Genomic DNA, 72,089 nt, shown 5'->3' on the forward strand with positions numbered 1-72,089 from the left:
GGTGATGAAGAATATCTCCTTTAATATACTCAGTGGGATTATGGTGGCCATAAATGTTTCCTGCCAGACAGGTTTTATCCCTCCAGGAATTGAAGATTTCAACAGTGATTCCCCCTTCTCAAAAAGCCTTCTCTAGACCCCACACTCCCTTCAAATGTTCGTCCTATTTCACTTCTGCCCTTCTGTATGAAACTCCTAGAGTCTTTGATATCACCACTTCTGTCATCGCTTATGGAGTCATCTGTTCTCTTTGACCACACTCAGTCGGGCTTTAGGCCTGGCTGGGGTAGTGAAAGTGTTTTGGTGTCAGCACAGGACAATATGGCTAGGCTGGTTGATGCAGCAAGGGTTTATGCCCTGATTTTAACCTATCTATCAGCGGCTTTTGACACCTTAGATCACCCTACCCTGCTGGCCCACCTAGCACAGTTCGGGATTTCTGTCCAAGTATTGGCCTGGTTTACAGCGTTTCTGATGGAGAGAACCCACATACTTTCACTACCTCCTTTTCTTTCATGCTCTTGCCCCCCCCCCTTGGATGTGGGGTTCCTCAAGGCTCTGCCTTGTCTCCTATCCTTTTTAACATCTACATTTGGCCATTCGTGTGTCTCATCCGCTTCTTGAGTCTCAGGTGCTACTCGTACGCCGCTGACACGCAGATCCTGATTCGGTTAGATCTTGAGCAGGCTGAGATGTCATTGTGTTTGAACCGGGAGATTGGATGAACCGCTATTGGCTGAAGTAAAATGGAGACAAGACGGAGGTGTTGGTGGTGGGTTCTCCCCCTGACCCTGCACTCTGGGTGTCCTCTTTCTGGCTGTCCTCTCTTGGCCCGCTTCCTGTCCCAGTGGCCACAGTTAATAATCTGGGAGTGGTCATTTTATCTTCCCTCTCTATGGATGCATAGGTGTAGGTGTCCGCTGTGTATAAAGCTGGTCACTCATCTGAAAATACTGTGAAAGGTATTGCCTTTCCTACCCCTGAATCTTAGGCCGCTGGTTGTGGCGGCTGTGGTCTTGAGTCGCCTATACTTGGCCCAGCCTAAGGGTCTTGTTCAGCGGCTACAGCGCTTGCAAAATCTGGTTGCATGAGTGGTGACGGGGTCCCGTTATGAAGCACACAACTTGTCAGTTTTGGGTTCCCTGCATTGGCCGCCTGTGGCCCAGCGCATTAAGCTCAAGGCACTTTGTCTGGTCCATCGCGCTCTGCACGATCTAGGAGCTGAATATCTGCGGGTTAAATTTGCACGTTATCTGCCTAATCGGGCATTACGATCTGGTTCTGCCACCCTGCTCTGCGTGTCATCTTTCTGTCGCTCACGCATTGGAGGCCGGGCCCTTTCTGTGGCTGTGGCCCACCTGTGGAACGACTTGCCGTGCCCATTAAAAAATGTGTCTAACTATCTTGCGTTTAGAAAGGCCCTGAAGACCTACCTATTCTAGACGGGATTGGTCAGCTGTCCCTCCACCCTCTTAGCGCCTTGATACCTTCGGGTGACTGTGCGCTTTGTTCCCCCCCCATTCATTCTGGATTTCCATGTTACGTGCATATTTTCAAAGTGCTAAGAGGTCAGAAAGCGCCCCCTGCTCTGTATTTCCTAGTCCCCTCGCCTTTTCAAATTTTAATTGCTGTCCCCCCACACTCACCTACACCGTTCCCCCATCCCGCATTGGCCATAATCAGTGGTGAAAAAAGGAACTAGTGTGGCTGCATCCAAAATGAAGGGAGTGGGGCTGGGGGTTACTTTTGTTGATTGGGGGAGGAGGGTGAATTTAAGACAAGTAATGTAAATAAAATTTGCAATTTAATAGTAGAAGAAGAGGACTAGTCCTCAAAACGCGTCAGCCTATGATACTGGACAGACTGATAGCTTTGCCTAAAAACTCTCTACTATTAAATTGCCAATTTTATTTGCATTTATTGTCTTAAATTCCGTTTGTTGGACCCATTGGTTGAACCTGTACTATATAAACTATTGCTTTGAATTGAATCCTTAACGGTCTTTGATGGTAGTATATAGTGTTCAGAGTACGGAAGGATTCTACGTTTGGATCCTCTTTCCCTTTTTGTATACATGCAGTGTGTGGGCAGGATTGGACTGGACTATAGGGCAATAGGCCCATGGCCGAACGAAAAAAGCAAAATGCTTGTGTGGGCCAGTTTTTTGGGTCAAAGTGGGGCACTTTTTTGGCCAATGGGGGCCAGTTTGATGAGTTACTTCGCTATGCGGCTAATAGTTTTGACCAGTGTAGCTGAATAAATATTCTTTAAAATTTACAATTTGCATCACATTTTATCAAAAACCTCCCCCTTGGGTACTATTCAAACAGCGTCACAAAAGGAATGAATTCCCCATTTGCAACTGCGGACGACTTTTCCGTTGGTGCCTGAGAAAATTCTATGCCCTAGTCTGACCCTGCTTGTGGGGTAGGTGCCCAATAAAGCTGTGAGGGCCTCAAATTGAAGTGTTCCTTTCTCCCCTGCTACTACCGGTCGGGGCACTGCTAGAGCAGCTCCCCAAATCTCTATATTCTGCAACTTGAGCACGGACAATGTCAAAATGTCTCACCAGGATGCTCCCTGGTATATGTGTCATTTGCCTTCCTATTTGGGTGGAACCTAAGGATGAGTTCTAAGGATAACCCTTCCATAGCAGACAGACTATATCTAACCCTTGTGGTGAGGTATGCCAAGCCCTCTTGAAACCAGTTCCGACAGTCCACCTGCTGTAAGGCAACCTCAGGATACCCATAGGGTGTGCACTGTATTTGATCTAGATTCCTTCTCATGTGTATAGTCTCAAAAACACCCCCCGGCGTGTTGCCAGCTGTCTCATATATGTGAACAGGGTTTCCCCTGGCAATCCTACAGGCACGGTCACTGCCAGTGTGCAGCTGGTGTTGACATTTCTAACAACTCATTCCTGTAACCACCCGGTTACTGCACAGCAGCAGTACACTGGTATAGGGACATCAACAAGTAGGTTAACCACTCCTTGTAGCTAGATAGCTTACTTGAAAATACACCCTGCTCTACACTAGTTTTAAGCTATTTGTTGGACACCTTGCCCTTCACTAGAGTGTGTTAGTACCTCTTAGCTAGAAAGCTGTTAAGAGGACTTGTTTGAAAATCCAACCTGCTCTTTACTAGACTGCTCCAAGCTTTGTTTTACACCCTGATCTTGACTAGGGTGTATATTATTCTTTGTATCAACAGGCCTGTAGCCACCTCTGTAGCCCCTCTTCAGTAGCTACATGGGGAGAATATTTTAGGGTACAGGAGAGTTTGAGCATTGGCCCATCCGTGGACGCCAAAGTGACGTGAATTTTATTATGCTCCACTCCAGAGCTTTTCCTCCACCCCAGGGGATTGTCCAAGGCCCCCTCCAGCAGGGGGTGTGGTAGGAGTAAGGGTAGGGAAAAGCATGTACCTGTCACTGTTCAACAGTAATGAGACAAGGCGACAACCTGTGCAGTTGGTGGCTGATTTCAATTGCCAACACAGGAGAGGATTACCAATGGCACATTACATTTTTATTGATAGTCCACTGCTCACACCATCCAGTAACCCTAGGTGTGTATTAAAAGACATGTACCCAATACACAGTAGTTCAAATAGATGTCCCACACTTAATATTCATGTCCAAATGCATCTGTTAACACTCAGTAATGAACACTCAATGAATGTGCCTTACGCTCATGTAAAAAATACATCTTTTAGTTATGAGAAACATGTAATATAGAAACATTGCTATTATTATAGTCAATATGCACAAAACACAAACAATCAAAAAGTATTTCATGAAAAAGATGAAATCATTTTCATCAACTGTACCTCTAGTCAAGACTGAGGCTGATCAACCGTCTCCAAGAAATCAAAGCCACCTTAAAGGTGACATTACAAATCATGCTATACAATCTTCATAGAAACATCTGCCTCACCAAATCATGATAGGCAACCTCATAGAAGAACCTGCCCAAATACCTCAGTACCTTTCTCAATGTGATATCAATGAAGGATAAGAGGCCTCTCAAACTCACTAACAGTATTAGGTAGGGAGTGGAGAGGGCTGGAGAAGACTGGGCGCCTGGAATTATCCACAATTCAACGGAAAAGTGAAACATTCTAAAAATATTAAAAAGCCATCTATTAATGCACCATGATCTTTTCATCAAAAACGCATCACAAATAGGATACAATGCTTCAAAAAATAATTAAATGTCCACTGGGATTAATGATGCCAGCACAAAGCCAATCCAGAATAAGAGGTCTGACAACTCATTCCTGTAACCACCCGGTTACTGCACCCTGATTTGCTTTGGGGAAGAAAAACAAAATCGTTCCCCATGCATCTCAATCAATACGAAAGTTCTGCTCAAAAGCTAACAGGCAGGGTTCTCTAGGGACTCAAAATGCCTTGAAACAGCCAGAATCAAGCTTAGTGGCTTTAAACTACAACCTCGGAAAATGAGGCAGTTGCCCCTCCCTTCTGGAAAGCCCCTCTGCTCCTGCTTCTGTCTTCCAACCATCTGCATCTGCCCTCGTCTCCTTACCAGCTCTGCTGTCCGAACAGCTGTGTCTGATGCTTGAAGCCTGTCTTGTTTATTCTATTTGGGTATTGACTGTTCCACGCATACAACCACCAAAATTCATCCAGCACTAAAAACCTCTCTAAACAAAAATATCAGTGACCAACATCTTGCTTGTGTAAACGATAGCAAGGATGGCTTCATCCCCCAGCACTGAAAATCTTCCTAAACAAAAATATCAGTGAACTGAATCTGTTGTGTAAGCAATAGCAAGGACGATCATTATCATTATCATCCAGCACAACAGCATCGATCCTGTGTAAACTACAGCAAGTACGGCGTATTGTAGTTTTTCCACAGTGTCATATTTTGCAATGTTATGTCTTTTTTACTATGTATTGGAACATTGGCTTTTGTTCCAGAAAAAGCCTATAGAGCAATGTACAGCTTTGCGTATACAAAAGAACCATAATGTACCAGGCTCAAGGTCTCTGGTGCTCGGCTCAGATTATGGAGAAGAAAAAACACTGATGTTATGTGTTTCAATATTTCTAAGACAATACTTGCAGCTTGTGTTTACTGAATATGAAAGTGTTTATATCACACCTTGCATTTGCATCAAGACTGGGCCTACGGCTCACAGAACATGCCGCTTCAAGCTTGGCTGACATGGACAGACATGGGATGTTACTGCATAGCAGCATGGTAAAACCATGTGGTCTCTTATATACCTAATACCTTTTAAAGAACGTGCCTTATTATGCGCTTAGATATCATGGGAATTATATGGAACGGGTATATACATATGTTCTCTGTGGGCTGCGTAGTTTTTCACCCCCACAGTACTTATTATCGTTCTCATGCCATGAATGTCCCATGTGATTGCAACTGGTGATTATACTGCTACAACCTTATTTATAATGCAGCATGTAGCTTCAAGTAGTTCTAAAGCACAATTGTATAGGGTTGCCCTTATGGTTCCTACTGGCATAGCAAGATCTCATGGACACAGTAGCAAAGGGATGTGGTGTTGTTTAGTTTCCTTCCGCCATTTGTTGTTGACCTCTCCACGAGTGGCTCTGTATGAAAAGGACAAGGCCTTCTTAGCGGGATCGCGGGAGAGGCAGATGCAAAACCTCTGGTGTTGGTAGGTTCAGGTCAAAAGTATGCAGGTCCTCGGTGATAATATGCTTCTATGGGTTTTGGCAGAGAACCTTGGGGATATGTTATCTGGGAGGGAGCACCCAAGATCTTAGCGGTACAACTTGCTTTGTGTGATGTGCATGTCTAGTGTTAGGAGCTGTAGCTAGAAAACACACCAGCACACTGTACATATGCTATCCAGTAGACCCTTCAGACTAACACCACTGCTTGCTCATGAAAAGTGATCCTGAAGTTCTTAGGCAAACGGGAGCACGGCGGCTCCCGTCGGCGACGGCGGTCGTCGACAGTGGTGGACAACAGTCCGAGTGCTTCTCCTTGGAGTTCCGCCGCAGTCCCCGTATCGGGTCGGCAGCCTGTCGTAGGTCTGTCTACCAGGGAGCGTTGGCAAAGATCAGCTGTGCACGATGGTCCCTCGTAGCTCGGGAAAAGGGCGCCTAACCAGGTCCTCTCTGTGTCAGTCCTTGGAGGCACAGCAGCTTTCAGATTGTGAAGAAGAGCAACAGCAAGTCTTCTCGTCCAGCAGGGCTTCAAGGTCAAGCGTCAGTTAATCCAGTTACTCGTCGTAGTGGAGACTTCAGCTTCTGAACACGATTCCTAGCAGTGAGAGGTCCCCAGATATACTGTTGATCTCCCATTCATTCCGCTGGGTCACACTCAAGCATCCAATCACGACTATGGGCATTCATGCAGGCAGGCAGCCAATCAGGCACACGAGGTATTCAGGCCATTCACTTCTCTCCAGACACTCACAACAAGTTATGTCTATTGGGACAAGTACCGAGCCATTCAACACTCCAAGCTGCATTCATACCGGTTTCGGGCAGGGTTGTCTCAGTCATTGTGTCAACCACCAGATACTAGACACCCACAACACAGAATGCATATTCGTCACACACTCTATTCACCCAGGTCCCACCCACAGGAGGTATCCACAACATACATTACCGGAAGGCTCCAGCTAGTCTGACTGGGCCTTCACAACAACACCATATATAGCACTTCCATCCAACAGCCAGTCAGGGGGAAGGGACCGAGTCGGGGCTTCCCAGGACTTTGGGAAAACAAGGTAATGGGTAATAGAAAGCAAGAGGCCACCGGGGCCATCTTGTTTTCCATCAGGAATCAACTGATCCCAATGGCAGGGCCGGGGTATCCCAAAATGGAGGATACTCTGCGCACCTGTCAAATTCAGCATGGAGCTGCCACCAGCCCATACCCTGCTCTGTGGGCCACCCACAGGTGCCCAAAAACATACACTAGGGGCACAGGGTTGTACCCCCACCCATGGGTGCCATAAGGGTATCCCACGGGTCCGTTCACCAAACCAAAAGAAAGAGAGCTGCACCGCCAGGAGTCCCACATGAACTCCTGCGTGGAAAACACGACAGAACACACGATAAAAAGCAGTAAAGGACAAGGATACGGAGGCCCTGTCCCTCCGATGCATTTGCAGCATCACAATGACCTCAGGCAGTGCATCCACCACCAGGAGCCTACAACCTCTGGTTATGACCACAAGCACGTCTGTTGAAAAGATGAATCTTCCAGACATCAGGTAGGTTGGTACAAGTGACTTTTATTAAGATGTAACAAGATAGAGACCCGGGAACAGGGCTGAGCCTCGATGGGGACACACTGGCACCCACCACCCAGGCTTACATCCTCCAACTGCCTGGGGTGGAACCAGCTTCACAGGTGCACATTCAAACCACTCACTCAACTTTCTTTCAGTGACCTCATTCTCTCATGCATACAGGGAAAGAGGATACGACAACTACACTGAAACACACTCATCAGGTTCCTGATGTTGCTTCTCCATTGGGCTGTGGGATCCCAGTAGTGCTGACACAGGGCAGCAAGCCGTTCCTTGGTGGCTTTGTTCAATCATGCCGGTTCTGTGGGTTGTTTCTAGGGTGTGGCGAGTTGCTGCTTCAAAATGTGTTGTCTATTGCCTGTGAACACATCAAGAAGCACCATCCCCTGGAATAGTAACACGCTCTGAGGAATGAGCGGTGCATTAAGTAGACGAGTGCCCCACCCCTGTCCAACACTCAGCAGAGAAGAGGAGAAGTAAAGGACCAGTAGGAGCCGGATGATGCCTAGGTGTGTATGCGCACACACACGCACGCGCGCGCGCACACACGCGCACGCACACAAGCCCGCCCCCCCCCCCTTTGTCTTTTGTTTTCTCCCCAGGACCATTGTGAGGGAGCGGTGGTGGGACCCCACCGGAAGACAAGGAAACTGGCAGACCAGCATTCCAGGAAAGGATAAGTACCTACCTAGTCTTTCTTGGTTGATTTTACACACAAAACACACACACACACACACACACACACACTTTACCAAACCCCACTTGGTATTTTGTTTTCTCCTCAGGACCCGTGAACCGGAAAATGCCCTGCAAAGTTTCTCAGTTTCCTGTGCAAAACCAACACAGATCGAAAAGAACTGTACATCGTTTCTCGTGCTGCGGCACGAGACTAGCACGGATTTCAATGGATTGCACAAAGTTTCCCGTTTTGTTCCATGAAAAAAACACTGGTCGCAAAAGAACCAGGCAAAGTTTCTCGTGTCGCTGCACAAAACCAACACAGTTCGGAAAAATGACTGTGTTAAGTTACTCATGCTGTTGTGCAAAACTATCATAGATTGAAAACCTTCACAAAGCTTCTCTTTTTGCTACACGACACCAATACAGAAACTAAACACACGGTTTCACCACAAGATACAAAACAAACTTAAACCGATTTATTGTTTCATTGTTTGAGCAGCGTGGTGGGTCACGAAATGTACCGGGGTGAGCGGTGGTGGTGGTGAAACTCTGGTACAACAGGTAGGTGACTTCTGGATTCCCTTTGTTTATACTTTTTCATTATTTATCAAGCAACTAACCCAACAAGGCCAAGAGATCATACCCCATTCAGGAGTTCAGCACATCACGTCCTATGCATTATCTCGGCACCTGGACCACCTCTCTAATAGCCCCACCTCCTCTTGCCAATCTCACACACCCTTGGGCCAATCATATCCCTTTTACAAATACTGTATCCGGATCATCATCTCTGTGCATGCTCATTAAACCTTTGGCTCCCAACATTAGCCAACAGATGGCAGGGTCATGAGCAAGGTAGCAAGCTGTCAGCGACAAGCTACCGGAGAGTATGGCCAGCTTACAAACTTGTCCCAAAGGAAAACGTTCAGCTAACAATGTCCGGTGTGTGTAGCCCAGTGATCCACCCCAACAGACCAGTGAGTCAAGATGTTGATTCTGGGGTTTAAACAAGATGGTTCTCCCAGCCAGGGTTCGGTTGTCTGTCTTTGAACAATGGGACATCTGGCCAGTAAAATCAGGACCATGCAGGGGTCACCTTGCAATCTGAAACTTCAGCCCCGGGTGGGATATTTCTATTTAAGTGTCCTATAATCCAGCGGGATCCCATTCAAGAGAAGTCAGTAAGGGTTGTAAACTAATGATTAACCTGTGGCCATTTCATACTTCAGAATATCTGTGATGTAACATGAATGTAGGTACTGGTGAAGCTAAATATTGGTGGGAGCATTAAGCTTAGAGGTATATACAGACAAATTAAAATACACTTTTAGCAAGCGGATTGGACCCTTTTATGATACATCTAATTAAGGCTTTCTTATAATTATAGGGGAAAGGTTAAGCTGGGCCCCCAAGGGGGAACTTCAGAGCAATATGAGATTGCCTGGGCGTTTAGGCAGGGGTGTATCATTGCCAAAATGTTCTTTAAACTGTTTGTCAATGATTCAGATGTCTGGTCGGAGGGCTGGGACAGGATGTCTTGCCTTTCATGCTCTTCCAACCCACTCCCTTCACTTTCCTCCTCACCTGAGCTGTTCTGCGGTGAGGCGTCTTGGAGCAGATGTCTTCAGGCCAAATAATCCCTCTCTTTGTTTCTGAGGAATATGCCTGCCTCGGGTAGAAGCCACAGTGGCTGCTTGTGAGCTGCAGGCCTGTGGCTCCTATCCCGGGAAAAGGCCCGTTAGTGAGGGGGGAAAAAAAATCCAGAAGGCTTGAAAAAAAAACCTGCATGAAGGAATTGACGGTGTGGAATGACCCCTGTTGTCCGTTGAGCGAGGTACTATATGAAGTAGGATACCACGCGTTCATTAGGCAGGTCCGCGGTACAAAGGAACAGGAGACCAGACTGTGGGAATGCAAGTAAGAGACAGGAGCGAGAGTGCCCCCAGGTAGTGGATGGAAGGTAAGCCAACCAGAAGGGAGGAGGAGGAGATGGAGCGAGGAAAGAAATGGGGGTGAGTTAGATGGCAGAGACAAATGCTGTAACCGAAGGGGAAAAAGTGGAGGAGAAAGACAAGAAAGGAGAGAAAATCGTAGTAGCAAGGAAAGAATAGTTGACAAAAGCCAAATGAAGGAAAAAGAGAGTGAAGAAGTTCGGGGTGAAGCGAGTAAGGAATAGAAAACGAGCGTCTTAACCAAAGGAGAAGAACAACAAACGGTGTAACAGTTGCAACGCTCCGACCGCTGAGAGTGTATGCATTAAGTACCTCCCAGCAGCGGCCATCTTGAAAACAACTAGACCGGTGCAACGTGTAATGCATAACGTGATGGAACGTTAATGGCGGCGTAGCCCGCGGAACAGTCACCAACGCGGCAGTAACCGCCAGTAGCCACGGTGTATGACACAGGAACCCACAATAAATGGGCGAAACATCTCCCACAGTATTACTTTTTGTGGATGACACAGTAATCCTCCCACAGAGAGAGAATGGCCTATGGACCCTGTTGCAGGGGTGTGAGGCTTATTGCCAGAGGATCGGTCTCATGGTCAATGTCACTAAAAGAAAAGTTAGGATTATTGGCAAGAAAGCAGTCTTTAGAAACCTTACTGTCTCGGGAGGGACAATTCTTAAACACTCAATTTATAAGCACTCTGCAGTGTCCTTCACCGAAGTCCTGTTAGAAACAAGCATTGACAAAGCCAACTGTTTTGGCTTGCATATAAGTATTGCCTTGGGCATTTCCCATGCACTGCTATTAGTTGCCCTGGTACTCGAGCCATTTTGCATCTGCTACCATCAATGGCCAGTTAATACCACAATGGCTGTGTCTGGCAAATGTCTGTTGTAGTCTTTCACTAAACGTGAATTCTTTGTAAAAACGGATCATTTGTTCTTAGAGTGAGATCATCGTTTCTGTGCATATTAATGCACATTTTCAGACATTACTTGGTGAGTTATTTACTTATAAATAAACGACCTTATGAATGATTGCACGCATAGAAAGACGTCACAACAACACAGACCAAATAGCAACAGACAATGTTCTTCTAGTGAAAGAAAAATAGAACATTGGAAAGTCGTGGGTGCGTGGAGTAACAAAGACCTGCCTGGAGGCGCAGAGAGGTCACGCAGGGTCGCGCATAGTACGTAAAACGTGGTATTTGACATAGGACTCGCAAGCAAGGCCACACTGCAGAAGCAGTGGATGCAACGCACACAAAGGTCTGCGACAACATCAGCGCTGCACAAGATTCCACTTTGAACTGACCCCAATCCCCCATTGCTTGGGTCGTTCCATTAGGTGTTCTGCTAGCTAAGCACCGGTGTGTATGCTTCACGTTCAGCCGCCTTCCGGTACAGACATGCCCAGAGCTGAAAGTGGAGCCCCTGTTCTTGACTTCGTGGCAAGAACTTGTTTTTTTGCCAAGGATCTATGCCCGCTGCTGTCATTACCTATTAATAAAGAATGCGACCTTAGACTCGGCGTGTGCGTCGCGCCGCACTTAACGCAGCGCTCAGAGCGAGGGCGCATCGACATTTTAATTTGTGCGCTGAATAAAATAATTGAATAAAGAGTGCGGCCTGTGGACTTGCATTGTGTGGCGGCGCGCGCTGCTACCGCGATATTGTGCCAGTCACAGAGAGGGGAAGTGCCACGTTCGCTGCTCATAATAGCCGCGGCGGCCGATATGGAAAGTCGCTGCCAGTTCTCAATGGGAGATAACATTAAATACCTCTCTTAACCAATTTTCCTCACATTTGTCAAACGCGTTCAGCCTGCCAACTCCACCTGAGCACACGTATCAGGCGGGTTGGTGGCTGTGTAAGCAAGCTTAATGGAGATTGAAAAACACTGTTGTTTTAATCATGGCCTTAAATATGTGCTGTGATTTTTTTGGGGGGGGGGAATTCTTACGAATTACCAGTAGCAACTACCCTGCCCTCATCGCTTGTACTATGTGCAGTTAGATTCAGGTGCACTGCAAGGACACGTGCCTGGGATTGGAGGCTAATCATTGGCTACTCATCCAAGAATATATCACTGTGCATATCGCGCTTTATGGTCTGGCACAAGTCCTCTAATACACCCAAGCCAGAGTGTCTGTGGATTTCACGCACTGTGGTCTGGCACAAGGCCTCTAATACACCCAAGCCGGAGAGGTAAGTACTGTCATTGGCTTCTCATCCAATAATATTTCACTGTGCATGTCACACTGTGGTCTGGCACAAGGCCGCTACTGCACCCAAGCCAGAGGGTCTGTGCATTTCATGCTATGTGTTCTGCTGGCACAAGGCCTCTAATACACCCAAGCCAGAGTATCTGTGCATGTCATGCTCTGTAGTCTGGCACAAGGCTCTAATACACTCAAGCCAAAGGGTCTGTGCAGTTCAACGCTCTGTGGTCGACTGGCACAAAGCCTCTAATACACCAAGCCACAGTATCTGTGCATTTCAAGCTCTGTGGTCTGGAACACTGCCTCTAATACACCCAAGCCAGAGTATCTGTGCATTTCACGCTCTGTGGTCTGGCACAAGGCCTCGAATAAACCAAAGCCAGGGTATCTGTGGATTTCATGCTCTGTGGTCTGGCGCAATGCCTCTAATATACCCAAGCCAGAGAGGTATGCACTGTCCTTGGCTGCTTATCCAAGAGGATATCACTGTGCATTTCACACTTTGTGGTCTGGCACAAGGCCTTTAACGCACCCAAGAAAGAGTATCTGTGGATTTCATGCTCTGTGTTCTGGCACAAGGTCTCTAATAAACACGAGCCAGGGTATCTGTGCATTTCACGCTCTGTGGTCTGCAACAAGGCCTCTAATACACCCAAGCTAGAGTATCAGTGGATTTCACGCTCTGTGGTCTGCAACAAGGCCTCTAATACACCCAAGCTAGAGTATCAGTGGATTTCACGCTCTGTGGTCTGCAACAAGGCCTCTAATACACCCTAGCCAGAGAGGTAAGTACTGTCATTGTCTGCTCATCCAAGAATATATCACTGTGCATTTCATGCTCTGTGGTCTGGCACAAGGTCTCCAATACACCCAAGCATCTGTGCATTTCACGCTCTGTGGTCTGGCACAAGGCATCGAATACACCAAAGCCAGAGTATCTGTGCATTTCACAGTCTGTGGTCTGGCACAAGTCCTCTAATACACCAACGCCAGACTATCTGTGCATTTCACAGTCTGTGGTCTGGCACAAGTCCTCTAATACACCCAAGCCCGAGTATCTGTGCATTTCATGCTCTGTGGTCTGGCACAAGGCCTCGAATAAACCAAAGCCAGACTATCTGTGCATTTCACAGTCTGTGGTCTGGCACAAGTCCTCTAATACACCCAAGCCCGAGTATCTGTGCATTTCATGCTCTGTGGTCTGGCACAAGGCCTCTTATGCACCCAAGCCAGAGAGGTAAGCACTATCATTGGCTCTGAAGAGCTTATCTGAATATTTAGACAAATTCCAAAAAGTTGTTCACGTACCGAACTAAAGTTGGAAACACCACAGAAAGGTTTTATTTCCATAACTTTACTTATAGTAACAATGGGACTTCAGAGAAGCAATACAAAAAACACCAATATACGGGTTCTGCTGTTTCTTTTTTCTGTCAGTCTTACATCTTCACATTTTCTGTAATTAATTCCTGAAAAAAAAAACAAATAATTAACACTTGCCAGTTTGATTTACGTTTTAATGCCCTTCCCTTCAAGTTGACATTTCCTTCGAGTCCTTAAAGTCGGTAGTCTCGACAAGCTTCCTAATGCCCTGTCCTTAACATGTTTACTTTAAAGTACCATTTCTTTATTTACAGGAATTTAAAGCCAATTTGCAATAAGGGAAGTGGCCGCCTGAAGCTGCTTCAGTTCACTAGCGCAGCGGTTGTAGTTTAAACTTTGAAAACAAAGTTTGAAAGTATGCCAGTGTGAAAACGTTGTGGTCGATTCACAAAAAAATGCGCTATTCAGAACAATGGCTTATCTCTGATTTGCTAAGAATAAGTTAGGAGTAAGTCATACTTCCTCATAGTAGTAAGTCCTTTGTGAATTGGTCACATAATCTCTAAATTACTTTCTCAAAATGCAGCAAAATAAAACACAAGAGGTTTCATTCACAAATACATTATTCTGATTTACTCTTGACTTAAACCTGGAGAGGACTTGTAACGCTCACCTGATTCCCGTAGAGGCGCCGGTCTTGACTGGGCATATACCGTATCTTCAAAGGTGATGTGTAACACACGGCTGGCTCTTTGGGCTGGACCTCTGTGCACTGTATGTCTGGCTCGAAGGGTAAGATGTCTGCAGATAGAAAATGTGGGATTAATGAACTGGGTTATTGAATGTCTCTCTCTTCTTCCCTTTCTCTTCTCCTGTAGAACCCCAAAGGTTAACGCTCTCACCTTAGGTAAGTGAACGCCGTGCTCTCCATCTGCCTCGAGGCAGGGTGCTGTAACCAGTTTCTTCACTGGATAAGGGGAGCAGGCCTCTTGACTTCAGAGGACTGCTGTCCGTCGTTTACTGCACGAACGGTAAGTTTCGAGTAATTCTAATGTCTTTAAAGTCTTTAGTAATGATGTCTCTTGTTTTGCAGTGTTCCGGCGATGGCGGATGGCGGGCTGAAGTGAATTGAAGATGGAGCCCGTGTGATGAATAGAAGCGCCTGGAAGCACGTAAGTAAGCGCTTGTTGCCTGCTTCACGATGCGCTCTAACTGTCTTTTTATTTTGCAGGGACAAGTTCGGGGCGGCTGCAGGGTGCCGGAATACCCACTGGGTTAGATGTGGAAAGGAGTAATGGCACGTGAGTATTAAAGTTCCCCAATGTCTTTAAACGCACCTTGTTTTGTCTTTCAGATGCGGGATGCAGCGCCGAAGGCCTCCGGAGCGTGCGAAGAGTTGGTAAGCTTTTGTTTTTCAGATGCCGGAATGCAGTGTGAAGACCTCCGGAGCGCACGAAGAGTAGGTAAGCCTTTGTCTTTCAGATGCCGGAATGCAGCGCGAGGCGTTGGTGACAGCCGATGGACCAGGTAAGTGACGAGCTGTCACTGAAGACCGTAATGCTAACCTGTTCTTTCTTGTCTTTATAGGTGTTGCTGAAGACTGGATTCAGAATGGTAAGCCTTTTTCCTTAGGCCCAGGATCAGATGCAGAAGACGCGATGAGCGTTCTGCTGCAGAGGATGCAGAATAACGCAAAGCAAGATTCATCCATCGGGTGTGGTTTAAATAGCCTCCTGTAGTGCTTAGGTGTCTCCTTCCACAGCCACGCCTAGGTAAGAAAAGAGTTCCTGCTTTCCAGAAGAGTTCCAGTGTTCTGAATCTAGGGAGTGTCTCCTGCCCCACCCAACAGGAAATGTAGTTCCAAACAGAAGAGGATCAGAGACTCAACTGGCAGGCAAGTAAGCAGCATGGTCTGCTGCAGGTAAGTCCACCCAAGCATTATGAGCCCGGCGCTTCCAGCGCTGGGACTGGGCATATTTATGAGCCTGGTGCCACTGGCGCCAGGACTGGGTCCAAAAGGTCCCAATTGGGACTGGTTGGCACTCGGAACCTGGGTTATGGATCTGCTTCCAAGGGAGTTGGGAAAACCCTGACCTTTTGGAAGCAGAGATCATGACAGGACTTTGCAATTCCGCAAGAAGTTACTATTAGTTACTGGTAGTAACTCTGATTTACTCCTGGGCACAGACAATTTGATAGACACAATTGAATAGTCTCTCCCCAGGAATGACTTTTGCTAAAAACAATTGTGAATTGGCTTCTTAAAGTTTGCACTATTATTTTGTAACCTTTTTTCTCAAGCCGACATATTTTTCCAGCATGTATCCCTTCATACTGCAGAATTCCACACCTTTATGGAGACATTCCATTCCTTTCGTTCCCCTAATTCAATACTTCGATGTGGAACATTCCGAAGTAACTTCAGTGTGTTCACAGATGTTTCAAAAATAACTTTGAAGTTTGGTGAATACATGCAAAGTTATACGCTGTGTGTGTGTACCTCTACTCCATTCACATTCCCATTTGATGCACCCACAACTCCAAGAGACACGCCTGGATTATACACACAGGACTCAAAGTTGATGTCGAGAATGGATGTTCCCTCCACTCCAGGGCTCGAAGCTTCTTTGCAGGACTTCCGAAGATCACCTGCAAGACAGCTCTCTTCCAGGACAGCAGCAGAAGTTGGCCACCAGGCCGTCTTCCAACGCGTCCATGGCCTCCGTGCACGTCTCGCAGCTGGACAGGATGCTTGGCTCCTTCAGGTTTCTTCCAGGATCTCTGAAGAATGGGTGCAGGGGTCTTCTTATTAGAAAAGCAGGTAAGAGCCGAAGCTCCCACGAGCCAATCAAAGATCTGGCCCCCACACACACCCCAGCAGTGGTCCAATCAGGACCACTGATGGCACAGCTCATGCATTCCATTCAGACACACTAAAACCAGTTTCTGGATTTGGATAAGACCGTCCCAACCTACTTCCTGGCAGCAAACACGCATGGCTGTTTAGTAGCTCGCAAAAAGCCTCTCCTTTTCCAGGAACTGGAAGTCCATATAAGGATTTTCCTGTCCTCACTGGTCAGGAAGAAGGGTTAGTGACAAGATGAACAAGGGACAAACGAAAAACCTTGTGGCACTGCCATGTTTGGACACTAGCTACATTAGGTAGCCAAACGTGGTAAACGAGGTAAGGCTAAAATAAAATACACCATAAAATAGCAAAAAGTAAGTGCTGCCACCACCTTGTCCCTTAAGCACACCTAAAGTAACCAACAATCCTTTGAGTGTTAGTCTAGGGTCAAATTAATAGTGTACCCCATTGTATTGCAATGTAAGATGCATTGTACAAAGATCCAAAGTTGCCAAAAGTCATTTACAAGCTACTAAAAGTGTCAACAACGTACCAAGACTAAGGGAAACAATGTTTCCCAGTAGAGACAGCCTGAAGAACATGTCAGTTTCCTCATAAAAAATTAGCAAAAGCCAGTGTAGTTCACTGTACTGTAAAAAGAGATCAGATTCAAATATAAAAGCAAAAGGTTTGGGGGTTTATAAAAAAGGAGCGAAAGGTGCTTTAAGTCTTAGCGTGTGGTCACGCAGCGCATAGCAGAGTCGGAGCACTGACTGCAGTGTTTCTTCCTAGTCTACGGCATGTAAGGAGAAGCCTCTGACTCTTGTTGTTACATTGGGTCTAATTGTGCGGTGTGCGGTCGCAAGTGCAGGGCAGAGTGGGAGCCGTTACGGCAATGTTTCTTCCTTGTCTTTGGCCTGGCAGAAGAGCCTCTGACTCTCGTTGTTACATTGGGTCTAAGCGTGTGGAGCGTGGTCGCGGAGTGCGCAGCAGTTTGGGAGCCATTACTGCAGTTGAGGCAGTGAAAAGCAATTACGATAAAAGAAGAGCCGGAGTGCTGAGTGAGACTTTGGATGAAGTAAGGGAAGATCCTTGCCTTCAAATTCCTAAAGTACAATGTGCACCCTGAGACGTAAAGGCCCGCAGTCTATCTAGACGTGTGTGGAAATGATAGTGGTGGAATATAGGCAGAACTGGAACCTAACCTGAGAGATGTTTCACAAGCGATGGTCGCGGAGAAAAACACAAAACCACCAATCTCTCTGATAAGCCAAGAGACTCCGGAAATGAAGAACCTTGCTGATTCCACACACGAGAAGACAACTACACCTAATGTAACTGTGCATAGGGCTTCCAATATTGCTACAAATAAAGTTAAAATAAAGGAGCAGCCTTTGGGGATATATGTAATTTAAAAATCACCGATTATTTTACCTGCTCTAAAAACTAGCACTGCCAGGAGAAAGAGACCATGACATATCTAACCTAGTTAATCATGATGACTTGTCGACTATTACAGACTCCAGTATAAATCTATTTGGAATCTGGGTTTTATTCGACTCTTGGCCCTTATTTACAGAAAATGAGATGGAAAACATTTTAAATAAAAATAATATGGATGAGATGGATATGGGTTCTAAGGACATGCCTAATACGCCACCTTCCCAACTTAATGGCTCTCCAGCTAGCTCTCTTCTCAACGTCATATAAATCCCACAAGATGGATGACCAGAAGTTAGGTGCCAATGCAATTGCGCCCCGGAACCTGGTACTAAGCTCGGTTATAAGATAATGTCCATGAAGAAGTGAAAAATCATACAACGATATTACATACAATAAGTACAACATTGGATTTGGTAGAAAGATGCTTCATCCTACATGGACAGAACCAATTAGGAAGATTGGAAGGTTCAATTAATAAAGTGCTGGCATGCGCTGAAGTGGACCACGGGGAAGTGAACGAATAATAACAAATCAGGGCTCAAAATTAAGTTTCAACAAAAATTGTTCTAGTAAATTTCTAGGAAGTCTAAATCTCCCTCTCGTGAACAGTTCAAAAGAGCCTGCGATAAAGGGCAAAAGGAGATCTCTACTGTATACTTCCTTACTTAAATGCCTCTGTGCTAGATTCTGAAGAACCAAATAAGGAAGTAATACGTGTTTTGCAAGATCTGAGGGAGACAGCAGTTTCAGCTAATGAAAATGGCCTACAAGGAAATAATAAGTAATCAATAGCTCTTATTGAAAAGTTCGGACTACTTTGTTGCAAAGTTCTGGCAGATTGAACAATTGTGGCAAGAGTCCCCGTTTTTCGGAGTCCAGGAAAAAAACAGGAGACCATCATTGCAAGGAAATAACAAAGATGATTTCAAAGTGGTATCTAACGGGGATCTCAAAGTAGGGTTGGAGGAATTATGGAATAAGACGGAAGACGTTATGCTGAAAAGGACACATGCACGAGCCATGTTGAAGGTGGTGCCTCAGCTACGTCTTACTGAATGTAAACATTTGCCCTCGATTGAATGTATAGATAATGAAAGAATGGATATTGTTTGCCCATATATGCGATCCAAATTTATTATGGAATTATTAACTGTACAATACGAAAATCCTCTTGTATTGGGGAATTAATTATTTGATATTAACTGTGCTGCTAAAAAGAGAAGAGAATTATTAGCTATGGGCTTGGTTACCAGCAATAATGTTTGTGAAATACAGAAAGAGGACCTGCACATCTGATGTTTTAACAACTCTGGCAAAGAACGGCTGATACATCTTATTTATTTCAGTAAATCGTTTGGAATTTTTTCCAAACTGGTATATTTGAACTTTCTTCTTTCAAACCTTCATGTTCAAATTTACCGAAACATAACTTGCATAAGAGACTTTAGACATTTTCTGAAAACATGGGTTTTTGTGGGCACATGTACGAACACCCCCTTTCATACACCCCTTTTGAGCAAAAATTGTTGCAAGATTATAGCATGGAAAATCAAAAAGAACCTACCGAGCGGTAGTTGGTGCGAGGGAGGTAGGGTTGGACAACGTGCCTACACTCACCCTGTATCAGGGAAGCAGCCATCCAAAATTCGTGTCGTTCTTAAAAACCTTCCTTTTCAGCCATGGACTCCCAGCATAGGTGGCTGGAAACTGAAATGTGCAATTGGGATTCCAGCCTTTAGCCTACTGGCCCTGAAGCAAGCGCAAGAAACCGGTAAATGCAGACCAACGCATACCATGGCTGTAGTACTAGTTGACTGCTATCATTCAAGCATCGTGGCCATTTTGGAGATTCATAGCATGATTAGGGAGGTGGGCTGGCCGAAAGGATAATGGAATGATTTCCCAAGGTGCCACTGCCCCTCAAGGGCTGGTGGGGCTGGGAAACCCTTAATGACATTTCTGGGAAGTGTCTGACATGTGACTGATTCTGCCTCTGCCCTACCGACTCTTCGGTGGCACTGGACTATCAGGAAGCCTCAACATTGTCCTTTAGTTTTGGCCAAACTGTCTTTTCTCAGTTAGTGTCTGCTGCACAATTTCTTGTTCTTAATCATCTTTGCATATATTGAAGATATCATGAGTAATGTCGGATTCACACCGGTCTTATTTTTCCAGGAGTAAGTCAATGGTATGCCAGAGTGACTACCAGCAACTGGTTCGAGAATCAGTCCCAAAATGTTTTCAATAGAACATTATGAGAAATGCATCTGAAAGTTAGACTGAAGAGCTCCTTGGGCTCTGCCAGGGGTGGACTGGGAACCAAAAGAGGCCCTGGAAATAATGTTCAAAGTGGCCCCATATTACACACTTTCAGCAAGCATAACCATTTTCCTATGATAACATTTGAAAATAAATTAGGGTACCACACAAGAGTCCTACTGGGAAATCTCCAGAGTTCCCTATAGGCCAGTCCACCCCTGGGCACTGCGTTGATGCTGTGCGGCGGATGCCTCCTTGCAGCTAGCATCATAGGGCTGGGATGGACAGCTCTGCTGAGTAAGGAAATGTGGTCCAAGGTTAAATTGTGATCTGTAAAAATAAGTCACTGGGAGCTCATCATGCTGCTCCGCCCTCTTGCTCACATTGTGTGACCCTGGACAGTTTAGTTCCCCTTCCTTGGCCTTGGTTGTTTTATGGGCCAGAAATGGAGAGGCTCAGAAAAGTGTTAAACACCGATGGCTGGTTGAAATGTTGCTATCAAATCTTGGGGCCTCATTACGACCCTGGCGGCCACGGAATGAACGGGCCGGTTAAGGGTCCGGCCCTGTTCGTTCCGGGCCGCCCTATTCCGAGGTCTGCAGCGGGACCCGCTAAGGAACGCCTGGCCAGACCAGGTGTCCTTAGCGGTAACCGCTAGCAGACGATGATGCTAACAACGGGCCCGTCATTAACGGGCCCATTGTTAGCATCCTCCACATTCCCATTGAGCCCTATGGGGGCTCAAATGAGAATGGGGATGTACCAGGTCCGGGTCCCGCGAAAGGGATTCACCGGGCCCTCCAAGGTCGGAAATGCCTGGTAAGTCCCCTTTCGCTGGACCTGGAACCCAGTATGGAGGCAGCCATGCTGCTTTTAGCGTCATGGCTACCTCCATAGTCGTAATGAGGCCCTTGGAGTGGGCCCAGTTTCGGTGTCCCCGGGCATGCTTGCGCCCCCCTGCTGCCCTGTTGCCGATGGCACCTCAGACAGCTAGCATGCCTTTGCTTTAGAGGCAGCCCTCTAAAAACCAGGTCCAGAGGGAAACAGGTCAAATTAAAACGTGTTTTGTTTGTGTGTACACGAGGATTGTATGAATGTATGAATGTGTGGGTGTGTATGTGTGTATGTACGTTTGTATGTGTGGGTGTGTCTGTAAGTGCATGCATATGAATGAATGCAGTGTGAATAGTGTACATGGGTGGGAGTGCGCATGGGGGAGGGGTTGGGGCATTTGTTCAGCCCGCAAGGCAAAGTTTTCTAACTGTAGCATGGCATTTTTTACTGATGGTAGGGGTGCAACTACAACATGAGTGTTGGGGGAATTTGTGTAGTGATAATGATTTGTTTTTATAGTGCTTTCGCCAATTCACTGTACAGAGAATATATTTATACAAAATGATCACCGAAGCGACGTTGGTACTCATTTATCGACCTCAGAAGAATGAAAGGCTGAGTTGGCCTTGCCAGGATTTGAATCTGCGACCTGCAGACCACACCAGATGACAGCATCAAACGCTCAACCCGCTGAGCAGTCATATCAGCTAGCCAGCAATGGCACGTTATCTTACTGTGGCATGGCATTTTTTGTTAAACGGGAATTGAGGCAAAGTGAACAGGAGCATGTTCTTACGTGGGGATACGGCATATATTAGCAGAACCAGCATGAACATGTTTTGTTATAGTATCATTACTGGCATCATGGGCAAAGCAAACATGAGTATTTTGTATGTGGGAATACTTGCGTATATAGGAGCACCAGAATGGACATGTTTGGGCACAATCAGTATGAAAAAGTTTTGTACACTTTGTGAGGTACGGGAAACGGTCTACAGTCACGACCAATGGAACGGATGAGAGATCAGGGCCAGTATGAGAGCGAGCCAACAGGGTCGAGAAGGGGTGAAGTCAGCACATCGCCCGACGTGCAAGGAGAGGGGGAATGATTGATTGGGCCTAAAGGGCGGGATCCAGGAGGGTGGAATTAACAGGTCCTTTTCTTGAATGCAGGAACTGGAAAAACGGGAGTAGTTTGTTTAGACTTATTGAAGGAGGGTAGCGCCGGGAAGGGGAGAGTCCCGGCAGCGATGGGTGAAGTAACCAAGTCACCTGGAGGTTATAAACTGTGAGTTGATGGCCCGTGTTGAGGGTCCTCAGTTATGAACGTTGTAGGATGAAAGATCTGCTGTTCCACAGCGGGGAGGGGAACGCCATAGTAAGAAGCCCATGAACAGACCCAGGCGGCCATCCGAGACCAAAAGGGGGAGATGGAGCGAGAGAGTGAGCTGGCCTAATCCTGTGGCTACATCCGTCCTGGAGAAGAGATGGACTGGACCCACCCAGTGTCCCTACACTGTCAGGGGTTGTGAAACGAACCCCCCGGCCTGCAGAGACAACCTGTGACCACATCCTGTTAGGGGGTGTGAAGCAAACACCCCAGTCTACTGAGACAACCGGTGTTCATATTCTGTCAGGGGTTGGGAGGTGAACGCCCCGGCCTGCAGAGGAAGTTGAGAGGAGTCTAAATAAAGTAAGTGAATTTACACCCAGACAGTTGTTCTATTGTGTAAAGGAACTAGCCGATAAAGGGCTCCAAACGGCCACTACTACTACCAACAAGATGGCTGAGAGAATCTTATTAGAGCAGTTTGTGGAAGTACTACCACTGCCAATACAGCGCTTGCTGCAACAACACCACAGACCCAGTCTGACGGAGGCCGTTAATATAGCCTCGGCCTACCAAAAGGCAGGGTGGAGAAGGTTGATGATGTACAGACAGTACGGAAGGACACAGGGAGGACCGAACCCCCGGTAGCACGGGTCAGCATCGGGCACTGGCCCAACCCCCCTGAATAGGCGAGTGGAAGTGGAGGGTCCTAAGATGCGACCAGGAAGTGAAGGAGGCACACCGAACAGACCTAGTGGGATGATGCCTATGGGGCTCCAGGGTTACAATTGTGGGGAATTGGGTATGTCATCAGGATCTTCGATGTACTAAGAGAGGGAAGCTATCCCGAGCCTGAAGTGTCCCAGCAACCTTCGTATACATACACCTGTGAGGCAGAGCTGGATGGTCGACCGATGCAAGCCATGGTAGACTCAGGAAGTCTGCAGACGGCTGTCAGCACAGAACTGGTAGGCAATTGTGAGGCCAATGCAGGCATTCCTATCAAGTGTATGCATGGGGATGTGACGAGATACCCCACTAAAGAAATCAAGATTAAGTTAGCAGGGATCAAATAGATTTCAGGGCCTCAGTGTTACCTGTGCTGCCCGAACCCCTAGTCATCGGCACTGACATTCCAAATATGCCTTGCATCATATAGACGATCGAATCATATAGACGATCGAACCGATGTGGTTGGAGAGTGCCCCATTCCATGACCCTCTCCCACCAAGGAGCACAAAAGCTGGGCTGAGAAAAGGAACCAATGGCATGAGAAGGCCATGCTCCCAGTGGCTGTTGACTGGAAACTGGACAAACAAGGAGATATTTTCCAATTGGCCCAGGAGTTGCACCTCACTCTGAGGAATGTATGGGTGGCCATGGACGGAAAGCAGGAAGGCGAAGGTCCCTGATGGATTATATTATTGGGTTATGACCAAGCCTGGAGGGGGGGCATCAGGCAGCTACTGTTACCTGCCAAGTATCAATCCACAGTACTGGAGGTAGCCCACCTACAAGAGGGAGAGGGTCACTTAGGAGCTGAGAAGATGATACAGAAGATATTGTTTAGGTTATTTTGGTGAGGGGTACACAGACAGGCGATGCACTTTTGCCAACAGTGTGCAGAGCGTTAGAAGAAAAACAAACCTAATGTCCCAAAGGCGCCCCTACAATCCATGCCATTGATATTGGAACCTTTCCGTCAAATTGAAATAGATATAGTGGGACCCCTCAATCCCACGAGCAGGGGACACAAATATTTACTCGTGATTGTGGACTATGCCACTCACTATCCAGAAGCCTTCCCCCTTAAGAACACCAACGCGCAACAGATTTGTGATGTGCTGGTTCCACTCATAGCCCGAGTGGGCATACCTAGAGAGTTTGTGATGGATAGAGGCACGAATTTCATGTCTACGGTGCTCAAAAAAGTTTGTTAAACATTACACATCGAACAATTACGAACAGCTGTTAACAGTCCACAGACCGATGGGTTGGTTGGTGGAAACGTATAATCAAACCATTAAACAGAAGCTTAGGAAAACCATGAAGCAAGAGCACAGAAATTGGAATCGGTTGGTTCAGTGGATACTCATGACCCTCCGGGAACACACCCCAGTCCTCCACTGAGTTTGCCCCTTTCAAGCTGTCATTCGGGAGGCCGGTGATGACCCGCTTGGGAATAATGAAAGAGGGATAGGAGGAACAATCCAGCAGGAGATAAACCTAACCAAATATGTGGCACAACTCAACGAGAGGGTGGAGAAGCTGCAGGTCATTGCTCAGAGACGCCTGCACCAAGCACAGAGGGGACAAGAAAAACAGTACAGCAAACGTACCCAGGCACAGACATTTCAAGTCAGAGATAAAGTGTTGGTGCTCCTACCCACATCAGAGAACAAGATGCTAGTGGCCTCAAGAGGGCTTTACACAATAGACCAGGTCATAGGTCCACTCACCTGTAAGCACCAGGATGATCGTAGGCAGTGGTTGAAGAGGGCGGGAGCGGTCAGGAGCGGTGCTCCTCTACTTTTTAAATTAAGTTTTACCATTCCTATACCTTCTGTTAAAAAGGAACCGTTACGGAATGGTTTCATTCTAAAATAAAAGTGTAGGAAGAAGTTGAAACTTGCACTTTCAGTGCACTGCACTGAGCGTTCCCTTAAACAGCAAGCACATGCATTTGGGAGTTTATATTGTGTGCGGGAGGGGGCGTGGTGATGGGGTTTGTATGGAGCGGGGGCAGGCCAGTAGGGAACTTAGCTCCACTACTTCTTTTCATTCACTTCAACCACTGATCGTAGGGTACCAGTACAAACCTATTAAATTAACCTCCTAAAAAAGTGGATAGAGCCTCCCATCTCCATTGCCATGATAAGAACAGAGAAAGCCCGCCTCAAGGAGATACGACAAAGTGGAGACCAGTGGCCTTGGGAAAGAGGCCCTGAAGATGAATCCCGATTTACAACCCAGCAAGAGAAAGGAGTAGGATCAGTTTATTAACAAATTTGCCCCAGTGTTTTCCTAGCTACCAGGACATACTACCAACACCTACCACAGTATTGAGACAGCCCCGGGAACCTAGTCAGGTTGCCCCCTACGGGATTCGGGAAGCAAGGATACAGGCCGTCAACCAGGAGATTCAGCCAATGTTACGGATGGGGGTGATAGAGCCGTCCCACACCCAGTGGTCCTCCCCCATTGTATTAGTGCTCAAACCTGATGGTAGGGTCAGGTGCTGCATGGACTTCCGCAAACTGAATGAGGTCTCAAAATTCGACGCATATTCTATACCAAGAATTGATGACCTCTTGGATAACCTGAGAAGGGCGAAGTACATTACCACCATAGACCTCTCCAAAGGGTATTGGCAGATCCCCTTGCGCCCAGGGGGATAAGGAGAAGACAGCCTTTGCGGCCCTTTCAAGGCTGTACCAGTTTACGGTGCTCACATTTGGCCTCCATGGAGCCCCGGCAACATTCCAATGACTCATGAATACAATGCTGAAAAGCCACGACCATTATGCAGGGGCACACCGAGATGACATCATTGCATACAGTCCTAATTGGGAGGAGCACCTGAAACACCTAAGAGACATCTTGGGAGCGTTACACCAGGCCAGGCTCACGTCAACCCACAGAAAACCCAAATTGTTTTCACACCAAGCATTTGGGGTACTTTGTGGGGCATGGCACAATACGGCTACAAAAGGAGAAAATTGAGGTGATCCAAAGACTCCTGTTCCCAGCCAACCCTAGACAGGTACGGGTCTTCATAGGCTGCTTGGGCTGTTATCAATGGTTCATCCCACATTTCTCGCTAATCGCCTCTCCCCTTATGGACTTGTTGAAAACGTCCAACATCAAGAAATGAACCTGGCGAACAAAGGAGACTGAAGCAGCTTTCTTTGCCCTAAAGAATGCACTTACAGACCAGGCAGTGCTACAATGCCCTTACTATACCGCACCCTTCTATTTACACACAGAGACGCTTCAGGGTTCGGGATAGGAGACATCCTTTTCCAGACTCCCGGGGAGTCAGAAAGGCCTGTCGTGTTCACCAGTTGAAAACTTCTGCCACATGAATTGAACTATGTATGGTATGCCTATACGTGATTTATTTGCCTGCTGGGCTAGAGGCCCAAGCTACACCCCTCTAATGATGCGCAATGAGGCCGAAACATGGCTGGGAATGGTTGTGGTCTGGTGCAGAAGGGATGTGACCCAGCAGTTCGGGCTGGACTGCCCTTTTTGGGGTGGAACCAAGCCTGATTTGCATATGGTCTTTCCCCTTTCTGTAATGGCTTGGCAGGCGAAGAACGGTGGTCTGGAGGGTTGCCCAGAGCAATGCCAGTGGTTAAGATTCATTCTAAACCTTCCAGCCATTACCTCTTTGTTTTGCTGAAACAGTGGCCAAAGGAATTGTGAAAATGGGTTTAATGCTCCAGTGCATTGCTGATGACTTGGCATCTAATGGACTTTTTTCATGACTTTCCCTACAAAACCGATTGTAAACTGTGCAGCTTTTTACCTAATGTATCCCAGAAAGTATACTGTAAAATTCACCATTCTAACCCCTCGTTTAAACATTTTTCTCAGGTGGCGACTCCCTCCAAACCCACCTTGTTTGGTTCACTCTTCCTCGCTTCGGCCGGGGGCAGAAGAAGCCCAGTTCCCTCTCTGGGCTTCCCTTAGGGTCAGTCCTACTATTCGCTCTAGGCCCCACTTCTTACGCGATCCTGGCTGCACCTCTAGTGATTTGGGAGGAAAGATGCATCTTGTAGGCCAAAGGAAGGCGCAATATCTATTGAGCCTCTTGGGCTCGGCATGGGATCAACAGTAGGGTGACCAGACGTCCTGGTTTCCCGGGACTGTCCCAGTATTTGGTGCTCTATCCCCCCTTTCTCCACATTATCTTCCCATTGGAAACTGCAGTGGTCCTGGATTTTTGTAGTAGGTCTTCATGGCTGGCAGGCAGGAATGCACAATCTCACAAAGAAATTGTGCATTTTACAATTTAAGATAGTGTTCGTTTGTGATTAATTAACTATATGCGTTTCTTTGAATAGTACCGCTTAAACCCCCTTTTCCTCCAAATGCTACTGAAGTGTAGTGCCTTGACAGCCACTTTCAAGAGTTTGTCCTACTTTTATGTCAGTTGCCCTGTCCCGGTTTTTTCTTTTTTAAATCCGGTCACCCTAATCAACGGGCACAATAAGTTCAAAGATCCTACGCACTGCCAGCTTTCAAAACTGCCACCCAGCCCCTCCAAATGTTGTGGCTGTCTCCGCCCCTGCCGGTACTGAGAGCCATACGGGACCTGTCGCATTCCTACGTCACGCCATCTAGCTGCCCGACTGACAGACGGCCCGCAAGGGTTCCCCTGTCATCTCCCCGGCGAGGAAGCAGGCGTCGCGGCCTCAGCATATGCACGGGACCGCTCGCCCATTGTCGGCGCTGTCACCCCGCGCCGGGCATCCCCCTGGAGAGACCCTGCCGCTTTGTTAAGGCGAGAGAGGCTCACGTTCCCCTGCAGTTGTGCTTAGAAAGGCCGGCTCCCCAGCTGTGCGTCTGAGCAGATGTACTGCATGGGAAATCCCGTCCCTTTTCAGGGCTTTCCCTCCTCTCTGCACCTGTTGGTTGGCCACACGCCATCTGCGGTGCTCTTTCGGACCCCTCACCCCCCCCCCCCAGCCGCTGTAATGAAGCTGTTGGCAACACGCTTTTCCACCCTTCTCTAACAAGCTGCCCCCTTGGCTGGGGTCCATCTGGAAGTTTCACTGACAGATAATCGGGGGAGGGGATGGGGGTTAAGTAGGAAAGGGGCTTACCTCACCTAATCCCCATGTTAGCGTCTCAGCTGCACGCTTAATGAAGTGGTTTCACTGAGCCCGCGGCCGTCTAATTCGGGGCAAGTTATTATATGTGTGCAAGGGCCTCTAATAACATTGGTGTGCGGTCTAAGACAACCGCGGGATGCATGCATGCTACTGAAGCGCAGGGCTCCTAGAAGCCAGACATGCAGGCTGCAGTGGGAGGCGGAGGTGGGGGTGAGGGGGGTTACATTATTTTCTGACACATTAAGTATGGTGAATTCCGGCACTGGACTGTCCTAGAGGTCAAAACAGTAAACGAGGGAAAAAAGACCAGGGGGGAGAGTGGGTAAAGTTGCCATAAGACTGCAAGGGTAAAACTGGAGACCATGGAAGGTGCATGCATTGAGTGCAGGCTGGGAACTGTTTCCCTGAATCCTTTTAAATTCCATCAAATTGCATAGGTTGCCGGCGAGTCGGGCCCAGGTCTAGGAAATTACCGTGCTGTCCCCCAATCTGCCAGCCTGGAGGAAGGGTTCCCCACAGAAGCAGGGCAGATGAGTGAGGTTACCAGGGAAACAGAAGCTGGCGCCGCACCTGGGCGTGATCGATGCTTTTCCTCAGCTGCTCACCTCCTGGTCCTCGTTACGTACCCGAGCGTTACACACGATTCAGCGTCGCCGCTCTATTAGGTTTCTGGGTCGGGAGAATCGCGCACAGCGGCACAAGATACCATAGTGTCCAATTTCAATTGGACCACCTGCTTAACAACGCGCTCGTGAATTTGCTCAATTTACTCGGAAGGCTCTGCGAGTGAAACATACGTCACATTTCAAAATAGGCATTTAGGAGTATCTGCATTTTGGCATTGGCCAAAAAACTGTGCTTATGTGAAAGGACAATTTGTTGAAAAGATCCTGATGTTGGCTCCCTCTGTTATAGCCACGGCGCGGAGCAGTTCTCGTCGTATAGAACATACCCCCACCCCTGACCCCCCTTCGCACGGCTGCAGGCATAGCGCCGGGGGCATTCTCGCCCACCCTGGTTCTAAATAAAGTTACCAGATGTCGCCATGTCACCGGGGACAGCCTATTCCCTCCCTGGCCTTTGCTTTTACATAAGTTTTTGCTTTAGTGCATTGCATTCAGTTGAAATGATCTGGGACTACCACTCCCAGAATGCATTGTTGGAGACATGAATTCCCTGGATCGGGCCAGAGTGGCCCACAGTGATAGTCACCTGGCTACTTAATATAGGAAGAGGGTTTGTTTCGGCTCTCACCAAGGTATACACATTCGTCTTGTTTATTCTATCGACCCCACCTCTGCCCCACCCCCTGCCCACCTTTAAATGTGTTCATTAATGCCGGTCTGTTAAGAGTTTATACTGCCCTAAGTCTCTGCCAGGTGTACACGGAGCTTTATTGGCAACTCGGCCGCAGTTCAGGGCGCAGTGCCCCTCTCTACAAGGAACTATTCTTCTGAAATCTGCAATAACCTGCCAGGCGACGGACAGGTCCGCACAGAGGAATTGCTGCAAGTGGGAAGCAGGGTTTTATTTAGAGAAACAGTGGCCGATCCGCAAAGCTTTTTCTAGGAGTAAGTTAAGTTTGACATACTCCAGAAAAAGCGGGCAATTTACTTGTGGGGAAATGACCCCCGATTCACTAAGGGGTGATTCACAGGATGGTTTAGGACTATTCTATTAGCTTACTCCAAGACCAGGACAAGTGATGCTCGCGGGCGGTTCGGCGCGTTATAAACTTATATATAAATAAATAAATAAAATAAAGTAGTCGCTCGAGTATCTGAATGTGGAAAGGGCACATGCCCACACAAGCATCATTTAATCACTAAATTTTAAAGTAGTCTTAGAAACATTTAAATTACCAGTCTGATGGTTGATGGTTGAACGATTTTTAATTAATCAAAACCACGGGCATTGGCCTAAGCAACCCCCGGATAACGTTTTTTCAGACTGCCATGCCATTATTTGGGGGGAAACACCATATACATGTTGGCCAGGAATTGGAGTGCGCGCCTCACCCCTCTTTTTTTTACCATATGCAAATCAGCCTGGGTCCTAGCCCAAAATCGGCCTGGGCCCTGGCCCAAAAAGGCAGTCCAGCCTGAACTGACTGGTCACATCCCTTCTGCACATGACTCAGGGAACCCCAAACACGTTCGAGCCTCGTGACCCGCTAGAATCCGTAGGCCAAGCAGCGGATTCACAAACCACATCTGGGCATACCGTCACACCCGGGGTGACACACTCAAAATAAGAAACTGAATAGCTGGGACAGTGCGAATGAATCTTACGCACTGGCAATGTCTCTGTGCAACGCTCCAGACCATTGATGTGCAGCCTGCCCTTCCATAGCAGAAGCACAAAGGCAATATGCAAATCGAGCTTGGGTTCAGCCAATAGAGGCCCTCCAGCCCGAACTGCTTGGGCACATTCCCTCTGCACAGGACCACAGGCAAGCCCTGACCAGGCTCGGACTGGCCTATAGGGCAGATGGCCCAGGGCAAACCAATAACACAAAAAGCTGCAGTGGGCCCGTTTTTTTTTTGGTCAAAGTGGGCCACTTTTTTGGCCAATTTGGGCCAGTTTGATGAGTTAATTCACTCTGCGGCTAGTAGTTTTGACCAGTGTTGCTGAATGAATATTGTTTGACATGCACAATTTGCATCACACTTCATAAAAAAAAAAAACCTTCCCCCTGTTTACTATTCAAACAGCATCACAAAAGGAATGACTAGCCATTTGCAGCTGTGGGCCACTTGTCGTTTGTGCCCGAGACAATATTATGCCCCTGTCCGACCCTGCCCCTGACATGTTTCAGACTCATTTGGGGTCACCGGGGAGGAGACTTGGGACTCTGGACACGGCAGGCTCTGGTCCCGCGGCACACCGTCCTGCCCGCGGCGAAGAACTCCAAACTGAAGGTTGTCCATGGCTGGTTGCTTATGAATGACCCCTAACCACTGGATTTCAAGTCACATGTGGACGTGCAATTTGTAGGTTGCTGGATATGAGGGGTAAAGGTGAATTAAAGTGTATATACATTGGTGGTATGTGTACGGTGAGGTGGGTAAGTTACTCTAGAGAAAGTTGTTCCATGTCAAACTTTTTGGGGCATAAAGTGGGCCTTTTTTTAATGAATTAGGTGCAACTTACAAAGGCTCTCCGACAGCAGTTTCATCGGCTTCTTCAGTAACATTTTGAGATGCAAGTTATGTCCTCACGTGGGAGTCACTTAAACGTGTGGTCACTTACGCCAACAAGGAATTCTTTGTGAAGTATCTACAAAGACGTGCAAAGGTATGGGGTCGCCAGATTTCAATGACTGCAAACAGCGACGAGCGAGAGAAGTAGGCCCCCAAAAGCAGACAGGGCCAATTCATTGCGATGCGGCACACAGCAGCCCACCTGATCTAGGGCACTTCCTGGAACAGGACAACGTTAATTAATCAACAGATGTTTTTTCGATGTTTTTTTGCTGATTCCCCCCGAAAAACCCATCGAAAAACATATGGGGGAGGTGGTGGGTAAGGATAATAAGGGGTGGGGGTAGGGAATATGATAAAACAGGTCGGTTGGGCCGGGGCCCAAAAAGAAACATGAAATTGTTGATGTTTTTTCTCGAGAAAAAAATGCTGCAAAAAAAAACATCGAAAAAACAACGTTCGATAAATGAATATAGAACCTCTGCAACAGTCACATCCCCCCAATTCAAAGATGCATCCACAGTCTCCATATTAAAGCCTGATCCATCATCAAGACGGGCATACATGACCTGCAGGGCCTCCCATCACAACCCAACGAGATACCTGTCAGTAGCGCGCTTCATATCCATGGCACGCGCGCGCCGCGCAACGTAGGTTTCCAGGGGATTCTTTTGTCTGTGGTGGGAGCGAGAGAACAATGACTTGCCCTCTGCTTTGTGACTCTACGGGAAATTATAAAGAGGAGCAATGGAAGAAGGAGAGATCTAATGATTGAACTGGCATGTGAATTTAAGAGCAAAGACAGATCCAATTAGAGAGGCGAAGATTGAGTGGTCCGATTAGTGCATGTCTGAGAAACAGTCTTGTATGTGTCTGAAATTATCTCTCTTTTGACAATGATAGGTTTTGTTACATTCCTGGATTTATACCGCTCTCAAGCTCTCAGCATGTTCTGCCGGATCTTGAAGAGAGGAGGGTGGTTTAGCTTGGTGAGCCTAGAAAGAAAATGCGACATTGCATCTCTTTTGTGTTATGATGTATGACATGATAGGTTATTTATAATGCACTTAATACCCAGAGGTTTCTAAGCGTGGACCCGGGGATCGAACCGTGCCGTCTTGCTTCCAATGTCAGCTTGTTGCCTGAGCTATCCTCCTGTTGACGTGTGAAGACCAGAAGTACCCCGAGCTGTGCATGCAGGTCTTTTGTCGGGTGTTCTGTGTCGAGAGCTTAGGCGCATGCGTGTTCGGAATGGAGCCTTGTGTGCCCCTGGTACTAGAATCCTCGGCCAGGACTGGGATAAGTACGTTGATTGCAGCGGTGCAGCTTGCACGTTTTTTGATAACGCTTGGGAGGATACCTCAGTTGGCATGTGTGAGTGGCAGAGTTGGTATGCGTATAGTCAGTTTGGGCATGGAGGTTGAGAATTTAGGGTGGGGGTGATTCGTGGAGGCTCCGGTAGTCAACTTGGAGTGTGCATGGTGATGTCTGGTAAGGGGTGTCCCCTTGGGTGATGTCTAGATATGGGTGACCTTAGGGAAACATCTTTCTGAGGCGATGTCCTGAGACATCCCGCTGTGGGCTGGCAGTGGACAGCATGCAGTGACTGGTCCTGGTGGAGAGTGAGGGAACACATAGACAGTGGAAGACAGAAGCAGCACGCAGCATTGGGTACCGAGTAAAAAAGGGGCGAGAATACTTCCTTGGCACAGTTCAGAGCGGGGATTCCCAAAAAGTCCTTGTGGGGACCCCAGGAGCAGCTGAGGACGCTACAAGGTCAACGCGCGATATGTAGGGGCCAGTAGCGTGAATTACCTTTGGCATTAGGGAGCAATTACGCAGTAGGACACTAATGGCATTGGGTGCAAGGGAGCCAATAATAGTGGAACACCAAGGGGAAAAACCCCAGAGGGGCAAAACTACTGCAGGGCCCTCGGGAGCAAAAACACAGTGGGGCACATTTACAGTGGGACACACAGGAAGAACATTACAGTGGGAGCACATCTGAGCAGGGAGAATCACAGCTGGGCAAACGAGGCGCAGAACTGCATATGGTACAACGTGGGGTGGCGAGAAGGTTAGGGAGGGGCTCACACAATAAAGCCACATATATGGAAGCATAACATGGCCTCACACGAAACGGGCATGGCAAGACATGAGAGGCAAAAGAAAGCAGTACAATCACGATAAAGTAGGAACATACTTAACAAAGCACACCAGACTTTTATCCTCTCCACACACCTACCAATGGCCTCGGAAGACAAGTCTCGTTTCACTTTTTCACTCACTCTGCTACAGTCTAACAGTCTAACACTGTCACTCCCCCACCCCCCTCTCTCTCTGTTCCTCTCTCTCTCTCTCTTTCCCTCTCTACATCGCTCTCTCGTTCTGTCATTCTCTTTGCATATATTGAAGATATCATGAGTAATGTCGGATTCACACCGGTCTTATTTTTCCAGGAGTAAGTCAATGGTATGCCAGAGTGACTACCAGCAACTGGTTCGAGAATCAGTCCCAAAATGTTTTCAATAGAACATTATGAGAAATGCATCTGAAAGTTAGACTGAAGAGCTCCTTGGGCTCTGCCAGGGGTGGACTGGGAACCAAAAGAGGCCCTGGAAATAATGTTCAAAGTGGCCCCATATTACACACTTTCAGCAAGCATAACCATTTTCCTATGATAACATTTGAAAATAAATTAGGGTACCACACAAGAGTCCTACTGGGAAATCTCCAGAGTTCCCTATAGGCCAGTCCACCCCTGGGCACTGCGTTGATGCTGTGCGGCGGATGCCTCCTTGCAGCTAGCATCATAGGGCTGGGATGGACAGCTCTGCTGAGTAAGGAAATGTGGTCCAAGGTTAAATTGTGATCTGTAAAAATAAGTCACTGGGAGCTCATCATGCTGCTCCGCCCTCTTGCTCACATTGTGTGACCCTGGACAGTTTAGTTCCCCTTCCTTGGCCTTGGTTGTTTTATGGGCCAGAAATGGAGAGGCTCAGAAAAGTGTTAAACACCGATGGCTGGTTGAAATGTTGCTATCAAATCTTGGGGCCTCATTACGACCCTGGCGGCCACGGAATGAACGGGCCGGTTAAGGGTCCGGCCCTGTTCGTTCCGGGCCGCCCTATTCCGAGGTCTGCAGCGGGACCCGCTAAGGAACGCCTGGCCAGACCAGGTGTCCTTAGCGGTAACCGCTAGCAGACGATGATGCTAACAACGGGCCCGTCATTAACGGGCCCATTGTTAGCATCCTCCACATTCCCATTGAGCCCTATGGGGGCTCAAATGAGAATGGGGATGTACCAGGTCCGGGTCCCGCGAAAGGGATTCACCGGGCCCTCCAAGGTCGGAAATGCCTGGTAAGTCCCCTTTCGCTGGACCTGGAACCCAGTATGGAGGCAGCCATGCTGCTTTTAGCGTCATGGCTACCTCCATAGTCGTAATGAGGCCCTTGGAGTGGGCCCAGTTTCGGTGTCCCCGGGCATGCTTGCGCCCCCCTGCTGCCCTGTTGCCGATGGCACCTCAGACAGCTAGCATGCCTTTGCTTTAGAGGCAGCCCTCTAAAAACCAGGTCCAGAGGGAAACAGGTCAAATTAAAACGTGTTTTGTTTGTGTGTACACGAGGATTGTATGAATGTATGAATGTGTGGGTGTGTATGTGTGTATGTACGTTTGTATGTGTGGGTGTGTCTGTAAGTGCATGCATATGAATGAATGCAGTGTGAATAGTGTACATGGGTGGGAGTGCGCATGGGGGAGGGGTTGGGGCATTTGTTCAGCCCGCAAGGCAAAGTTTTCTAACTGTAGCATGGCATTTTTTACTGATGGTAGGGGTGCAACTACAACATGAGTGTTGGGGGAATTTGTGTAGTGATAATGATTTGTTTTTATAGTGCTTTCGCCAATTCACTGTACAGAGAATATATTTATACAAAATGATCACCGAAGCGACGTTGGTACTCATTTATCGACCTCAGAAGAATGAAAGGCTGAGTTGGCCTTGCCAGGATTTGAATCTGCGACCTGCAGACCACACCAGATGACAGCATCAAACGCTCAACCCGCTGAGCAGTCATATCAGCTAGCCAGCAATGGCACGTTATCTTACTGTGGCATGGCATTTTTTGTTAAACGGGAATTGAGGCAAAGTGAACAGGAGCATGTTCTTACGTGGGGATACGGCATATATTAGCAGAACCAGCATGAACATGTTTTGTTATAGTATCATTACTGGCATCATGGGCAAAGCAAACATGAGTATTTTGTATGTGGGAATACTTGCGTATATAGGAGCACCAGAATGGACATGTTTGGGCACAATCAGTATGAAAAAGTTTTGTACACTTTGTGAGGTACGGGAAACGGTCTACAGTCACGACCAATGGAACGGATGAGAGATCAGGGCCAGTATGAGAGCGAGCCAACAGGGTCGAGAAGGGGTGAAGTCAGCACATCGCCCGACGTGCAAGGAGAGGGGGAATGATTGATTGGGCCTAAAGGGCGGGATCCAGGAGGGTGGAATTAACAGGTCCTTTTCTTGAATGCAGGAACTGGAAAAACGGGAGTAGTTTGTTTAGACTTATTGAAGGAGGGTAGCGCCGGGAAGGGGAGAGTCCCGGCAGCGATGGGTGAAGTAACCAAGTCACCTGGAGGTTATAAACTGTGAGTTGATGGCCCGTGTTGAGGGTCCTCAGTTATGAACGTTGTAGGATGAAAGATCTGCTGTTCCACAGCGGGGAGGGGAACGCCATAGTAAGAAGCCCATGAACAGACCCAGGCGGCCATCCGAGACCAAAAGGGGGAGATGGAGCGAGAGAGTGAGCTGGCCTAATCCTGTGGCTACATCCGTCCTGGAGAAGAGATGGACTGGACCCACCCAGTGTCCCTACACTGTCAGGGGTTGTGAAACGAACCCCCCGGCCTGCAGAGACAACCTGTGACCACATCCTGTTAGGGGGTGTGAAGCAAACACCCCAGTCTACTGAGACAACCGGTGTTCATATTCTGTCAGGGGTTGGGAGGTGAACGCCCCGGCCTGCAGAGGAAGTTGAGAGGAGTCTAAATAAAGTAAGTGAATTTACACCCAGACAGTTGTTCTATTGTGTAAAGGAACTAGCCGATAAAGGGCTCCAAACGGCCACTACTACTACCAACAAGATGGCTGAGAGAATCTTATTAGAGCAGTTTGTGGAAGTACTACCACTGCCAATACAGCGCTTGCTGCAACAACACCACAGACCCAGTCTGACGGAGGCCGTTAATATAGCCTCGGCCTACCAAAAGGCAGGGTGGAGAAGGTTGATGATGTACAGACAGTACGGAAGGACACAGGGAGGACCGAACCCCCGGTAGCACGGGTCAGCATCGGGCACTGGCCCAACCCCCCTGAATAGGCGAGTGGAAGTGGAGGGTCCTAAGATGCGACCAGGAAGTGAAGGAGGCACACCGAACAGACCTAGTGGGATGATGCCTATGGGGCTCCAGGGTTACAATTGTGGGGAATTGGGTATGTCATCAGGATCTTCGATGTACTAAGAGAGGGAAGCTATCCCGAGCCTGAAGTGTCCCAGCAACCTTCGTATACATACACCTGTGAGGCAGAGCTGGATGGTCGACCGATGCAAGCCATGGTAGACTCAGGAAGTCTGCAGACGGCTGTCAGCACAGAACTGGTAGGCAATTGTGAGGCCAATGCAGGCATTCCTATCAAGTGTATGCATGGGGATGTGACGAGATACCCCACTAAAGAAATCAAGATTAAGTTAGCAGGGATCAAATAGATTTCAGGGCCTCAGTGTTACCTGTGCTGCCCGAACCCCTAGTCATCGGCACTGACATTCCAAATATGCCTTGCATCATATAGACGATCGAATCATATAGACGATCGAACCGATGTGGTTGGAGAGTGCCCCATTCCATGACCCTCTCCCACCAAGGAGCACAAAAGCTGGGCTGAGAAAAGGAACCAATGGCATGAGAAGGCCATGCTCCCAGTGGCTGTTGACTGGAAACTGGACAAACAAGGAGATATTTTCCAATTGGCCCAGGAGTTGCACCTCACTCTGAGGAATGTATGGGTGGCCATGGACGGAAAGCAGGAAGGCGAAGGTCCCTGATGGATTATATTATTGGGTTATGACCAAGCCTGGAGGGGGGGCATCAGGCAGCTACTGTTACCTGCCAAGTATCAATCCACAGTACTGGAGGTAGCCCACCTACAAGAGGGAGAGGGTCACTTAGGAGCTGAGAAGATGATACAGAAGATATTGTTTAGGTTATTTTGGTGAGGGGTACACAGACAGGCGATGCACTTTTGCCAACAGTGTGCAGAGCGTTAGAAGAAAAACAAACCTAATGTCCCAAAGGCGCCCCTACAATCCATGCCATTGATATTGGAACCTTTCCGTCAAATTGAAATAGATATAGTGGGACCCCTCAATCCCACGAGCAGGGGACACAAATATTTACTCGTGATTGTGGACTATGCCACTCACTATCCAGAAGCCTTCCCCCTTAAGAACACCAACGCGCAACAGATTTGTGATGTGCTGGTTCCACTCATAGCCCGAGTGGGCATACCTAGAGAGTTTGTGATGGATAGAGGCACGAATTTCATGTCTACGGTGCTCAAAAAAGTTTGTTAAACATTACACATCGAACAATTACGAACAGCTGTTAACAGTCCACAGACCGATGGGTTGGTTGGTGGAAACGTATAATCAAACCATTAAACAGAAGCTTAGGAAAACCATGAAGCAAGAGCACAGAAATTGGAATCGGTTGGTTCAGTGGATACTCATGACCCTCCGGGAACACACCCCAGTCCTCCACTGAGTTTGCCCCTTTCAAGCTGTCATTCGGGAGGCCGGTGATGACCCGCTTGGGAATAATGAAAGAGGGATAGGAGGAACAATCCAGCAGGAGATAAACCTAACCAAATATGTGGCACAACTCAACGAGAGGGTGGAGAAGCTGCAGGTCATTGCTCAGAGACGCCTGCACCAAGCACAGAGGGGACAAGAAAAACAGTACAGCAAACGTACCCAGGCACAGACATTTCAAGTCAGAGATAAAGTGTTGGTGCTCCTACCCACATCAGAGAACAAGATGCTAGTGGCCTCAAGAGGGCTTTACACAATAGACCAGGTCATAGGTCCACTCACCTGTAAGCACCAGGATGATCGTAGGCAGTGGTTGAAGAGGGCGGGAGCGGTCAGGAGCGGTGCTCCTCTACTTTTTAAATTAAGTTTTACCATTCCTATACCTTCTGTTAAAAAGGAACCGTTACGGAATGGTTTCATTCTAAAATAAAAGTGTAGGAAGAAGTTGAAACTTGCACTTTCAGTGCACTGCACTGAGCGTTCCCTTAAACAGCAAGCACATGCATTTGGGAGTTTATATTGTGTGCGGGAGGGGGCGTGGTGATGGGGTTTGTATGGAGCGGGGGCAGGCCAGTAGGGAACTTAGCTCCACTACTTCTTTTCATTCACTTCAACCACTGATCGTAGGGTACCAGTACAAACCTATTAAATTAACCTCCTAAAAAAGTGGATAGAGCCTCCCATCTCCATTGCCATGATAAGAACAGAGAAAGCCCGCCTCAAGGAGATACGACAAAGTGGAGACCAGTGGCCTTGGGAAAGAGGCCCTGAAGATGAATCCCGATTTACAACCCAGCAAGAGAAAGGAGTAGGATCAGTTTATTAACAAATTTGCCCCAGTGTTTTCCTAGCTACCAGGACATACTACCAACACCTACCACAGTATTGAGACAGCCCCGGGAACCTAGTCAGGTTGCCCCCTACGGGATTCGGGAAGCAAGGATACAGGCCGTCAACCAGGAGATTCAGCCAATGTTACGGATGGGGGTGATAGAGCCGTCCCACACCCAGTGGTCCTCCCCCATTGTATTAGTGCTCAAACCTGATGGTAGGGTCAGGTGCTGCATGGACTTCCGCAAACTGAATGAGGTCTCAAAATTCGACGCATATTCTATACCAAGAATTGATGACCTCTTGGATAACCTGAGAAGGGCGAAGTACATTACCACCATAGACCTCTCCAAAGGGTATTGGCAGATCCCCTTGCGCCCAGGGGGATAAGGAGAAGACAGCCTTTGCGGCCCTTTCAAGGCTGTACCAGTTTACGGTGCTCACATTTGGCCTCCATGGAGCCCCGGCAACATTCCAATGACTCATGAATACAATGCTGAAAAGCCACGACCATTATGCAGGGGCACACCGAGATGACATCATTGCATACAGTCCTAATTGGGAGGAGCACCTGAAACACCTAAGAGACATCTTGGGAGCGTTACACCAGGCCAGGCTCACGTCAACCCACAGAAAACCCAAATTGTTTTCACACCAAGCATTTGGGGTACTTTGTGGGGCATGGCACAATACGGCTACAAAAGGAGAAAATTGAGGTGATCCAAAGACTCCTGTTCCCAGCCAACCCTAGACAGGTACGGGTCTTCATAGGCTGCTTGGGCTGTTATCAATGGTTCATCCCACATTTCTCGCTAATCGCCTCTCCCCTTATGGACTTGTTGAAAACGTCCAACATCAAGAAATGAACCTGGCGAACAAAGGAGACTGAAGCAGCTTTCTTTGCCCTAAAGAATGCACTTACAGACCAGGCAGTGCTACAATGCCCTTACTATACCGCACCCTTCTATTTACACACAGAGACGCTTCAGGGTTCGGGATAGGAGACATCCTTTTCCAGACTCCCGGGGAGTCAGAAAGGCCTGTCGTGTTCACCAGTTGAAAACTTCTGCCACATGAATTGAACTATGTATGGTATGCCTATACGTGATTTATTTGCCTGCTGGGCTAGAGGCCCAAGCTACACCCCTCTAATGATGCGCAATGAGGCCGAAACATGGCTGGGAATGGTTGTGGTCTGGTGCAGAAGGGATGTGACCCAGCAGTTCGGGCTGGACTGCCCTTTTTGGGGTGGAACCAAGCCTGATTTGCATATGGTCTTTCCCCTTTCTGTAATGGCTTGGCAGGCGAAGAACGGTGGTCTGGAGGGTTGCCCAGAGCAATGCCAGTGGTTAAGATTCATTCTAAACCTTCCAGCCATTACCTCTTTGTTTTGCTGAAACAGTGGCCAAAGGAATTGTGAAAATGGGTTTAATGCTCCAGTGCATTGCTGATGACTTGGCATCTAATGGACTTTTTTCATGACTTTCCCTACAAAACCGATTGTAAACTGTGCAGCTTTTTACCTAATGTATCCCAGAAAGTATACTGTAAAATTCACCATTCTAACCCCTCGTTTAAACATTTTTCTAAGGTGGCGACTCCCTCCAAACCCACCTTGTTTGGTTCACTCTTCCTCGCTTCGGCCGGGGGCAGAAGAAGCCCAGTTCCCTCTCTGGGCTTCCCTTAGGGTCAGTCCTACTATTCGCTCTAGGCCCCACTTCTTACGCGATCCTGGCTGCACCTCTAGTGATTTGGGAGGAAAGATGCATCTTGTAGGCCAAAGGAAGGCGCAATATCTATTGAGCCTCTTGGGCTCGGCATGGGATCAACAGTAGGGTGACCAGACGTCCTGGTTTCCCGGGACTGTCCCAGTATTTGGTGCTCTATCCCCCCTTTCTCCACATTATCTTCCCATTGGAAACTGCAGTGGTCCTGGATTTTTGTAGTAGGTCTTCATGGCTGGCAGGCAGGAATGCACAATCTCACAAAGAAATTGTGCATTTTACAATTTAAGATAGTGTTCGTTTGTGATTAATTAACTATATGCGTTTCTTTGAATAGTACCGCTTAAACCCCCTTTTCCTCCAAATGCTACTGAAGTGTAGTGCCTTGACAGCCACTTTCAAGAGTTTGTCCTACTTTTATGTCAGTTGCCCTGTCCCGGTTTTTTCTTTTTTAAATCCGGTCACCCTAATCAACGGGCACAATAAGTTCAAAGATCCTACGCACTGCCAGCTTTCAAAACTGCCACCCAGCCCCTCCAAATGTTGTGGCTGTCTCCGCCCCTGCCGGTACTGAGAGCCATACGGGACCTGTCGCATTCCTACGTCACGCCATCTAGCTGCCCGACTGACAGACGGCCCGCAAGGGTTCCCCTGTCATCTCCCCGGCGAGGAAGCAGGCGTCGCGGCCTCAGCATATGCACGGGACCGCTCGCCCATTGTCGGCGCTGTCACCCCGCGCCGGGCATCCCCCTGGAGAGACCCTGCCGCTTTGTTAAGGCGAGAGAGGCTCACGTTCCCCTGCAGTTGTGCTTAGAAAGGCCGGCTCCCCAGCTGTGCGTCTGAGCAGATGTACTGCATGGGAAATCCCGTCCCTTTTCAGGGCTTTCCCTCCTCTCTGCACCTGTTGGTTGGCCACACGCCATCTGCGGTGCTCTTTCGGACCCCTCACCCCCCCCCCCCAGCCGCTGTAATGAAGCTGTTGGCAACACGCTTTTCCACCCTTCTCTAACAAGCTGCCCCCTTGGCTGGGGTCCATCTGGAAGTTTCACTGACAGATAATCGGGGGAGGGGATGGGGGTTAAGTAGGAAAGGGGCTTACCTCACCTAATCCCCATGTTAGCGTCTCAGCTGCACGCTTAATGAAGTGGTTTCACTGAGCCCGCGGCCGTCTAATTCGGGGCAAGTTATTATATGTGTGCAAGGGCCTCTAATAACATTGGTGTGCGGTCTAAGACAACCGCGGGATGCATGCATGCTACTGAAGCGCAGGGCTCCTAGAAGCCAGACATGCAGGCTGCAGTGGGAGGCGGAGGTGGGGGTGAGGGGGGTTACATTATTTTCTGACACATTAAGTATGGTGAATTCCGGCACTGGACTGTCCTAGAGGTCAAAACAGTAAACGAGGGAAAAAAGACCAGGGGGGAGAGTGGGTAAAGTTGCCATAAGACTGCAAGGGTAAAACTGGAGACCATGGAAGGTGCATGCATTGAGTGCAGGCTGGGAACTGTTTCCCTGAATCCTTTTAAATTCCATCAAATTGCATAGGTTGCCGGCGAGTCGGGCCCAGGTCTAGGAAATTACCGTGCTGTCCCCCAATCTGCCAGCCTGGAGGAAGGGTTCCCCACAGAAGCAGGGCAGATGAGTGAGGTTACCAGGGAAACAGAAGCTGGCGCCGCACCTGGGCGTGATCGATGCTTTTCCTCAGCTGCTCACCTCCTGGTCCTCGTTACGTACCCGAGCGTTACACACGATTCAGCGTCGCCGCTCTATTAGGTTTCTGGGTCGGGAGAATCGCGCACAGCGGCACAAGATACCATAGTGTCCAATTTCAATTGGACCACCTGCTTAACAACGCGCTCGTGAATTTGCTCAATTTACTCGGAAGGCTCTGCGAGTGAAACATACGTCACATTTCAAAATAGGCATTTAGGAGTATCTGCATTTTGGCATTGGCCAAAAAACTGTGCTTATGTGAAAGGACAATTTGTTGAAAAGATCCTGATGTTGGCTCCCTCTGTTATAGCCACGGCGCGGAGCAGTTCTCGTCGTATAGAACATACCCCCACCCCTGACCCCCCTTCGCACGGCTGCAGGCATAGCGCCGGGGGCATTCTCGCCCACCCTGGTTCTAAATAAAGTTACCAGATGTCGCCATGTCACCGGGGACAGCCTATTCCCTCCCTGGCCTTTGCTTTTACATAAGTTTTTGCTTTAGTGCATTGCATTCAGTTGAAATGATCTGGGACTACCACTCCCAGAATGCATTGTTGGAGACATGAATTCCCTGGATCGGGCCAGAGTGGCCCACAGTGATAGTCACCTGGCTACTTAATATAGGAAGAGGGTTTGTTTCGGCTCTCACCAAGGTATACACATTCGTCTTGTTTATTCTATCGACCCCACCTCTGCCCCACCCCCTGCCCACCTTTAAATGTGTTCATTAATGCCGGTCTGTTAAGAGTTTATACTGCCCTAAGTCTCTGCCAGGTGTACACGGAGCTTTATTGGCAACTCGGCCGCAGTTCAGGGCGCAGTGCCCCTCTCTACAAGGAACTATTCTTCTGAAATCTGCAATAACCTGCCAGGCGACGGACAGGTCCGCACAGAGGAATTGCTGCAAGTGGGAAGCAGGGTTTTATTTAGAGAAACAGTGGCCGATCCGCAAAGCTTTTTCTAGGAGTAAGTTAAGTTTGACATACTCCAGAAAAAGCGGGCAATTTACTTGTGGGGAAATGACCCCCGATTCACTAAGGGGTGATTCACAGGATGGTTTAGGACTATTCTATTAGCTTACTCCAAGACCAGGACAAGTGATGCTCGCGGGCGGTTCGGCGCGTTATAAACTTATATATAAATAAATAAATAAAATAAAGTAGTCGCTCGAGTATCTGAATGTGGAAAGGGCACATGCCCACACAAGCATCATTTAATCACTAAATTTTAAAGTAGTCTTAGAAACATTTAAATTACCAGTCTGATGGTTGATGGTTGAACGATTTTTAATTAATCAAAACCACGGGCATTGGCCTAAGCAACCCCCGGATAACGTTTTTTCAGACTGCCATGCCATTATTTGGGGGGAAACACCATATACATGTTGGCCAGGAATTGGAGTGCGCGCCTCACCCCTCTTTTTTTTACCATATGCAAATCAGCCTGGGTCCTAGCCCAAAATCGGCCTGGGCCCTGGCCCAAAAAGGCAGTCCAGCCTGAACTGACTGGTCACATCCCTTCTGCACATGACTCAGGGAACCCCAAACACGTTCGAGCCTCGTGACCCGCTAGAATCCGTAGGCCAAGCAGCGGATTCACAAACCACATCTGGGCATACCGTCACACCCGGGGTGACACACTCAAAATAAGAAACTGAATAGCTGGGACAGTGCGAATGAATCTTACGCACTGGCAATGTCTCTGTGCAACGCTCCAGACCATTGATGTGCAGCCTGCCCTTCCATAGCAGAAGCACAAAGGCAATATGCAAATCGAGCTTGGGTTCAGCCAATAGAGGCCCTCCAGCCCGAACTGCTTGGGCACATTCCCTCTGCACAGGACCACAGGCAAGCCCTGACCAGGCTCGGACTGGCCTATAGGGCAGATGGCCCAGGGCAAACCAATAACACAAAAAGCTGCAGTGGGCCCGTTTTTTTTTTGGTCAAAGTGGGCCACTTTTTTGGCCAATTTGGGCCAGTTTGATGAGTTAATTCACTCTGCGGCTAGTAGTTTTGACCAGTGTTGCTGAATGAATATTGTTTGACATGCACAATTTGCATCACACTTCATAAAAAAAAAAAACCTTCCCCCTGTTTACTATTCAAACAGCATCACAAAAGGAATGACTAGCCATTTGCAGCTGTGGGCCACTTGTCGTTTGTGCCCGAGACAATATTATGCCCCTGTCCGACCCTGCCCCTGACATGTTTCAGACTCATTTGGGGTCACCGGGGAGGAGACTTGGGACTCTGGACACGGCAGGCTCTGGTCCCGCGGCACACCGTCCTGCCCGCGGCGAAGAACTCCAAACTGAAGGTTGTCCATGGCTGGTTGCTTATGAATGACCCCTAACCACTGGATTTCAAGTCACATGTGGACGTGCAATTTGTAGGTTGCTGGATATGAGGGGTAAAGGTGAATTAAAGTGTATATACATTGGTGGTATGTGTACGGTGAGGTGGGTAAGTTACTCTAGAGAAAGTTGTTCCATGTCAAACTTTTTGGGGCATAAAGTGGGCCTTTTTTTAATGAATTAGGTGCAACTTACAAAGGCTCTCCGACAGCAGTTTCATCGGCTTCTTCAGTAACATTTTGAGATGCAAGTTATGTCCTCACGTGGGAGTCACTTAAACGTGTGGTCACTTACGCCAACAAGGAATTCTTTGTGAAGTATCTACAAAGACGTGCAAAGGTATGGGGTCGCCAGATTTCAATGACTGCAAACAGCGACGAGCGAGAGAAGTAGGCCCCCAAAAGCAGACAGGGCCAATTCATTGCGATGCGGCACACAGCAGCCCACCTGATCTAGGGCACTTCCTGGAACAGGACAACGTTAATTAATCAACAGATGTTTTTTCGATGTTTTTTTGCTGATTCCCCCCGAAAAACCCATCGAAAAACATATGGGGGAGGTGGTGGGTAAGGATAATAAGGGGTGGGGGTAGGGAATATGATAAAACAGGTCGGTTGGGCCGGGGCCCAAAAAGAAACATGAAATTGTTGATGTTTTTTCTCGAGAAAAAAATGCTGCAAAAAAAAACATCGAAAAAACAACGTTCGATAAATGAATATAGAACCTCTGCAACAGTCACATCCCCCCAATTCAAAGATGCATCCACAGTCTCCATATTAAAGCCTGATCCATCATCAAGACGGGCATACATGACCTGCAGGGCCTCCCATCACAACCCAACGAGATACCTGTCAGTAGCGCGCTTCATATCCATGGCACGCGCGCGCCGCGCAACGTAGGTTTCCAGGGGATTCTTTTGTCTGTGGTGGGAGCGAGAGAACAATGACTTGCCCTCTGCTTTGTGACTCTACGGGAAATTATAAAGAGGAGCAATGGAAGAAGGAGAGATCTAATGATTGAACTGGCATGTGAATTTAAGAGCAAAGACAGATCCAATTAGAGAGGCGAAGATTGAGTGGTCCGATTAGTGCATGTCTGAGAAACAGTCTTGTATGTGTCTGAAATTATCTCTCTTTTGACAATGATAGGTTTTGTTACATTCCTGGATTTATACCGCTCTCAAGCTCTCAGCATGTTCTGCCGGATCTTGAAGAGAGGAGGGTGGTTTAGCTTGGTGAGCCTAGAAAGAAAATGCGACATTGCATCTCTTTTGTGTTATGATGTATGACATGATAGGTTATTTATAATGCACTTAATACCCAGAGGTTTCTAAGCGTGGACCCGGGGATCGAACCGTGCCGTCTTGCTTCCAATGTCAGCTTGTTGCCTGAGCTATCCTCCTGTTGACGTGTGAAGACCAGAAGTACCCCGAGCTGTGCATGCAGGTCTTTTGTCGGGTGTTCTGTGTCGAGAGCTTAGGCGCATGCGTGTTCGGAATGGAGCCTTGTGTGCCCCTGGTACTAGAATCCTCGGCCAGGACTGGGATAAGTACGTTGATTGCAGCGGTGCAGCTTGCACGTTTTTTGATAACGCTTGGGAGGATACCTCAGTTGGCATGTGTGAGTGGCAGAGTTGGTATGCGTATAGTCAGTTTGGGCATGGAGGTTGAGAATTTAGGGTGGGGGTGATTCGTGGAGGCTCCGGTAGTCAACTTGGAGTGTGCATGGTGATGTCTGGTAAGGGGTGTCCCCTTGGGTGATGTCTAGATATGGGTGACCTTAGGGAAACATCTTTCTGAGGCGATGTCCTGAGACATCCCGCTGTGGGCTGGCAGTGGACAGCATGCAGTGACTGGTCCTGGTGGAGAGTGAGGGAACACATAGACAGTGGAAGACAGAAGCAGCACGCAGCATTGGGTACCGAGTAAAAAAGGGGCGAGAATACTTCCTTGGCACAGTTCAGAGCGGGGATTCCCAAAAAGTCCTTGTGGGGACCCCAGGAGCAGCTGAGGACGCTACAAGGTCAACGCGCGATATGTAGGGGCCAGTAGCGTGAATTACCTTTGGCATTAGGGAGCAATTACGCAGTAGGACACTAATGGCATTGGGTGCAAGGGAGCCAATAATAGTGGAACACCAAGGGGAAAAACCCCAGAGGGGCAAAACTACTGCAGGGCCCTCGGGAGCAAAAACACAGTGGGGCACATTTACAGTGGGACACACAGGAAGAACATTACAGTGGGAGCACATCTGAGCAGGGAGAATCACAGCTGGGCAAACGAGGCGCAGAACTGCATATGGTACAACGTGGGGTGGCGAGAAGGTTAGGGAGGGGCTCACACAATAAAGCCACATATATGGAAGCATAACATGGCCTCACACGAAACGGGCATGGCAAGACATGAGAGGCAAAAGAAAGCAGTACAATCACGATAAAGTAGGAACATACTTAACAAAGCACACCAGACTTTTATCCTCTCCACACACCTACCAATGGCCTCGGAAGACAAGTCTCGTTTCACTTTTTCACTCACTCTGCTACAGTCTAACACTGTCACTCCCCCACCCCCCTCTCTCTCTGTTCCTCTCTCTCTCTCTCTTTCCCTCTCTACATCGCTCTCTCGTTCTGTCATTCTCTCAAACAGGTGCACTTTGCACTCTGTGCAACAAGGATTAAGGAGTTGCCAGGTAGAGGGACGGGATGCCACTCATTACTCTAAGGACAGTGCTTGTGGTTTGGGGGCATGAGCGTTTCGTTTCAGACGAAGGGCTACCTGAGATCTGAACATCCCCCGACCACTCCACCTTCCTTGGTATATTGGTAGTCAGGCTGGGCAATGTCTCAAACGTCACTCTAACCTGCTCAAGTGCTAGGGCCTGTGGGCCTTCTGGGAATTTTGCCAGTCAGGGCAACTGCGTTTGGCAGGTCATTGGTGCCGGGGGCAGAATTCACAGTTGTTTCTCCCAGAGGTCTACCCTAGTATCTACAAAAAGTCTCACACCCCTCCCCCAGAGTGCACACCGCCGCAGGTCAAAAATGGACCCAAACACACCGCCACCCCTCGCACCTGACTTCGCTTTCAGAATAGTGCTGAAACCCTGCAAGGGGTACTTCACAGGGAGGTGAATGAGGAGCTGACAAGACACGTGTTGGAGTGTGGATCCTACTAAGTAACCCTCAAAGCTGGGTGTACCATGGCCTGGCCTAAAGGGGGCGCCACGGCTATAAAAAGGTGAGGAGAAGCACGCCGAAAGAGAAACAAGGAGGTTAGAGGCAGACAGAGGCATCATAAACATTTTAAACATGCAATATAGCCATTTTTCTTTTTTAAAAGAAAGGTTTGTGAAACATGCATATACATTTCCATTTTAGACACATCAGGCAATAATTGGCAAATAGTATTGCTAACCACTTTTATTTATTTGTTTATTTGCATAGCGCTAAAGCCCGCAGGCATCAGAGCGCATTCCAAAGAGACAGGACATATAGATGCAGAAAACGGGACAACGGTGTGGGCGGAAAAGGGTCATTTCTGCAACCACTGCAATATATGTTCTGAAATATTTATATTGCACCTGTCACCGCTGTGGTGGCCTTGCCGCGCCTGAGCTAGTCTGGGTGAGGCATACTGTGGCCTTGCCAGGGGGTTTCCAGACCTTAGTCTATGGATATGATGGAGTAGCTTGAGATAAGAGGTGATAGGTGAAGGTTGGGTTTGGAGCGGGGTGAGTAAAAAAGGAGGGGGTAGACATAAAACACACGTGAGAGACAGAAAAGAGGGAATAAGGGGAAGGAAGTGTATTGTGGGAGGAGGGATGCGTGTCTTATAACTGAGGTCAGTTATCTGTATTCATGAGAAGTAGTCTAAGTAACTTCTCCCTCTGTTTAGAGTATGAAGTAGCCAGTCCTGCTGGAGCAATGTCGTAGATATAGTTGTTGATTGATTGATGAGGGACTTGAGATGTGCGCACGCAGGCCCTAGTAGCACGACTGTTCTGCTGGTGATGTTTACTGAATGTTTTTGTGGTCAAAATAGTGATAAACAGTGAACACACCAAACCACTCTGACCGTAGTGTATACCTTGTGGCTTAGGGAAATTAGACCGGTGTAGGTACTTTGAACTCTCTATGACCAAAATCAATGGGAGAATAATTATGCTCGGGAAGTTGACAATTGTTTTGACCAAATCTCTTATTTACATGATGGGCCTTCTTCAGGACAGAGGTCGAGCGCAGGGTTTTGTTGAATGATGAATTAGAATTGTTCAACTCGCCACCCCTTTCCAAAGACACAAAGCAATAACAGGATTGGAACCAAACGTTGCAACACTGCATCTTTTATGACTCTGCATGCAGGCACGGGGGTCTGGGAGGGCTGCACTTGGTCAATACAAGGAAGGGGGACACAGTGTGGCAACCGTGACAGATTTTCCTCAGCCAAACCGGCCTCCATGAGTCACTAGCCTTTCCTTGCCCTTAAAGAACGTGCTTTCAGTATTTGGCACACTGGCAACATAAGCTGCTAATTGTATCAGTGCCTCAATGCACAGATTTCCAAACATTGTGCACTTGCAGTGATGTGGGTAGATGCACACTTGCCCGATTCCACATTCTCCTTCAGAGCCTCCATATTGGAAATCAGGCGAAGCAAAATCCAGCACCGTCTGTCAGAGGAAAGAAAAGTGGGTCTCAAAAGAATACTTGCCCTCTGGGGACGGTATGTCTCAGAGATTATCCTCCGGGCACAGCTGTCAAGCCTGCAGGTGCATTTCCCCCAGGGACTCTTTTACGCCAATTCATGCGGCATCTTAACGTTTTAAAGGGAAGTCACTGTAAGGCAATGCAGTGACAGTATTTGATAAGCCTGAAAAAGATTATTCAGTGGCCCTCATTATAAGTTTGGCAGTAACAGTGAAAACAGGCAGTCTGATTTTTACCACCACCACGTAGGATTATCGCATGCAGTAAATACCACCTGATTATGATGTCAAATACCAAACTTATTTTACTCCAATTTTACCCCCACTCAAGAGGTAAAAGTACAATTTCTAAAAGGTCTTTAAGGACTTTTAAAATTGTTTTTATTGCAGTGATGGGACGCACATGCGGCTAATCCCTTCTCCGTAGGACAAAAAGTTAATTAGAGAAAATTATAAAGTATCGGTTAGATCCGATTGAGCACATAATCCATTTACATCCTCAAAACATAGTGGCCAGAGGTTTAACAAAATCATACAAACAGTCCATGCAGATTTCCAAAAATACCACATGTGGTACTTCAGTAACTCTGCATCTGTCACTGCTGTCCAGGCTGTTGTTATAATTAGACAGAGCCCCACGGGTTATGGTAGTAACTGTATGTGGTAATCCAGACACAGAAGCTGCCAAATTCAGAATGAGCCCTGGCGAGTCGTGCGCTGGCGGCAGAGACCGGCGTGTAACGGGCAGGTTTAAGGTTGAAGTCGCAGCGGGCCAGAAAGTTTTCATCCTTGCAGTGTTGATAAAATGAGTAAAATACAGTTACATAGTTATAATGTACAGATAAACAAGAGTAGTCCTTTCCATAGGGAAGTATATCTGGAGTCTTGAACGCAATATATCAAGATGCCGGAATATGATGCTTAACCTATTTATTTTATTCTGTCTGGAAATCAATACTAATTACAGGGTTCGAAATTGAGATTCGATGAGCAGGAGCTAAAACCAGCCCCTGGGTATCGGGCATCACCCTGTAGGCAGAGGGAACCAGGAGCTACCAGAGATGCTCCTTAAACTTTTTGTTCACTTTGTATGAACTATTGTGTTTAAATGTGTATTAGATGTGTTCTAATTCTTCTTTATTAACATTCTCAAATACTCAAAAAGTTAATGTAACATTTACATATTTGGAAGACACCAGTTGGCCCTAGAAGCCAAAAGTAGCTCCTGGCAGCTGTTGGTTTCAAGCTAACCAGGCTCTACTGTGCTAGAAGAGCAGGAGCTAAATCCCAGCTCCCCTCAATTTCGAACCCTGTAATTTTAGCATCGGTTTCCGCAAATTTTATCAGCATTTGTCCTAAGCTAGAATAAAGTTAATAGGTTAAGCATCACATTCTGGCCTCTTAATATGTTGTGTTCATGCTGTCACAGCACATTTGCAGCACATCTCTGCTAGGACTCCACATGCAATTGCCCTTAGTGCAGGCTACTGCTGCTTATCTGTGAATTGTTTTTACATGACCACAGGGTTGGAGTCCCCAGAAAGAAGCAGTTGTGATTATACAAAAAGTCTAGTCAGTTTTCTGGGTCTGAGAGACTCATTGTGCCAGTGTTTTGTAGCTCGTAGGTGTCGTTTTGGTGGAGAACACACTATTAGTATGGGCAGTGGAAGATGGCAAATAGACACCCATTCACTTCTGCCTTTGGGGCTCATTCAGAGTGTGGCGGTATGGTGAAAACGTGGCGGTAACTCAATTACCACCACTTTCAACATACCGCAATTTTTATAGTTTCACCACCGAATCTCCTTAAAACATTGTGCGCGCGCGGAGGAAATTTCCTCCATGCAAAACCAACACTGCAGTGTACATGCAGCATAAAAACTCATAAATATGGACTAGCCAAAGGACCTGCATGGATCTGTGGGATTACTGCACTAAAAAAATGTCGAACACGAAAATGCAGAATTTTATTTCCCCCCCCGCATTTCCCTGCAATTATATGCAGAGGAGACCCCCCAACAGCCCTAAATACCAGCCATATATTTTTACTACCCTAATCACCCCACCCCACATATAATTGCGTTGAAATGTGCACCTCGCAATTCGGCATTTTCGTGTTCTGCATTTCTTGCGGCGAAATTATGGGCTACGGCCGTCTGCATGACTCTGAATCATGCAGAAACATCATGTTACTGCATGCTTATGGCATACCATAATGGTCATTCTGTTTGGTGGTATTAAAAGAGGTAATACCGCCAAACTCTTCATTATCATTATCATTAGGTTTTTTTTGTACTGCACTAGGTCACCACCATAGTAGTCTCAAAGTGGTTAAACCTTGCCCGAGATCAGGTGCGTTAAGTCCCAGCCAGGGACAGCAGGACCTTAGTCTGCTTGGAATGCTTTGGCCGGGAAATGGTGTACTAGAAAAAGAGAGAGATGTTCAATCAATTCTTAACTTTATTTCGGCTGGAAGACATAAAGGTTTTCAGAACAAACACACATTTCAAAATGTTCCCATTACAAATCAGTCGCACAGGGAAATCGCCTAAATCAATATGGGCATAACATCCAATAATGGCTCATGACAGTACAGATATTCTCAGACTAAATGATAAATCGACAAGCATTAGTACCCATAGACGGAGAAAGTCTCTACAGGTCTTCCTCCCAAAGGGACAGCATTTGGTCCAGACAAAGCAGAGCCCTGCAACTCTAGTCCCCAGGGATATGGGCTCACGTTCATTGCAGTGTTTGCAAGGGGGCTAAATGCCCTCTTAGTTCTCAATAGATCCCTGACCAGTCTGGGATCTCAACATTTTAGATCAACAATGTCACAGTCAGAAGCTGCCTCCATCGCTTTACAAATCCTAGAGCAGTGAACAATTTTATCCCTAGTGACAACGTGGAATCCCCTCACATGTTTCAGCCAGTGTAAGCGCTTGCTACAAAGTGATCCCTTCAGTTCATGCCATTTTGTGGTCAATTTAGGGGAATGGCCCAAAAAGACCCTATTCAAAATCCTGAATGGGACATTTGGCTGAATTTCAGATGTTTGAAAATTCAGAACGGCTGAAAAGTTCGACTTAATCCCCCATTCAGTGGTAAGAGATGCGGGGGATGTGGGGGTGTCCGCCTCACCCTTGTTCACTATAGTGTGAGTGGGAGTTCTGGGGTTGTCCAAAAATAAAAAAAGGAAAGGACCCTGCGGTGCCGGTTCCCGATCATGGGAGTGAAAGGGAACAGGCGTTGCAGGGACACAGCGAGGCGGCAGCGCACGGTAAGTAGGGGGGTGGGGCAAGGACAAAGTCTGAAATGTTCTGGGGAGAGAAGAGCGAAAGTTAATTTCAGGAAAACATATTTTTGGTCTTTTCTCCCTCGAACATTTCAGCCGCGGTCTTACAACCCAAATCCAATATAGGAACTCCATGCATGAAAATTGACCGAGGTGCGGTGGGCCTGATAAGAATTTCTGGGAAATTTGGCATGTTCTGTAGCAGCACACTGGTTTTAGGAAGCACATTTGTTCTGGGAGATCTATCTGCCTGCGTGCTACAAGTCTGCCTTAAAGGAAACGGGATGACAGGGTGCAATGACTGTGGTTGTGGCCAGCTGGTTCTGGGTTACAAAATGACCCTTTGCCCCTGTGGCCGTTGGCAAACCCAGACATTGTTGCATTTCCTTTGCAGATCCCACTAAGACCCTGGCATATCTGGGGTTTGGGGGTTGACACAGGGCTCTTGGATGAGGGACCCGTCTATCCTTGATTCATTATTTTTGTTCAGGATCCCTTTCTCTCCAAGCTGATTAGTTGAGCATTTCCATGCTTCTTTTCTCTTTCCAAGGGCTCTGATTAGGGCCATTAGCACGTTTTTTACTATCGGAAATTCGGATAGGAATGTAATACAGTAACATTGGCCCTCCTTCGGCCCACAGACCTCCTCTTTCTGGTCGAGGGTGTTAGGAACTATTCCCCTCAGAGTCAGTTGCTAAGTCGAGTGTGCTTGCCATCAAGGCAGTGACAGTTGCCCCAAAGGCACTTGCTAGTCTCCTGTCAGGCTCTCTGCCCTTGCTTGATGTTAGGTGGGCAGTAGGCTGATTGATGGTCTTATCAGACTTCATTTTGATGGAGCATCCTGTCCACACCCCCATTAAATGATGGAATTTGTATTCAGGCTGGAGTGCTATGGCTCCTCTGGTGGCCTAGCCTAGGGGGTGGGGGGAGACCACGAATTCCACTCTGCAATGGACCAAGGGGGCTTGATACCAGAGTTTAAGCTGGGGTGGCTAGGCTGGGGGTGTACAGAGACCCCTCGGGATGTAGTTGAGGGGCCTGTTGGTGGACAGAGGGGGCCATCTATCCTCACTCCCCAGCCTCCGACACTCATAGCCCAAGATGATTACAGTTGGGGCCGGTAGGGTGACCAGTGGTTCTGCAGCCATAGTGCTGCCAGTAGTGACAACAGTGCCCCTTCTCCAACGTCAGCGGGGGCGTTAGGAGCACCCAAGAACTCTTGGATTTCGCTAATCAACAGGTGGGCCACTTCAAAAGTACTGACTGAGTCAATAGTGCTGTTGTACCCTTGGTGGACAGTGCCTGGGGGAACCTGAGTGACTAAGTTTAAATTTGGGATTTGCTTGGTTCTCTTGAGGGTCAGTATGTTCTGTTTGCCCTGAGTCCCAGACCAAGCCCACGGCCATATACAGTAGCAAGTGTAAGCGCCTCATCTGGTACCCGGGCGAACTCCTTGATGGTTGAAACTGGCATGATTGTTGAGCGGCTGGGTTCCGATTGAGTTCAGACTAGGGCACTCCCAGCCCCAGTACCACAGTTTAAATGTGCAATTCGGATGCACAGCTAGATTTCTCCCTGACTTCACTGTTTTTTGGTTCTGCCGTACCGGTCCTTGCAGGTCCCACGTTGAAAAGACAGGCAAACTGGACAAGACGCAGAACTCCGGGAAGTGACCTGGTCCCTCGACTCCAACATGCCAGAAAGAAAAAGAAAGTAAAGAGTGCTTGGGGCAAAGCATGCGCTCCTGCGAGCTCGCAGACACACCTCCAGAACGCTAACACCCCACGCCCTTGACTCCCCGAGGACTTCACCCTCATGGGGAGGCCGGCTGGATAATGGAGTGTTCAGCGGGCCGGTGGGCGGGGGAAACAGGGCCAGTGGCGGCAACAGCAACTCAGGCTACCAGCAGGTAATCAGGCACCCCTGTGGGACGTCAACACCCCGCACCCTTGACACCCCGCGAGAGAGATGTGTAGAATGTGGCCCTTTGTGAAGTGTCATTTTTCTCTCCTTTTGTAGGCTTCTTGTGTTGTGATTCATTGAAAATAAATATTCTGTATGTGGCCTATTTGCCATTTCTTGCCTCTCATATGAATTTAATTAACTAATCTTGCCATCCATCAGCATGTGTCTCTCCTCCTCCACTATTCTAAAATCTTCAAAAGACTCTTCTTGATAAGAATTACATCCTTACTCGACTACAATAATCTCCTGGGCACGCTCCATTCTGGATTTTTCAGCTGTCTTTCCACGGAATCAACTCTCACCCACGTCTCTAACTGCCTGACCTCTGAAACTATTCTCTGTCCTCATCCTGCTTGACCTCTCAACGGCATTTGACATGTTGGACAACTAATTTCTTCTTTCGTCTCTGGCTGACCCTGGAAATGGGCTGCCTCCTACCTTCTCATCAGTTCTTCTCCACCTCATGGAACTGGGTCTCCTCAGATCCAAACCCCCACTTTGACTGTGGCCCCAAGACTTGTTCATAGCGGTGTCCGGACATTTCGTCGAAAGACATTTGGTCGACGTAATTTGGTCGAAAACCAAATGGTAGAATTTTTTAATTTATTTATATATATATTTTTTAGGTTGTAGTTTAGGGAAAAAAGGGTTTTTTTTTAGAAAGAAAAGGGGGCAGGGGGGACCCCCCCAAAAAAAAAACCAAAAAAAAAGTGAAAATAAAAAAAAACAAAAATTCGACCATTTGGTTTTCCACCAAATGGTTTCGACCAAATGTCCTGTCGACTAATTTTTTTCGATGAAATGTCTGGCAACCGTTCATCGCACTTTACTTTTGACCCTTTACACTTGCTCCCTTGGTCAACTGATCGCCTCCTTTGGATTCGCCTATGCCCTCATTCCAGAGGTCTCCAACATCTTCTCCTCCCCTCTGCTTCTGCTTGTCTCTCTGTGATTCGACATTGGTTGGCACTTTGGTGTCTTATGCTTAACTCCTCTAAAATGGAAGTCATCTACCTTTTTACCTCCAATAATCCCCCCTCCTTTCTCTTCTTAATCGATCTCATTTCCACCTGAATTACTCTCCCCTCCCTGAAGGAATAGAACCTTGGGGGGGGGGTCATATTTGATGGCAACCTCCACATTTATCACTTTGGTACGTCTACTTCATCTACAGCCAGGATTGACCTGCTTAATGTCAGAAAAATCCACCCTCTCTTCATCCATGACTCCACCAAAAGAACCATTTTGACCTTGGGACTACTGTGCCAGCCTCCCCCTGGGCTTCCCACTCTACTCCTTCTTCCCGCATGACATCTCAATTTGCCACCACACCCTCTACAATCATACTCGCTATGGTACTACTGCCCCCCAGCACCACTTCAACGCAGTCGGCTTTCAATGAAAGTCAATCCCTCTTCAACGTCCTCCTGTTTGTTTTTTTCACATTTCTGCATAAACTAGCACCCCTGGCTAACACTGTCTCCCAGTACCCTCCTCAATTTATATTTTTTGCATTTATTTGCAGCATACGTAAGCCGTACGTATCTAGATGCTCGTTTCATTGTGGAAGGGTAGGTTATTTATAAGAGGCTCCTTTATTTTTATTTTTCCCCAAGCACAGTCTGGGATTCGAACCTGTGTTTGCTCAGCTTGGTCTTGCTTCCAAGACCCGTGCTTTGCCACAGAGCTATCTGTGCATCCTCCGTTCCAGGATAGCTCTTGACCTTATTTCCCTCCGACCACCCTGCTCTGCCTCTTGCTTCTGCTCCTTCTCCCTTCTCACACTGGTCCACAAGAACTCCCTTTCTTACCATACCAAAACACCACTAATGTCCACAATCTCCAGTCTGCACTAAGCTCCACCTCCTAAATCAAGAATGGGCATCCTCCGCCTAATTCCACATCGCTCTGCCCCTTGGCTGCCCGCCAACTAACTCAATTATACATAGTAGCCTGTATATAGTCGTTCCCCTTGCACCTCTGACTAAAACTGGTCCCTCTTGTTCCCAGTTCCTGCACCATGTGCTCCCCAAGTTCCACTGGTCATTTACACACGACCCTTACCGCTTATTTACAGCACCCGGATTTCCCTATTGTATGTTGCTTGTTTTTCTTTCTGGGCGAAACTCACTTTGCCCGTAATATAATCCAACACAGAACACTGCAATTAAATGGAAAGATGCCTGTATGTCTGAGGCTTGACAGAACAGTTTATTTTTTCAAGTTTCAGTTTCAAACGTTAGTCTTTCAAACTTCTATTTTGAAGTGAGCATCAGGTGTCACTCTGATAAGCTGGCTCCAGTGGCCCCACTAACTGGTCGATGGCACCATGCACCCTTCTTAGTATAACAATGTGAATTGGGGCATTGGGCTGAAGTCATATGCCAGGTATCTCAATGTGCAGTGCTCTTTTACATAACTTCATAAAATAGGCACTTTGTCCATCATTGTGTGAGCCGATTTCACATCCTTTTAAGAGGAAGTGCATCGGCGACAGACAGGAAGTGCAGCCTGCAAATCCAGCCTAGCATCAGTCTCGGGAGGATAGCTCAGGGGCAACGCGTTCGCTTTGGAAGCAAGATGACCCGGAGCAATACCGGTTTGATCCACCGGTCTGCGCTTAGAAACCTCCAGGAATTAAGCGTGTTATACTTAAGCAATATGACCCGAGCGGCGGGGGCATTACCGACTCAGGTAATGCCCCTGCCACAAGGGTCATATTGCTATTAGTACCCCAGCCCGCATTATGTGAAATGGCCGCCTGGCCGCCATGGAAAGGGAAAACAGAGTCCGTTTTCCTTTTCCATGGCGGCCATCGGGAGCGGACGCGCTGGGAACACAAGTGTTCACTCCCGAAAAAGGATCAAAAAGACGGTAAGTGGGGTTGGGAGGGTGGGAGTGGGACGGGAATAAAAAAAAAAGTTAAAAAAAAGCTTACCTGCGTCCCCGGCGAGGGATGAGGGAAGCCTCCAGCCGTGTGGAGGTGCGGAGCGGGGATGGCCCCGCTCCGAGTCTCCACACGGCTGGAGTCTTCCCTCGTCCCTCACCGGGGAAGCAGGAACAAGAAGGTAAGTGGGGATACGGGGGAGGAGGGAGGAAAGGGAATTAAAAAAAAAAAGCCTTACCCGAGTCCCCGGCAGGGGGGCGAAGGAAGCCTCTCAGCCGCAGGGAGGCTCGGAGTTGGGATGGCCCCGCTTCCAGCCTCCTTATTGGCTGAGGGGCTGCCACGCCCCCGGCCGTGGACAAGGCAGCTGGAATCCCAGCCGAGAATCAAAGGATTCTTGGCCGGGTAAGGACCCGGCGAGAGCCAATCAGAATGCGTGTTGCATTCTGCTTGACTCTCGCCGGGTACTAACAGTAAGTATATTTAGGTACGAATCATGACCCACCCATGGTATTAGTACACAAGTAGTAGTGCTGCTATTAATAGCAGCAATAATATTACTACCAACAGAAATACCATTGCTATCATCACTAATAACGGTGGCAGTAATATTACAGTTTATCCTTCTCTCCTTTCCATCTCTCAATTTTCCTGTCTATTTCTGTTGCCAATTTCGACTGCTCACTCCTTTCTTCTTAGTCTTATATGATCTTATACCTCTCTTCTTTTCCCTTATTCTGCTCTAGACTATCGTCACTATTGTAAACTGGGGGTTCGTATATCGGATTACTATACCCTGGCGTCGCTTTCAACTCCTTTAAAGGGTACAACCCCATTTCTTCCGTGCTGTCACCTTTTACTTCAGGCGAAGTAAGGGGAGCTGAAGGCTCAACACCTTCCTCCTTTCCCTGACTAAGCATCCTCTGCTCAGGTGGACGGTCTTCCCTTTTTTCCTGGAACATTTACCAGAGCTCTAAAATCGCAAATCTTTTCTCTAATTTCTTCCCTGTGTACGCAGTGTGCAAGTATGTGGTCATGCGTTGCAATACCGCTTTTGACAATGATGCCCCTTGTTGCCATGGAATTAACATTTTATTTACTGTGCCTTTCACCCATTCCACGCTATACTGTTTGAGCTTGGGCATATGCTTTGGTAATGTTTTACATAAGTGCATCAGATGAGTATCTCCCATAATGGCAAGTCTCAATTGACTATCAATACTTACCAGATTTATGAAATAGCCTTTGTACTTTTGCTTAAATCAGCACTTTTTCAATGCCTTTAAACTTCAAATATGAGCATGCACCATCAATAGGTACTCAACCTTTTAATTTCTTGATTAGGTATCTCTATCTTTTGATTGGCACCAATCAATTTGCTATGCTTAATCACTATTTAAACAACATACAGACTAGTATGCATTACACATTAATAAACTTTATACCCTATACAGGATTTGAGACGTCACCTTACGTAAACCTGTTTTTGCGTTATATGTTTCTGCTCTACCCCGTTTGGATTTGAAACGTCTCCTTCTGAAACTCCCTTGAGCCAGGACTTCTAGTCAGGTTACTGTTTTATTAACAATTCTCTAAAACAGGGAGGTTACGTGAGCCCAGAGGGAGCAGGAGCTCCCCACAGCACTGCCGGAGCAGTGCACTATCCAGGCACACCACCCGCCCTCTGCAAGGTAAGCCTGCAGGCTGCGTACAGTAGCATCAGCATCGGCTTGTCTTCTACCCGGAAGATCGTGATGCCGCTTATGTAAATAAATACATAAGAATCCTCCATCCAGGAAACAACGTGGGAAAGCATCCGCTTTTTCACCATTTGCCATGCTTTGCATTGAAGTACCCAGCGCTGCCATAATGAACCACGAGGTTAACCACCTCTTAAGATGGCCGCCTTATTCACTATACAGTGTGTCCCTGCTTAAGGCATCCGCCCAACACCATCATTGCATTGGTCCAGGCTGCATACTTCTGGGCCAATCATCCGCCGTCAGGCGCACGCCGTCCCCAGCACGAAGGCACTAGCACAAAGGCTGGTGACCTGTCCTGAGCCTGTCCAGAGCGTGACCAGCGGCCAAGGCCAGTCTCCCTGTTGCTGCTGACCCTCCCAGCTTCCCTGCTAATCTTCTGTACAGGATCACACTGCCCAAGGAGCCGAGCATGCACTTTCAACGCCCTGGTAAGCACTACATACACGATCTTAATTACTTTTGCAAACCTTATGTCTTTGACATCCTGCTATGCAAAACAAAATGACTAAGTGACACCTATTGTAACGACCTCAGTCGGTCATTCCTACATCTGGCACTAACATGCTCTGATGCCATCATCCGTTGCCACCCTGACCACATTATACTGGACTGCTTTTGAGCTTGAAACCTGTTTTGCAACTGTCTGTGGCCAGCGCCTCCAACTATACTACACTGATCACTCTCACAGCCTATAGTAGGAACTGAACCTAGGCTTACCATAAGTGCCCCCACTTACCCTACATTTGTCTTTTAATTGCATTCCAGCAGGAACAATATTGACTGCCTCCTACCTGTCTGTACAGCGCACTATGCATTCTTGCCTATATTACGATTCTTGAACTCAGGCGCACCCTGCTGCTAAAGGTGCTCCTACCTGCTTGCCCACTGCATTTTAGCCCACTCTGTGATTGTTTAATTTAGTTGGACCTGCAGCTAGAACTGATCCCACCTGTTTTCACATTGCATCTTAGCCCACTCTGTGATTGTTGAACTTAGTTGGACCCTGCAGCCATGATTGTCCAGTCACCAGTGTTTCAGGCCTCTTGCGCTAAAATCGAATCTAGATACCAGTATGTTTGCACATCCTCATTGTATTTCTACAATTTAAATGTGCTGTATGCTAGCTCATTGCACCTCCTAGTCACCAGTGTCTTAGCCCTCTTGTGCTCTCCAGTCACCAGTGTTTCACGCCTCTTGCGCTAAAATCGAATCTAGATACCAGTATGTTTGCACATTCTCATTGTATTTCTACAATTTAAATGTACTGTATGCTAGCTCACTCTACTCCCTAGTCAGTAGTGTCCCAAGCATTAGCATTTAAGACATAACACTGCATAGACAGAAATGTCTCCTACCTGCCTTATCAAAGTCACCTTAACCCTAATACTCATCTCCGCTATACTTAGCACAATGGCCTTTACTATCAAAACCAGCCCTCCCAAGGATAGAAAATTGAGACTCAGGTCCAGACTGCCCAGCTTTTATGAACCTGAAAGTAACCATCCGAATAATGCCAATAGACGTACTAATACTCAGCCTAAAAACCTGTCTCGATTAGTCAAGCAATCCACTTATACCGGCGCTCAAACCTCTACTAAAGTACTCACAACTTTAGATACCATACCACCTAAAACTTGTCAAAGAACTAAACACAATAACTCTTTGACACTAATAGGATCGCTTATTAATGCAAGATCAACAGTGGCCCACGCCACAGAAATTGCTGACATCCTAAATAACGACAATCTGGACCTACTGGCCATAACTGAGACTTGGCTTCACGAGGCTGCAGGACCAACATTAATGCTAGCAGTGCCCGATAAATACCAAATTCTCAGCGCTGACAGGCCAAATGCCCGAGGCGGCGGACTAGCCATCATCTTCAAATCTACCCATCCCATCAGATCTGCCACGTCAGCCTCCTACTCATCCTGTGAAACACTCACAGCCAAAATGTCCCTCTCTAATAATCGCACGCTCTCAATCCACCTGATATATAGACCTCCGGGCCGCTAGGCACCTTTGAAGACGATCTAACCAGCCTCATAGCCAACAACACCAAAGATCACTCCCAAACCCTACTGCTGGGAGACTTAAACCTTGGCTTCAATGAAACTGACAATAAACATGCAGAGTCAGTTGCCGCCCTGATCAAGGACCATGGGCTTGATCAAAAAGTCCTCTCCACTACCCACATTAAAGGAAGGACCCTCGACTGGGTATCTGAACTGAATTGCAATATCAGTATTACAGATATTGCTCCTCAAACATGGACTGATCATTATCTAATAACTTTCTCTGCCACACTAGATCTCCTGAGCCCCAAAATCAACAACACGGTTCCTCCTCTCCCAACTAGAAGCAAGAAGGATATGACTGTTGAAAATATTATCCCTCTCCTCCTTCCAGACATATCTGGACTGGAAAGTAACAACCCTGACGTCTTAGTAAATACTTTCAATGATGCTATGATCAAAGCCCTAGACGCTACTGCCCCAATCAAACTGCGCAAAGCAAAACAGGAAGCCCACCTAAATGCCTGGTTTACGCCCCACCTCAAATCTCTAAGACTACAAAAAAGAAAGCTCCAATCTATCTGGCGCCACACACCCACTAAAAACAACAAAACTAATCTAACTGAATTTGCCAAAGCCTACAAAAAAGAAATAATCAAAACCAAGAAGAACACCTTTAACGATAGGATTGCGAAAGCTAACTCTAATACTAAAGAGCTATTTGCCATCCTCCGCGAATTGGAATCCCCTATTCAACCTACAGACAATGCCCCCAAAAATAAAGTCTGGTGCACCAACATACAAAATGCCCTCTCTAACAAAATCTCCTGGCTCCAATGCAAAATTGCAACAAAAAAAGGCCACAATGTCACCTTCTGACCAACAAACACCCCAACCTCAGGAGAATAAGTCTACCGCACCCTTCAGATTCAAGACCATCTCCATAATTGACACAGAAAAAATAATATTGTCCCTCAAACCGTCAAACTGAAAGGGCGACTCCTGCCCTGCACAAATAATAAAGGACGCAGCTAGGGACTTAGCCCCCTTCATTACCAAGCTCATAAATTCATTCTTTAAATCCAACACTGTACCCACCACCCTCAAAGAATCATGGGTCCTCCCACTACTGAAAAAACAAACCTTGGATCCCACTATCCCCACCAATTACAGACCAATCACCACTGTGCCATTTCTACTTAAGATCCTAGACAGAGCCGCCTAAATACAAATCCAGGATTAGCTGGAAGCCAACCACCTGCTTGGCTCACGGCAATCTGGCTTCTGCCCACTCCATGGTACGGAAACAGCTCTGTTAGACCTCACGACACAAATTGAGGAACTAAAGGATATTGGAAAAACAGCCCTGATCCTCCTACTGGACTTGTCAGCAGCGTTTGACTTGGTAGACCATGCAGTCCTATGCAACCACCTCGAATCTGCCGCCAACTTCACTGGAGATGCCATTGCTTGGGTCCAATCCTTCCTAGCTAATCATACTATGCGAGTCTTCTCCACCTCCGACTCTGCTGATCCTATCAAAATAACTTGTGGTGTCCCACAAGGATCCTGCGTCTCCCCCACCATGTATAACATCTTCACCAAGCCTTTGTTTGACAAGTTGGACAGACTGGGTGTCACCTACACGAACTACCCAGATGACACCCAGATCCTCATCCCCCTTTCGGGCGACTACGAGACAGACTCAGCCTTGGTGAACAAGATATACACCCTCACTCAGGCATGGATGGCCTCACATGGCCTCTGCCTGAATGACGATAAAACGGAGATACTAATCCCAGGTTCCGAAGCTAATATCCAAAAACTAAGCCCAAGCTACACATCCTTCAGCATTGATAACAACCCTATCAAAGTGATGCCTGTGGTTAAAACCATTGGATTCTATTTGGACTCCTCCCTCACTCTCAAGAAGCAGGTCAACTCCCTCGCCTCCTCCACCACCTACACCTGCAAACTCATCCGCGCAGCCAGACCGTACCTCTCCAGTGCTAGCTGCATCACTCTAGCTAATGCTCTCATCATGTCTAGGTTAGACTATTGCAATGCCCTGTACTCAGGAGCTAACAAATACATCACAGACAAAATTCAAAGACTGCAGAACAATGCCTTGAGAGCAGCACTAAACATCCCCCACAGAGAGCACGTCACCAAATTCAGGAAAGGGGTTAATTGGCTAAAAATAACGGACAGAATCCTACTCAAAACAGCGTCCCTCACCTCTAAATGTCTGAACAACCTAGCCCCCCCGTATCTAATGTAAAGAATTATGAGGAAAACCTCCATGCGACCCATGAGATCGGCTAACACCTTTAAACTAGAAACTCCCCGGTTTAAACGATCGACCGTGGGAGGAACTAGCTTTCCAGTCAAAGCTGCTCACTGCTGGAACAAGTTACCTCTCGACCTCAATAATGAACAAACGTACCCTAAATTTAGACACAAGATAATTAACTGGTTGCGGGCCAATGACACATAACCTGACTAACACCCACCCACAGGTATATGATGCCTAGTTTTATAGTTTGACCTATAAACCTGATCATATATTCAGCTGTTAGACAGTCTTGCCAGAATGCCTCAGACTCTTCTCAGTTATGTCTTGTACTTGCACACATGTTTGTATATTTTACTGTACATATTTCTTTTTGCCTTGTGTTCGTTATACTCATACCAAATATTGTAATAAGCTTAAGTTTTCTTGTACACTGCTGCGCCCGGCTACCCAAGGGTTTGGTGCGCATTACCAAATAAACAAACAAACAAACATCAACGGACGTTCGTTCAATTCTCGACAAATTTCACATAAAAACATCATTATGTGCAAAAAATACATCAGCAGTGACATTGTACTATGTGGCAACTAAGAAAAACCTACTAGGGATGGTGATACGTTTAAGGGGAACATCTAAGTATACTTTCTATAAGGGCTTGGATTGTGATTGGCTATCTACTGTCAGGTGGACAACTTATGCCTAAACCTAAAACATGTCATCTTCAACACTGTTAATTACACAGTATATTGTTGGCTCTCAAACTATAAGGCCCTTCATTATACCGCCTTCTACAATTGGTTGGCTGCTTGTGCCATGTCTGGAACATTCGGTTCATTTAGCAGCACATAAGCTCATGCCCAGGTTCCAGGAGGTTGACTTGACTTTACCTCCCCACCCAATAAGCCCAACATCTCTCATCACCCATGCTTTCTGCCATGCAGATTGTCTTTGAACTTGGCCTTGCAAAGTATCCTTACCTGTGGGAATATATGGGAGTACAGGCTTTCACTATCATTGTTCTAAGACTCCAAGCTCAACTCTAAAATTCATGACACTGATGTCCAGCTTCTATATAATAGCGGCTTTGCCTGCAGTGTATTCACTACGTATAGCCAGCTTCTATGTTTACTTAGTCAACTTGCATTTCAGCATCTGTACAATCATTGAACGGTCGCATTTCTATAGCACTTCGCATGCGTGCAATCCTCTTTTCTGCATATTAACGTTTACCCAATTCTTAACTTTGTCATCAGTTTCCGCAAGATCCATACATTGTTTTCAGCCAGTTTTCTCAGTGCATCACGCTCGTCTCTTGTGAAGTCAATGGCTTCTCTTTCATTCTTTTTCACATTCCTTCAGGAAGTTCCTCCCTCAGATTGTCGTCTCTTCGGGGATACATTCGATAGGGTTTTCTCAGAGGATACCTTTTCCCAAACACTTGCTGCAGAATTGGCTGCTGGTATCAAACATGACACTGTCTCCAACCTCCAACATATGGGAGGCAGGGGGTGGGATTTCCTGCAGGGGCATGCAGCTGCTCCTCTACAGGTTTAAGTATGCGGTTGGGAAAACTACACAGTGGATTTTGGGGGCCAAGAGCTGGAGCGTACAGACCTGCCTCTGCCTCACTACATGGGTATGTGAGAAAGTGGCTAAAGGGACAGTTAAGCCGAGGATAGAGCCATATTCTGGATCCCAACCATCTTTAATCGCAAGTGCTAACGTTCAAATACATTATTTTCTGATATGTGGTTATCATTCCAAGATAGACATTGTGGTACACTCTTATTGTACTCTTTCAAAATACCTCCATGAGAAAGGGGAGGAGGACAAATAACACCAGTGAGGGCTCACACCCGTTTTGCATATAATCAATGAGCATTTTGGAAACGCAAGAATGACCGCATAAATTCATATTTGACGAATACGTCTGTGATAATATTGCTGTGTACTTGAATCAATAAGTACATAGTGGAGTGGCGATGAGTGGCAGTCTTGCAGTCTACTCCCACCACCATCCAGTATTTTCTCCAGTTCTACTATTTTGGAGGTTTGTTTCCAGTTACACCTGCCCCTACAAAACCTCACTTACTCCGCGGAGCGGACACAGAGTGGCGGTGAGTGGCAGTCTTGCAGTCATGCCAGGCAAGACAGCAAAGGCTGCAAAGCCTGCCCCTCCTCGGACACCGCTCTCTGACCCAGAGGACGCCACAGGTCGTTGCTTAAGAAGTTCCTGCAAGACGTCCCCAACCAAAACCAAGACTAAAATCATAAACACAGTACAAGATCACAAACAACCTCTCACTATTCAAATTGTTGAAGACTTGGTAAACCACCTGAGTTCAGAACCTTCCCTACGACATCTCCACGAAAACAAAGTCAGCGCCCATCTAACTCACAAAGAATACAGTGAAAAACATTTACCTTCCTACAACGAAAAACATCTTCTACCGCAAAATGAAGCTGGTGCCTTATTTTGTAAAACCATCTTTACCTTGGATGGCTCCTGTGGCGAAGTGCGTGCCTTCACTGCGACCTCTGCCTCCCCGCATGCTGGCTCGGTGCTCTCTGGAGCTCCGCTGTCCCCCGGAGGGGGGGCCGCGTCGAGTCCTTCGGTCCTACCAGTTGGCACCATGCACGAGCGTGCCGCAGCGGTTTTCGCTGTGGCTGGAACTCCGCGGTCCCCGGAGGGAGGTCCGCGTCGAGTCCTCCGGCGTCTCCAACTGGCACCCAGCCCGAACAAGCAGCGATGGTTTCTGCTGCGGTCGGAGCTCCGTGGTCCCCCGGAGGGGTGGCGGCGTTGAGCTCTCCGGCAGCATAGGAACCAATGAGAGGAGACGCCGCCCTGGCTGTGCAGGCCGTCGCACAGGGGGGCTGCGTGGCTGTTCCACCCCAGAGGACGGTTGAAGCCCAGGGACTTGTCCCCGCAGCAGAGAGTCTGCCGGAAGAGAAAGATCCATCACGGCCGCGTGTGCCGGGAGCCGTGTGTTCGGCTCTGGCCTCTGAAAGTGAAACCAGCAGTACGCCAGCTCCACCTACTACCGTATTAACGGTAAAAGCAATGATCCACAGAGACAAAACTTCCACATTGCCCCTCGAAGAGCAGGGACCTGACGAAATTAATGCCACCTTAATGCCGCAAACAATGCCCCACGAAAAGGGGGAAAATCCATTGGAAACCAAAAAAAAAAGAACTCGGACCATTGAAGATTCAATTGAGGAAAACATTGTTAAAGGTAATATAAACACACATACAAAACCTCCAATGAAGCTCAAGACCACAGAAAAGCAGCCCAAGTCCATCAAAACGGGTCATGCCGGCCATAAAGGTGCAAGAAAGGCTATTAAAAAGCCCCAACGTCCCTTAAAACTACTATCAGACTTTTTCTGCAAGCATTCTAAAGCCAATCAAGAAAAATGCAAAGAAATGACTGATGCAGAAATTCTCGAGGCGGCAGATGAAACGCAGGCTGGTAGTTGCTCAAAGAAAATCCTCTCTACCCACCTTAAAAGGAGATAAATATCTAGCCCAAGACATAACTAGGGCTAATTGGCAATTCACAGAAAAAGTGACCCTTGTAAGCGCACAAACAACACCGGCTGAGTTGTGCGTCCAGCCGGTGCCAGACCCTAACTCTACTTTAACGTCTTCCCCAATAAATTCAACGACAAATGCAGATAGTGATAAGGCTAAAGCCCCCGAGCTCATTCTAGAAGCACTACAAAATCCTAACACAAACGAGTCCGAAACAGAAAATCAAATCTGGAACCAATCCCAAGAGGTAGTAGAGGCAGTGAGGTCTACAATTCCACCAAATAGCCTGACTACACCAACGCGCGGGTGTGACGAAACAGCCAGACCAACTCAACTACCGCCACAAGATCCCACGCCTAATTGCGACCCAAAATTGCGCCCAAGAGACATTGATAACCATAAAGGCCAAGTATTCGACTCTCCACCTTTGGCCTTAAGAGAGCCTTGCAGAGCCAACATACAAACCTCAGAAAATGAACATGGAAACAAGTACCCTCTGAACTCCAAAAACAGACTCCAGTTTGAGAAAACCCCAGATTCCTTCTACTCAAATTTAGATAACTATAACAACCAAAGAAGATCCTCCTTGGACCAACCAACTAGAAGGCTGTCGTCTGTAAGCACTCCAATTACGCGCCCACTGTCCCCAATAAGGGATAGAATATCCTCTCAAAGCGTCACAACTTCAAAAGAGCCACAATCAAAAAAACCTGACATGTGCACTCTGATCTCAGCCCTGACGATAGCCCTTACTCCATTCACTAAATTGTACGAAACAGTTGGAGATACATTGAAGGATCATACATCGATCCAAGCGACAATGTAAACTAAATTGACTTTTCTTGAGGGGTACATTATGGCTTTAGAAGCAAAGAAAACTTCGACTGATAGAAAATCAAATCAAGACCCATCTTCAACGCCTACTACTCAAGAATTAGCCCTGAATACGAGTTTCACGGGCCCACCAAAGCTATCCACAAAATCAGAAAGTACGCAAACCTCACCATTCATCGACCTAACAGTCCCAACGTCTTCTCCGACGGAAAAGTGCAGGACCTCAAAAGAAGTCAAAGAAGGAAACCTCAAACATAAAGCAAACATACTACTTGAACCAATTTTTCAACAACAAGAGTTAGTCAAGAGCAAAGTGACACATTCTCAAAAACGTCCAGCGACCCTCTTGAATTTGAAGGCTCAAGTAAAAGATACACGTGAATCACACAACGAAGAAATTGAGAAAAACAACCGATCCCCAAGAGGAGTGGAAGCCTTCTTAAACAATGAGGATGTGATGAACATTACTCAACACATCACCGATTTAACAATAAATCCATACCCGGAGCCCCAAGGGAATCCTGATTCCACTACAATTCCCCCCCCTACATTTAAACACCATTGAAGAACTGGAGACCTGTGAATCTCCATTTCTTACCCTTGAAAACCGAAGACATCGAGCTACCAAGAACCATAATGGCTCAAAAAAGTCACCTTCTCCTCAGCCTACCCCCATATCCCAACCCAGATTAAAACTTCAAAAACAAGAGAGAAAAAAGTGAGACAACCATACACAGCGGCTGACGACTCGACAGGATGAAAATCTACGTAGAAGTTCCCTGGAACACCGATCAAATATCCAGCGTGAGCAAACTCCAAAAAGAGATTACATAAAGTTAGCCCCAAGAATTACCTACAAATCATAAACTGTGAAATACCATACGAAACCTCAAATCCGATGGATACTAAAATTAGAGCAAATTCCTGGAAACCACGATGAAGTGACATTAAACAGAAGAGCAGTCTTTGATTTATTCAGTTACATTCCGAAATTACGCTCAGTGAAATCTGCTGACCTTCAGGTAGTGGATCCAAGTCATTACCGCTCTAAGGCGATCTCACACTTGTATATAGCATCATCCTTCTAAGATCCACACTAGAGGAATTGTTAATAATGGGCTACGACCTAACCGAATCTTCGAGGGAAATAAAACCATGTAATTGCCCGGAACGTAAAGAGACTCACAAGCCCGCAAAAGTAATTGATCGATCTGGACCACCTCACCATAAACATCGTACCTTACTGAAGAAAACTATTACCCCCCAAGATTGAGAGAAAGTCTGAATAAAGTCTATCGGAAAACCGAAATACCAACGTCTTCAAAAAGCCCGGTCAATTCTACAAAAGCGGCCTACAAAAACCCAAGCCTTCAGGACACCTTATAAGCTACTGGCTCTCATTTTAGGGCCCAACCACCAAAAGAGGACCTAAAAATTCAAAGGAAGGTGCAGAATGAGCTACGCTCTGTCATAAATACACCTCTTCCAAGTTCCTCACTCCAGTCCATGTGGTCGTGGCTGCCAAAAGCCCTAAAGATAAATCATCAAAAATAGCCACTCGAGAACAAGATCTACAGCAACACAAGCGACCCTCGGGAAACCAACGACTAAGACCAAACAAAAATGTGCTCATGGAACACACAAGGTTTTCTCCACTTGACAACGTCTGGTTCCATAAATCTCAACGAGTACACTATTATTTGCCTTCAAGAGACATGGCTACTCTGACCTCCCATCCTCGATGGCTATGAGACCAACATAGTCCAGGCCAAAAAAGGATCTACAGGTCGCCCAACAGCAGGCCTTCTTATTGCAGTCCATAGTGGACGAGGCTTAACTGAAATCCAAAAACTGAAAGAAAATCACTTCATGCTGATGGTGAAACTAAATTGGCTAACAAGGGACGAAAAAACGAACAAAATATTGACGAGGAAGATAATTATCACAATTTATTGGAACCCTGCTACCATAGACTGCTCAAAATTCAGCACGATCGAAATGGAAATCGACTGGGCCCAAGCCAACCACCAACTGGACCACATAGTTATATGTGGGGACCTTAACATCAATTGCCAGACTCCAACCGAAGCCACCGTGAGTAAACCAAAAAAACCACCAACAGACCTGAAGTCAACTAAATGGCAAAACCTGATGAAATCTAGATCATTCGCCAACCTCGATCAAGTCTTTTTTGACCCAAACAGATTACCAACTTGGGAAAGAGCCAACTCAAAATCAACAATTGATCACATTTTCGCGTCACGATCCTTGCTACCACAAATTACCTCATTCAAAGTGATTAGAACACCTGAAAGCGACCACAATCTTTTAGAAACGACTTGGACTTCAAGCCCACCGAACAACCAACAAATGAGCGCAAATATAGAGGTAACTTCGCAGGGAACTAGACTCAGGATGACAGAAAGGGCATTAACATCTATAACATCGACATACAAAGACTTAAGTAATCAAGTACCCAGGACGGACGTGGACTATACACCACTGCTGACCACCTTCAGAGTCCCACAGGGGAAAAAAAAGATAACTATGACTGAACAAAAACACATCTATGACAAATCGATTGCCGAAAAAAAGAGAGCCCTGACAAAAATAAAAAGGCAGGCACGGAAACTAGACTATCAGCAGTCTTCAGGCATCATTAAAGTAGCAGTAAAAGCCTATAAATCATGGCTGAGAGGTCACCGCCATAAACTTTACCAGCAAGATGCCGAAGACATTCTTAAGGCTATAAACGGCAACCACGCTAGAGACTTCTGGTCCCTCCTCCACTCAACAGCACCAGGTGCTCGTTCGTGCCAACTTAATGGAATCGGTCAATCCGCTTGGGAGGTCTACTTTGAAACTCTCTTCCGGAGCCCCACAACCACCGAGACGACCAAGGTAAACAGTGAAGCTTCTTAGATCTGTCTGGACAACACTGAGGACATCCAAGATCTGATCAGAAAACTGAAACCATTGCATGCCCCAGGTCCCGACGGAATTACCAATTTCGACCTGAAAACACACCCAGAAGCTTGGTCATCTCTCTTGAGCCTAATCTTTAGTCATTGCTCTTCCACTAAGTCCGTCCCTCCATCATGGACATGTGCAAACGTAGTGCACATCTACAAAAAAGGAAACAGGGCAGACCCAGCCAACTACCGCCCTATCGGCCTTCTTGACCCTTTAGGCAAACTTTTTGGGTCCCTTCTCCTACAACATTTTATCTCCTGGGCCAATAAAGCTCTTTGCCAAGATAAACTGAAAACTGGCTTCAAAAAGAACTTGGGCACAAACGCAAACATTCTAATACTGAGCTCGCTCAAAAGCAAAATCCTGGAAGGCCGTCCTCGTTTATTCATCACTTTCGTCGACCTCACCCAGGCGTTTGACAAAGTAGATCTCACAAGACTGTGGCAGAAACGTATTCAATGGAAATGTCCACCCTAACTGCTTGGTCCAATCAAGGCCCTATATTCCAACACGTCCATGCGGGTCCGTTTAAATCAACAAGGGTCCCTCTCAGAGGATATCATTATGTCCAGAGGTGTTAAACAGGGCTGTCCATTGGCCCCGGCCTTGTTTTGGACCTATCTAGGTGATTTTCAGGAAACCGAAAAATTGGTACGAGTTTTTCCACCAAAACTCGGAGGCGACCAGATCAGCTGCCTACTCTATGCAGACGATCTAATTCTATTAGATCACACCCCAATAGGCCTACAACGCCAACTAACCAACTTGCAGCAGTATATGGTGGTAAACAACTTGGAAATTAATTAATCGAAAACAAAAATGATGGTCATCAAAAAAACAGCGAAAAAGAAAGAAAATATCCTTCTCTATCTGGGCACGACCACAATCGAGAGAGTCACTAAGTTCAAATACCTTGGTGTTATACTGGACAGCACGCCTAAAGAAAAAGCTATGCAAGAAGCTCTGTACGCCAAAACTACTAACCTGGCAACACAAGGGAAAGCCATTGAAATCAAATTTGGCCGATTTTCAATTGTCCCAGTCAGAGATTTCTATAATAAGAAGGTCATACCATCCTTGGCCTACAGCGCAGATGCCATGCCG

This window comes from Ambystoma mexicanum, chromosome 1q (genome assembly GCF_040938575.1).
Source record: "Ambystoma mexicanum isolate Mex_15411 chromosome 1q, UKY_AmexF1_1, whole genome shotgun sequence".
Lineage (NCBI taxonomy): Eukaryota > Metazoa > Chordata > Amphibia > Caudata > Ambystomatidae > Ambystoma > Ambystoma mexicanum.